We start from the raw sequence: 65,246 nt of genomic DNA, 5'->3' as shown, positions 1-65,246 counted from the left end.
ATGGCGGTGGTGATAGATATTGTAGAGAGAAAGAACGGCACGCGACGGCGAAACCACATTTACGTACTGGAATGAAGTAAAAACCTACTACTAGAATGAAGTAAAAACCTACTAGAATGAAGTAATATATTCTGGAACAAAGTTAAATCTTCGTAACATGTTAGTATGACTTATTTACATTCGGATGAATTAAAATAGGCTCGTGATGAAGGAGAAAATAATTTATAAATTTTTGTATCTTATCCATAAAAAACTAGATCTAAAAGCCTTAATTTGGTAGGGTTCGATGGTTCGGTCTTTAAGAGTGGATTTGTGGATAATGGGACTCGATATATATATATATATATATATATATTTGTGTTAAAATGACAACCTCTCTTAAAATGACACCGTGACACCGCTTATACAGCAATATTATAAACGCTTACACAGCAATATTACAAACACTACACAAACAATCTATAGATTGTTGTATAGTGTGTCGGATATTGCTGTTCAAGAAAAATTGCTGTATAAAGACTAGCACATTGCTGCCGTCTTTTTCCAGAATTTTTTTTTGCCACGTGGCAGCTTATTATTCGTCCACGTGTACAAATGATTGGCTAAATATGGTGGTATGGTGTTATTTTAAGGGGTGGTGGCACCCTAACATGCCCCATATATATATATATATATAGAGAGAGAGAGAGTTGTGATCAATGTCGAACCAATTTTAAAGACCGAACTAGAGACCAAATCTGGGCCACTAGATCTAGTTTTTTTGATGAGATGTGCTGCTGTGAAAATTTTTTCGGCTTCATTACTAGCCCATTTTACTTCATTGTATAGGTTTATTACTTCATTCTGTACGTAATACCTTGAAACTACAACATGTTTTTACTTGCTTCCAGTAGGTTTTGAAATGATTCAATATATGTTTCATTCAAATTCATTGACGTGGGTTTTTGCTTGATTAACATTTAAAAATGCAATTTATTCAAGTGAGTTTATTACTTCATTCGGAAACGTTATTACTTCATTGGATAAGATTTTTACTTCATTCCAGTAGGACTTCAAATGCTTCTACACATACTTCATTCCAATAATTTATTACATTATTCCATGTGTTTATTAAACCAATATTAGCCCCATGGCGGTGGTGATAGATATTGTAGAGAGAAACAACGGCACGCGACGGCGAAACCACATTTACGTACTGTAATGAAGTAAAAACCTACTAGAATGAAGTAAAAACCTTAGAATGAAGTAAAAACCTACTAGAATGAAGTAACATATTCTGGAACGAAGTTAAATCTTCGTAACATGTTAGTATGACTTATTTACCTTCGGATGAATTAAAATAGGCTCGTGATAAAAGCGAAAATAATTTATAAATTTCTGTATCTTATCCATAAAAAACTAGATCTAAAAGCCCTAATTTGGTAGGGTTCGGTGGTTCGGTCTTTAAGAGTGGATTTGTGGATAATGGGACTATATATATATATATATATATATATATATAGGGATGTTTTAAAATGACAACTCATCTTAAAATAACACCATACCACCATTCCTAGCTAATCATTTGTACACGTGGACGAATAATCAGCTGCCATGTGGCAATCATAAAAAATTCGCAAGGGTAAATTTACACGGACCGCAACATCCAATACTCTAGACCGCAATATCCAATACTCTAGATTGCAAGGTGACGCACCCTGCAATATCCAATACACTAGACGCAATATCCAATACGCTAGACCGCAATCTATAGATTGTTGTAGATTGTTGTCTAGCGTTTATACTATTGCAGTCTAGCGTGGTGTCACAGTGTCATTTTAAGAGTGTTGTCATTTTAACGCACCCCTATATATATACATATATATATATATAGGGGTGCACTAGGGGTGCCACCATAGTTAAAATAACATCATACCACCAATACAGATCCGTTAGATCTCATCTATGGATGCCTAGGATTAAGTTTCTTGAAAAAGCACGGGTTTGCAGCTCCTATACTGTATTAGATATTGCGTCTATCAGTATTAGATATTGCAAATGCGTGGTAAACCGCAATATTGTTGTGTATATATATATATATAGGATTGTGATCAATTGAGATTTTTTATGCTAATTGAGAAATGAGATGCAATATCAGCCACTCATTTTTATTAAATGAGTGGTCCAGATTTTGCCACATAAAAAATAATTTTAGATTAATTTATTATGAAAGGGTAGAATAGTAATTCCATGTTTTAGTTAGGAAAGGGGTTTAGATTCATCCTCTTCTCAATTACACGAAGATCTCCATCTCACGAACCTTAGCTTCAGTTTTTGAATTTGTGTTGAATTGAGCAGATCCGCGAGCTGAAATCGAAGCTCGGAGAAGACGATGCGGAGAAGGCGAAACTGGAGATCAAGATCGGCGCGGCGGAGGCGGACGATCAGGATCTGGACGGCGGCAGGGAAAACTGAGCTTCAATTTTTGAATTTGTGTTGAATTGAGCATATCTGCGAGCTGAAATCGAAGCTCGGAGAAGACGATGCGGAGAAGGCGAAACTGGAGATAGAGATCGGCGCGGCGAAGGCGGAGGATCATGATGTGGACGGTGGCGGGAAGAGGAGGAGGCGAGGTGGCCGAATTCTGGCGACAAATCCAGCTCCGCCGGATCCAATCCGAAGGAAATCCTCGAAATACAATCAAAGGAAAATCCTCGACGCCTCCAGACAAGCCCCCTCTCTCTCTCACGCGCGGTTTAACGCCGCCGCTGTTCACCGCGCTTCGCCGCTCCTGCTGTACGAAGCTCCGAACAGCTTCGCTTCTCACGCCGTCGCTTCGCCGGAAGCTTAATTGTTGATTCGAGTATGGATTTGGAGGTATTAAGCTTTGCATTATCAATTGTGTTGGATGTGAACTGATTTTTAGTGAGAGAAATTGCTACCTCTGTTTTTTCGCCGGAGCTCTGTGTAAAAGTCGACTATTTTGAGGTTCATCTTCACGATTTTCGCTGTTTTTATCAAAATGCTTGAACATTTGGGAAAAAATCTGAAAATACTGATTTCTGCTCATTTCAATGCTGAATTTCGCTTTTATCTCGCGACTTCAGCACAGATCTTGCAATTTTTTATTTAATTCGATTTATGCCTCTCAAATCTGCTTCGTAAATCACTTGCATTTGCTCGTTGACATAATAACGTTTGTTGTTGACATGAATTATATAAGTCGTTGACACAAATTTTATGAAAAATGTTGTTGACATGAGTTATATGTAAAACATTGTTGTTGATATGCGTAAAACGTTGTTGTTGACATAAATAATATAGGTTGTTGACATGAAAATATTTGTGGTTGACATTAATTATTGTGTATATGATTGTTGATGATGCAAAGAGATAATAAGTGATTGTTGTGTTCATATGTTGAGCAATAAATGAAGTGTTTGTTCACTGTAAAAATTGAATAGAAATAGTGTGATTGGTGGTGGAGAAAGATGTGGAGAGTCATGTTGTGGAAGGTGTGGGAGTTGTGGATGAGATGGAGCTGTGGGTGATGGTGAGAAGGGTTGAGTTTAGGTTGTATTTTTTGTGTATTTGTTCGGAGCCATGCTGGGTTTGGTGTTTGTCAATATTTGTAGATTTAAATTTGCGTGTGTTTAATTGTACGATGAAATTTGTGAAATATATGGATGCAGTTTTTAATTCGATTATGTTGCTGGAATTTTTGAGTTGTGTAGATAAGGTGTTTGTGATATTGCCTAAAATAGTATTGTTGACATAAATTATATAAGTTGTTGACATGAAAATGTTTATTTTTTACATGAATTATATAGCTCGTTGACATAATAACGTTTGTTGTTGACATGAATTATATAGATCGTTGGTATAAATTTTATGAAAAATGTTGTTGACATAAATTATATGTAAAACATTATTGTTGACATGAATTATAAGTAAAACATTGTTGTTGACATAAATAATATACGTCGTTGACATGAAAATATTTGTTGTTGACATAATAGTTGACATAAATAAAGTTGTTGTTGACATCGTAGTTGACATAAATAAAGTTTGTTGTTGACATTGTAGTTGACATAAATAATGTTTGTTGTTGACATTCGATATTCTCGCTATTGATATGTGAATTATAAGTGTTATTTGTTAGTTGTTGACATTTTAATACGAGTTGTTGACATTCGATATTCTCGCTATTGATATGTGAATTATAAGTGTTATTTGTTAGTTGTTGACATTTTAATACGAGTTGTTGACATTCGATATTCTCGATATTGACATGTGAATAGTAAGTGTTATTTGTTAGTTGTTGACATTTTAATACGAGTTGTTGACATTCGATATTCTCGGTATTGATATGTGAATTGTAAGTGTTGTTTTTTAGTTGTTGACATTTTAATACGTGTTGTTGACATTCGATATTCTCGGTATTGATATGTGAATTGTAAGTGTTATTTGTTAGTTGTTGACATTTTAATACGAGTTGTTGACATTCGATATTCTCGGTATTGATATGTGAATTATAAGTGTTATTTTATTGAATGTTGAAGATTTGAAGATTTGATGATTTGAATATTGAAGAGATTTGAAGATTTGAATGATTTGAAGATTTGAATGTTGAAGATTTGAAGATTTGAATGTTGAAGATTTGAAGATTTGAAGATATGAATGTTGAAGATTTGAAGATTTGAAGATATGAATATTGAAGATTTGAAGATTTGAAGATTTGAATGTTGAAGATTTGAAGATTTGAAGATATGAATGTTGAAGATTTGAAGATTTGAATGTTGAAGATTTGAAGATTTGAATGTTGAAGATTTGAATTTTGAATGTTGAAGATTTGAAGACTTTGTAGCTAGAATTTTAGAGAGGATTTTAGAAAATGATTTCAAACACAATTTAATGAAAAGACAATTATACCCCCTTGTTGACATAATGTAGTATTTGTTGACATTTTGTTAATCTTGTGGATTAGTGGCCCATATTGCATCTCATTTCTCAATTTAGCTAAATAATCTCAACCTAACAAGACCCTATATATATATATATATATATTTTCATTCCATGATTCACGTTCTTTTAATCTGATGAGATTTTTTTTTCCATGGTTATCAAACCCGTTCTGTGAAAAAATATTGTATACGTCTCTTTTGAAGAACTACTGTATTATTTCTGCTTCGAACAACGGTAATCTTCCTCGCCATCGTTAGTAGCATCAGCGTTTATCGAAGATGGAAGAAGGTAATTTTTTTTGGGAAGCATGATGTCTGATATTACGATAGTTGCTTAAATTTGGTTGGGTTTTTTTACTTGATTTCATCAAACGTATGTTCGTATTCATAGATTTTACTAATTTGTTTGTGTTTGATTACACTTTGTATTTTTTTTCGTTTCTTATTAATATTTGCATCACGTTGGTGCAGAATTTGAAACTGAGTATAGGGAGATGAATCCATTCCCCTAGGGTATAGATTGGTATAGGGCTAGGGTCTAGTAACCTCTTATTTACGAAAATTAACTTCACCACACAAATGAATCCATTCCCCTAGGGTTTTCCAATCCATTGGGCTAGGTTTCTAGAAATTTATGTTAATCTATGTTTTTACTATTGCTTTGAAAAGCAGGTGATGTACTGATACGGATTGATGATGTACGCAACTAAGACGTTAATGTATTCCTTGTGTAGTTATTATCCGAAATCATTTTTTTAATGTCATGCATCAATTGTTCGTCTATCCATTGAATTAGATCCATTCCCTTTGGGTTTAGAAATCCATGGGGCTAGGTTTGTAGTATTTATTGAATTAGTTTTTGAATTAAAACTTCAAAAACGGTATGGAGATAAATCACTTTTTGCTTCGCCATAATACCAACATTATTCACTAAATTTTAATTTGTTCGATATAGCAGTCTGTGCAGTAGGTTATGCAATTTTGTACGCTTGTGTATATATAATGTGTTGTGTTTTAACTGACCTATTCCTTTTTTTTATTAACAGTTGTGGTTGTACCCGAATGCTCTCAAGAGTTGAAGCCATTTGCCGGACAAATGTTTAAATCACTTGATTTTGCTGTTGCTTTTTACAATGTGTATGCTCGCGCCGTTGGTTTTGATACCCGAAAGCAAGGATTGAAGAAGGTGGACAATGTTGCTACATGGCATTACGTAGTATGCAGCAGGGCAGGGTTTAAAAGTGCGATGACCTATCAGATCAGCTTAACGCACGAAGTGGGTTCTCTATGAAACGCAGAAAATTATCGAAGAGATGTGGGTGTAAAGCTGGGGTATCGTTCAAGTATTTCTCCGAAGGAGGCAATCCAGGTTACGTCGTCCACCAGTTTCATGAGGTCCATAACCATTCAATGGTCGAGGTTCATCATCAGCATTTCATGTCAATCAATTGGAAATTGGATGAGGTTCATCATAAATTCATACTTGACTGCTCTAGGGCTAATATAGGGCCGACTATGACATTCAAGGTTTTGAAAGAAGTTCTTGGTGGATTTGGACATGTTAGATGCACTGTTGGTGATATCCGTAATGCATCTCGAGACTTGAAAGCCTACGCGCATGGGTTTGATGTGCAAATGGTGTTGAATGATATGGCTAGGAAGAAGGAATTATCTGACTCTTTCACATATCATTACGAAGTCAACGAGAGTAATCAATTGGTCGCTTTATTTTGGTGCGATGGTTTGTCAAAGAGGAACTACCAGATGTTTGGTGATATTGTGGCGTTCGACTCAACCTACAATACCAACATGTATTGATCCCTAACTTTTTGTAATCTATTTTTTTTTCGTAGTATACGGCTGATTTCATAATAATGTACTCTACTAATTTGTAACAGGTACCGGATGATTTTTACACCATTTACTGGCAAGGATAACCACGGCAAACCAGTAACTTTTGCAGCTGGATTGGTTTGCAATGAGAAGACGGGCGCTTTTGCGTGGTTGTTCCAAAAGTTTATTGAGTGCATGGGGGTCGCACCGAAGATGATAGTAACAGACCAGGATTTGGGCATGCGATCAGCCATTGAGGAGATCCTTGTAGGCACTAGACATAGGTGGTGCATGTGGCACATCATGTACAAATTGGCCGCAAAGGTGCCTAATAGGCTGCTGAAGGATGAAAATTTCAAGAAAGACTTCAATGCCTGTGTGTGGTCTGACCTTCTGGAACCCGAAGAATTCGAAGAAAAGTGGAATACAATCATGGACCAGTATTGCTTGGAAGAGGTGGATTGGTTCTCTACACTGTTTGAGTACCGTCAGCTTTGGATACCTGCATATTTCAGATATTTCCCTCTTGGCTCGATGATACGAACGACATCAATATCAGAGTCAGAGAACAGCTTCTACAAAAACTTCTTGAAGCCGAGTGCCAATATTGCCGAATTCTATTTGAATTTCAACAATGCGTTGGAATTTCAACGTAATGGTAGAGCTAAACTGGACTACGAGGATTCGACTAACATTCCAATATGGGCGGCTGATTTGCCAATAGAGAGACATGCAGCAAAATTGTACACAGACAGTATGTTCAGAGTAGTACAGGAAGAGATTGTCGATGGCCATTTTCACTGTCGGATTGCGTCCTTGTCTTCTACAGAAATGCTTGATTCGTACAAAGTTAGGGACCGGTACAGCAACACATATCGTGTGAGGCACGACAAGGAAGAGGATTCTTACACATGTGAATGTAAATTGCTTGGAAGACAAGGATATCCGTGCAGCCATCTTTTTATGGTCTTCAAGAACAATGGGTTGCAGTGTATACCAGCGCAATACTGCGAGGGCAGATGGATGAAAACTCCATTAGCTAAAGCAGTCCACGGGGTGATCGATGACACCTTACCTACGAGGTCCATCGTGGATGACCGTGTCACTCTTTCGAATGAAGCGATTGGATTGTTTTATGGTTTTCTGCGCAGGTACGAGAAAGACACAGGAGTATTACGTTCGTTTATAGATGGGATGAAACAAGTTGGAGATTCTCTCAAATCCGGAGCACCAATTCCATCTACATCAAAAAAGACGAGATTGTGTGAAGAATACTATGGAATTGAAAGACCAGAATCTGTTGATGTTCATCCTCCAGATGTGATGAGAACTAAGGGGTCATGTAGTGACAAGCCTAGCCGAATGATTTCTCAAAGGGACAAGGCTATCAAGGAGGCGAGCAGACCACTTCGAAGATGTAGGGCATGCGATGAGTTGTGCCATCATGATACCAGAACCTGTCCAACATGCATAGATGTTGCCAAAGAAAATGAGAAGCGTAAAGGAAAGAGGAAGTATTAATTAGTGTTCATTTTTTGTTTCCAGACTTTGAGTTCAAAACCTTTGCTGCCAGTTTTCAATTGGCAATTAGATGTTGCATTACATTATGCAATTCTTACATTGTTTTCCGTGTTTTTAGTTGGTGTTTTTGTTGCTCCCGAATTTCTAATACTGCGTTTACTATTCTGCAGTAATAATTGTATTACTTAACAGCTACATATTTCTCAATCTCATTTTTTTACATTTTCTTGGAGTTTATTTACATTATTCATTATCCTGAGCATTTCGTGCATTATGTCATGCATATTTACATTACTCATTATCTTGAGCATTTTGAGCATTATGGCATGCATATTTACATTACTCATCATCTTGGACATTCCGTGCATTATGTCATTCCCATTGGATTTGAAACCAATAAACACTTGTTGCATTTAATGATGCATTGTTTGATCAATTTTGTACATCATTTGAATCTTACACATATCACGCATTGTGGCTACCGTTATGTACATTATCACCCAAATTACATTATAACAAGCATTTTGTACATTATGCATTTTTTCATTCCTTTAGTACATTAATATGAATCCCAGTAGTTAACTGCGAAAAACATACATCCATAATTCACTACATGAACAAAAATCTGTTCATCAAAAACAATCGGATAATTTAACTACAAAGTCCAAACATCCTTCCATAAAAAACAATCCCATAAGTTAAAAACAAAGATCAAACATCCATCCATCAAAACAATCCCATAAGTTAAAAACAAAGATCAAACATCCATCCATAAAAACAATCCCATAAGTTTAGCTACCAAAAACCCATTACTGCTAATTTTTTCATAAGAACACCCTACTCCAAACCATACTCTTCAAACCACTTCCCGAAGTTGAACCTTGGCGGCCTTTCATTCCAATGAATTGTTGCGCGGGCCTGGTTAATTTCTTTTCTACTGTTGTGATTACAAGTCAGCAAGGTCCGCATGTACTTAATCCTCAATATGGCCAAGCTCTTGACCCCCTTAGCAGTGAGACCGCACTCCCAATTCTTTTGTGAAGCTCCAAAAATCTTTCTATATGACGCATCAAATACACACCATCTTCCAAGGGGTTCAGGATCGTCCTCCACGGTACTGTTACAAGATTGGTTGTACATTTGCGGACTTGTTCAGCTATTTTGGGAACGTGGTACTTTTCCAGCCCAGCCTCAAAAAAATTTCTATAAAAATTTAATAAAACAACAAGAAAAAATAAATATTAGGCAAAACATTAATATTATACTTATACACTCAACTGCAACAAGAATACGTACCACAATATGAGGCGTATTCCCATACTTTTCATTGAAAGAGTTATGCGTGTCGGTGGGCGTGTGGTCGATGATGTGCATTTTTTCCAGCAGCAAGATCACAAATTATGAAATAAGACGAGGTATTGGTAACCGGGAAAAAAAACTGCATAAATAATAAAACAAAGGTTATATACAAGCAATAGCCTATAATGTACAATTCTGTATTCCAAAAAATAATCAGGCTACTCATGTTCTGAACTTGATACATAATCAACCATAAATGTATTTATTATGTATCCGAACTTTTCTGCAATGTACCATCACTGTAAACTTATAAAAAAATAATGTAATCACAGAATATTATAGATAATCTACTTATTGGCTAAAATACTGAACTCTGAAAAGTATTTGTAGCCTTTATATTCATGCAATTTGGTTGTAATGTACTAAAGTCATGATATAATGCATAAGGTGGTAAGTTCAGGTAATAATACATAATGTGCCAAATTCAGGTTATAATGCATAATGCACTAAATTCATGTCATAATTCATAATGTACTAAAGTCATGACATAAAGCATACTGTGCTAAATTCAAGTTATAATGCCTAATGTACCAGAGTGTAATTTTCCCATAGGAACTCCGGTATTGGCAAAGTGTCGTTAAGAATGTTTGTCCAGAAAAACTCAAACGAGTTTGGTTCTCCATTTCCATCTTCTTTCAACTGATAAAATGGATTCTGAAATGCATTTAGTTCTAATGTAAATATACAACAACCAGCAAAACAAAATCGAATGTTAAAATATTATCTTTTGACTCACGCTAGTCTGTGTAGAGAAGAACAGTCTTGACACTGTTTCAGCTGCCTTCAACTTCTCCATATTATTAAGGTGAGAGCTCCATGCAATTAACACTGCATTGTTCACTTTCTTATAGGGACCAAGAAACAAGAATGACTCATTTCTCGTTGAAACCGCGTTGTCTTTGTAAACAATAGAATCCCTGCAAATTTTACGGATTGTTAATATCAAAATTACAAGTTCATCAAGTATGCAAAAAATGGTTTCAAACTTACGGTTCGTTCTTAATCGTGTCAAGTATCCAATAAAACAGCTCCTTGTCTTTTGCATTGGCTTCCTTAGTGATTTTCACCTCTCTCTCATTGAATGGAGACCGGAAAGCTTGCCTTTTTCACACGTGTCAAAGCCGCCTTCTTGCATTCCTGGATTAATGAAGAATGAAGCTCGTAATGTACATTTCAACCACTTAAATACTGTTGAGAATAGGTACACGCTACACAACCTGATCCTCCACAAAATCACTATGTAAGTCATCTGCTTTTCCCTTGCCTCTTTTTTCTATGACTTTGGCTTTACCCTTAGCCGTTGGCGTCATGCCTCCCTGCATGAAATCATAATGTACACATTAATGTTTTATCAAAACAAGCATATGCTTTAGAGAAAGGGTAAACATTGAACCTCGTGATCATCCCCACGCCCAATAGTTTTTTCAAACCGTCTTCGCTGAATAGGTCTTTCCATAGCATCTGCATCCACATTCTCTTTCCCTGTCGCAAGAACCCCTTTTCCTTGTCTCGTAGCAGCAACATTCCGCTTCTTAGGAGGCTCATTTACGGCCACAGGTACAGTATTCTTCTTAGCCCCACCATAACAAGTTTGTCTTGTGGCTATCATGTTAGTTAAAAACAAAATAATTACTTAATGTACGATATTCAAATGTTAATGTAAAATAAAACTAAAAAAATGTACCGCCTTCTGCACTGCATGCCGTGGTATTGTTTTTTTGGTTGATGCAGCCCCACTGCCATCGCAAACAACACCTTTTCCCTTAGCAGCAGCAATTTTTTGCTTCTTCAACGGTGGTTTGTCAGACGCATCATCCTCTTTCCCCTTAAACCCCCCATCCGAATTATCCGTTATAGCATTTCCAACAGCCTGCAACACTTGCCCCTTAAAATATTAATAATGTTCTTCGAATACATACATAATGCATATTAACAACCATTTCATGTCAACTAACAATGATTAAACGTACCATTTGTGGCTCTATCACCAATGTAGCGGAAACATTGCCACTAGGACTGTGAGTAGGTGGTTCATGTTGTGCGGTTCCATCATTAACCATGTCCGTATAATGAAACTCAACGTAAGTACCCTCATCATCTGAAGATTCTACATCTGTCATGACCAATGTCTCTTGCGTAGCATTTTGGCCAACATCATTCACCCCGCTAGTTCCAACAGTCTCAGCGCGAGCACTAGACTCTGGCCTATCTTCCGGTTGTGTTTCTAGAAAGAGTACGAATGAAGGCCTGTCAAAGTCTTCAGTTATGGTTTTTTTCTTATCATAAGCTTGCATCATGACCTCTATCTCCGCAATCCACTGAGGACTTAATTCATCATCGTCTTCCTTTACTTGTGTAAGGGTTGCCACTATTTCTTCATTGGGTTGGACGTTATCATCCTCCACTCCCAGTAGCTTCTTCGCTATTTGGCTGCCAAGTCTGAAGCAACCTTCATCCATCAACTGGGTTGGTATTATCTTGAAATAATCAACCCAATCTGAAATCGACTTTGCCATGTGTGCACTACGAGCAACAAACTCATCCCTGAAATAGTAGTTTGGTCTCTTCTTTCCTCTGCCCTACCACCAGTATTCAACCGTTGGAGTCTCCTCCTTTCTTTTTCAAGTAGGTACTTCTCCTTGTCAATTTTGTCTTCCAAGAAACCTGTTCCAAACTTTTTTACCTCAGTACTCTCTGCATCCTGCCTTTCTCTCACAGCATCCGTTGTCCATCCCTTTACAGTTGGTCATGCACGTAGCACTCTACGCCGGTAGTACACAACTCTATCAACATATGCGCACTGACAAAAAAAAACCCCAAACATTGATGAATAAATGTTATTTAATTTTAAAAATTTACAACTACATGAAACACACATCACTCACCACCAAAAAACTGATCGGTCCAGTGAATGACACACTTGTGCTCGCTTTCCAAGATTTGTACGTTAAGTCTAGAACCGATATCAGATAGGCGCACCAGTTGAAATTTCTTATCTCATCAACATCGTCAATGTAATGCAATATCTTTGGCTTAAGCATACCATCACTTGGAGTCTCAATTAGTGCATTCTCGAGCAAAAACATAAATAGTTTCTTGAACTCAGGTCCTCCATCGACATCTTGCACCATCAAACTCCCTATCTCCCCGGCCGTTAACAAATATCGACTTTTGCCCAAGCGTCTAGCGACGTCATCATTGTACACGAAGTTTGACTGGAGTTTGGTTGTGCGTTCAATGAATGTTTCATCTTTTGGGAATCCAAAAGTCAAATGGACGTTGTCATCGGTTAGGTGCAGCCCCTTATCCTTATCATCAGAGAACGCAATAGTGCAGTGAGGTCTGTCGAACACGGAGAGCACCCAGTGGGCCAACTTACCAGGAATTTGCGGTATGTTGTAGTTGAGGATTGCTCCAAAGCCTAACTCGTTCACGGCTTCAATCTGTCGCGGATTAAGCCATCTGTATATTGTTAACAAACTCATTTGGACATCTCCTAAAATAAAGATTGTCATCCTTCTTGTTTCTAGCTTTTTGGGACACAGTAACAGTCTCAGCCTCTGCCCCGGTAACCTGTGCCATTATCAGCCCTGACGAGTCTGGAATGCCGTCCACAACGTCCTCATCCCGAAGATTTCTTGAATTTTTTTGTACCTATTCACAAACGTTGTCTTTTTCAATGGAAAAAATAATTGATAAATAATGTATACAAACAACCCCTCTATGTAGCTTTTCAATCATATAAATGCACATAAACTACGTTCACTACTCACTGATTTATACAGAGTCATGTATATTTAGCAAACAATAATGTCGTAACCTATGATGTACCAAATTACACAGATAATGTATCAAACCAACACCCATATCAGCAGACGCTATTCATGTAGAAATCTGTATGCTAAATGTATTATAAATGCATTAGCAATGTACCATAACTCTAACAGCAATGTGCCATAACTCTAACAGCAATGTACCATCAATGTACTCATATCAAAGAATGATGTTTTAACAGAGGATGTACCAATTTCTCCAACATGGTGGATCACAACATTCATTACAGTAGAAGCCTATAATGTACAGTAGAAGCCTATAATGTATCAACAATGTACAGTATTGATGTGTAAAATCTGTCTTTTTACAATGCACCACCAGATCATAATAATGTGTTAAATAACTGATGAACAAAACTATAGCAATGATGTAGCATAGAATTTGCAACAATGTACACAAAGTTGTTAACAATGTTCAGGCTTCACAAAAAAAAAAAAAATAAAGCCATTTACTTGTCGCTTGGCTAGCAGGCCTCCTCGAGGTAGTGCGTCTGTTCACCATTTTGTATGACATTCTTCCGGTGTCGTATGTCATCAAAAATTCGTTCATGATTAATCAACTTTACCGAACTCAATATACAAGCAAGCATTGATTCCCAAAAAATCGAGCAAGCATTGATGTATTGACAAAAAGCTTGATTCCAAAAAAAACGAGCATGAAATGTGTCATGAGTGGACAAATACAAGTTAAAATAGTACCCCCTCCGTCCCGGCTAAGATGACACATTGCTTAGCTGGCACGGGGTTTTAGGAGTTATTGGTTAAAGTGTTTAATTGGAGAGAGAGAAAGTGGGTGTAAGTAGTAAAGTATAAAGATAAAGAAAGATGAATATTTTAATAGGAGTGAGAAAAAGTGGTTGAGTGTATTAATTGGAGAGAGAAAGTTACCAAAAAAGGAAATGTATCATCTTAGTTGGGACAAACTAAAAAGGAAAACGTGTCATCTTGAGCTGGACGAAGGGAGTACTAAACTGATATTAAATCATATCTTAAAATATGTAAACAAGGAATTACATAGAAAACGTACTCCATAATATGAATAATAGTCATGTGTATTTGTATTCAATTAAAATCACATTTAAACATAAATAATATAATTACCGAAAATCCCCACCTACAATCGGCGATTGAAGGATTTGGAAGAAATTCTCCAATCGCCAGCAAAACCAACAGATCGGCGAGGAAATCAACAGTTCGGTGGTCTCAAAGCCGGAGACGTACTAAAACATTTCCCAATCAACTAAAATACAACTACTGAAGACCACAAATTTGGGGAAAAAATCGATCGATTATATACGGAAGGTAAAATCCAGATTACAAATTTGATGATTCATTTGTTATTTAATGTTTATAAATTGAACTTTTCTCTACAGCTTTTATGAATAGAATTCCTACAAATTTGCATGTCTAAAATCTGGCCGAGATACATAACAAAAATTGAAACTAGTTCACCATTTCTGCCTGTTATGGATCGACAAATTTCCTACAAAATTTGTATATCTATCGTATGACCTGAACTCGTAACAAATTTGGGGAACTAATTCGCAATTTCTGCCTTTCTTATAGGAGTTTTTTGTTAATCTTGAATTCATCAAAACAAAGCAATGAATATGTTTTTAAATGGACATTGTTTTGTACGTGTCCTCTGTTTTACAGATAAAATAGAAGAAAGAGCAGTCCCCCAAAAGCAATCAAAGCTTAAAATGACAGCAAATAGAGATTATAAGGTTTACTTTAACTCACCTGCTTGATGACTTAGAGTTTTATATGCTACAGAATTTTTATGGTAGTACATTTCTTTAATTTCTTCTTTTCATTAATTTGAGTAATTATGGCTGCAAAAAAAATGGTTAACATTAGAATCATATCACAAATAAGACATAATAAGTTGCCATTAGAAATGATTTCATGTATAGATATAAACAGTTCCTAAAAATAGGAAATATAAAAACCTAACTTAATCTTGTTGCATCTACAAAAATGGTTTATTCTTATTCTGTTTTATTTGGATTCTGATTTCTGATGGATTATGAGGAGATAGAGAACAATCACATGTTCCTCTTGAATGGAAAATATTTTGGTGTTCTAATGCATCTGTTTTCTGTTTAATTTGGTTTATAATGGTTTCATGAGAAAACTGTATAGTATTATACCTGTTCTTCTTGAATGAAAAACATGTTGGTATTGGAATTCATCTTTTTATGTTACAGTATTGATCCATTGATTGAAAAACATGTTGGTATTGAAATGGGCGTATATAAATGTGTTTAACTTCAGTAGTATATAAATACTTTATGAGCGTATAATACTATACAGGTATACAGGTATAATACTATACAGGTATAATACGTGGGATTAGTCGCTCATAATACGCCCATTTTAATTATGCTGCCACTGGAATTCATCTTTATGTTAAAATTTGTTACAACACAGTAGAGTTGACATAATTAATACATCAATATGATGAAAAATTATAATAAACTTTGCTTATTAAGTTTATATCATTAAGAGTTTAACATAAAGTTTGTGTTTGATTAGAATAGAAATAGATCAATTATATGTTAGCAAAAATAAAAGCAGATGTTAAGATACACAAATTCATAAAAGAAGCTCATCCTATCAATTTGACTAAACAGAAACAAATAAATTAAGAACAGAGACTCAGAGAGTGAATTTGTAAGAGAATTGATATAAAAAAAAAATTGGGAGGAGATTGGGTATGCAGAAAATAAATTAGGGAAGAAGAAAGAAAATGAACTACACTATTACTTTGTTAATTATATAATAATAAGTACACTAAGGAATATTGTATAAGATTAGGCCCATTTAACTTTATAAGTTTGCACTTAAACTAAGGCCTATTTCGTGTCAGCATTATTAACTTATTTATTATACCTGGGCTATTTTTAGGGGACTTATAATTGAGTCAAAAGAAAAAAATTCTAACCCTAAAAACATACTCCCTCCGTCCGCCATTAGGAGTCCCATTTATGGGCGGCACGGGTATTAAGAAATGATAAGAAAAATGGGTGGGGAAAAAAGTTAGTGGAATAAGGGTCCAATTGTATACTCCCTCCGTCCCAATAAATATGAAACGTTTGCTTTTCGGCACAGGATTTTATGTAGTGTTGTTTTGTGAGTTAAAGAAGAGAGAGTAAAGTAAGAGAGAGGGAAAAGTAGAGATAAAGTTATTTCTATTTTAAAAAACGTTTCATTTTTAATGGGACAACCCAAAAAGGAAAACGTTTCATTTCTAGTGGGACAGAGGGAGTATATATTAGTTTTAAATGAAACGTGAGTGGAATAAGTTAGTGGAAGGTAGGACCATATAACCATTTATGGTAAAAGTGAACTGAGACTCCTATTCGCGGACGGACTAAAATGGAAAAACACGACTCCTATTCACCGGACGGAGGGAATAACAGCTGCCTCTCTCACTCCACTTTGCAGAAAAAGAAAAAAGAACCCTAGAGAACATTATAACCGTCTCTCTCACTCCACTCTGCAAAAAAAAGAAGAAAGAGGAAGAACCCTAGAGAACATAAACAGCCGCCTCCAGCTCCTCTCATTACCTAAAGAGCACAAATGACATGGCAGGCATGGGAGGCTACAACCTACTCTACTGCATCAGCAAAATATCAACATATCAATATGTCAATATATGAAGGTACGAAATTCTTTTATCTATGCTCTAATGGGTGCACATTAATCCTAAACCTTGTAAGATTTCTATCATCTATGTCTATATTTTTCATAAAATATTTCAAAGAAACTTTTTTAATTAGTGAAAAGCTGAAACTTTTATCAAATACAACTACAAATTAGTACCCTCCCACTTTCTACCATTTTCTTTACGAAAAAAAATCGTGAGTATGTTTTCAAATTTATGTACTTAAAATTCTTTATAATTTAATGAGTTAGATTTCAACTGCTTACTGTCGTCCCCTTTCCCCATTTTCTTTAGGAAAATGTTTTTTTTTTTTTAATCAAATTTAAATACTTTAATTTTCTAGATTTAGAACTTCTCATTAAAATTACTGCACCATATTTGGTGCAGTGAAAAAACATTTTCACTGCACCAATTTTGTATCTGAATTACATTACATGCAACAAATTGCAATGGAAAGTGAATAATGGATCAGTAACAATATTAATTTATAAATGAATTACATTACATGCAACAAATTGCAATGGAAAGTGAATAATGGATCAGTAACAATATTAATTTATAAATGCTTTGCAGGAAAGAATGTGACATTTAATAGGCTTTCACTCTTTCCCCATTTTCCTTTAAAAAAACGGATTTCAAAAATATTTTTAAGTTTATATACATGAAAAGTTTTAAATATGCATTTTAACATAACATTGATTTGTTTTCCGGGACAAATTCCAATGGAGATTGAATAGAAGATCAGGCACAACATTGAAAGAATGGAAGAAATAAATATATTGTAGAGTCCTATTATTCACAAATCCAGTCTTAAATAGGGCTGGGGAAAAATACCGAAATACCGGTCTTATCGTACTGAAAAATTACCGAAAATACCGAATTTTGGGTATACTGTGACTTTCGGTACGGTATGATACCTTACCGAAAGATTCCGGTAAGGTAACGGTATGAATTTTTAATACCGCGGTATACCGTTGCATACCGAAATTCGGTATATACCGTAAATTAAGGTATATACCGTAAACTAAGGTATATACCACAAAAATATAAACACAATTATGTATAAAAAATATTTTATATATTTTTAAATTATAAAATCTATTGTGAAATATAAATATAATTATGAATAAATTATATTTTAAAAACTCTAATTTTCTATTTTAATTGATGTTGAAAGTCAGGTATACCGCAAAAGTAAGGTATACCGAACTTCGGTATGGTATCGGTATGGAAATTCGTCATACCGAAGTTCGGTATACCGAAAACTTTGGTAAGGTAAAGGTATGACTTTTTTGCATACCGTATTTACGGTAAGGTATACGATGTGGTGGTTTCGGTAAGGTATACCGTACCTACCCACCCCTAGTCTTAAAGACCGAACTAGAGACCAAATTAGGGCCATTAGATCTAGATTTTAATGGATGAGATTAAACCATGCCTCATGAATTTCGCTACTTCATTATGTAAGCAATATACTTCAAATCAGGGGTATTTCGATCAAATCACATCTAGGGTTGCTTCTCCTCATTCACGCCGCGCCTCTTCTTTCTTATCTCTCTCGCTCTCTTCTTCTCCAAATCGAAGAATACTTCTCCAAATCGACAAAATTTTTCTACAAATCGAAGAATTTTTCTACAAATCGACACATTTTCTTCCACAAAGCTACTTCTTCTCCAAATCTCCAAATCTCCACCCGATTCATCTCACTCCAATCGATTCATCATCAACTGAAATCGATTCAGCATCTTCATCTCAGTAATCGATTCAACATCTCCAGCTGATTCAACTATAGTCGATTCACCCACGCCGCCCCGTTTGAGAATATATAATATCACTTGCGTGTTGCTGCTTTTGGAATATTGACATGTTGTAGATTGATGCTAAGTGGAATTAGGATTCTACAATTTGTTCGATCTATATTTGCTATTAGTTTGGTTCTTGATTTTGTTTTTTTTCAGATTTTTTTTGGTTAATGTTTGCATCTAGGTAATTTATGGCTGTGCTTTTTTTATTTCCACTATGACCTGTTTATGTGTCTCTAGTTCTGGTTAATGTGGTTATGTGTCTCTACATATGTGGTTAATGTTATTACTTCTAGTTAATGTGTCTCTACTATGACCTGGTAGTTTGGTTTCTGATTTTTATTCAATTAGTTCATGAAGCATGGCAACGTAAGGTCAACATAGGCGTTAAATATACTCGCAGGCTGGCAAATCACAACCAGTAGAGAAGTCAAATCACGAGGAAAGTTCATCTGATGTTCAACCACAAGGAAAGTTCATTTGATGTTCAGCCGGAAGTAAGCACTACAAGCCAAATCCCTACGCCAGAAGATAAAAATGAAGTTATGATCAAATTACAATGAAGTAGTAAATTTATAGAATGAAGTTAACTGTGTTATATGAATTTTCTTTACTGTGTGTTGTATGCATATTTTTGTGAAGAAATAGCATTGAATGAATTAACTAACTTATTCGATGAAGTAATAACCTCATGAAATGAAACAATTGAAAACTGAAATGTTTTGCATGCATATTATGCTGAAAAACAACTTTGAATGAACTAAATAACTTATGAAGTAATGATCTCAAGAAATGAAGTAATATAAACTGACTTATTATTTTGTATGCATATTTTGGAAGAAATAATATTGAATGAACTAAATAACCTAACTGATGAAGCAATAACCTTAAGTAATGAAGTAATATAAACTGACATGTTTTATATGTATAAGTCTCTGAAGAAATATACCTATAATGAAGTAAATAACCTTATTGATGTAGTTATACACTCTTCTAATGATGTAATATGAAATGTGTTTCAAATGTTGAATTGTTGTTTCGCGTTTCATGTATATAGATGAACGGAAAAATCCTCTAACTTACAGTCGGTCGAGAAAGAAAAAACCGAGGACTACTTAAAGAAGAAATAATGTATTTGGGAGTTTAAGTTTAGGAGTAGATGTTTTTATGGCTGCACTGCACATATTTTAGAATTTGAGACTACATATAGTTACACGGCTTTTAATTTTGTTCTAGTTCACAAACACTTCATCTCTAAAAAATTTATTTCATTTTGCTCGTTCATTACATTGAGTTAATATGAAAAAAACGGAACTATTGATAAATGATTGCACAAGAGAAAATGTATCACAATAATTTTATTAATATGTTATATATTTTGTTTAGTATGAGATTGAATGGTTAACAAATAATAAAACAAAATACAAAAAATGAGATATCAGTTCACACACACAGTAATAAACTATTGGAATGAAGTAATAAAATATCGAGTACATTATTAAAACTCTCCACACAGTCTATTCCATTCAAATTTGCAATAAATTAAGCAAATTCATATTCAAGTTCAAAGTGTAATGAAGTAATAAACAACTGGAATGAAGTAAATAACTATTGGAATGAAGTGCGAAACTGACTAGAATGATGTAATAAAGTACGAGTAAATAAATTTCTCACATAAAATTCACTAAATCAAAACACTACCAAAACTAATGTCAACGTTTTTCATCTTCTCATGTATCTTGTTGCAATTCCTTGAATCATGCCGACCAACCTTGTCGCATTTGGCGTATTTACGACCACACTTGGACATATCCTTTATTTCTTTCTCATGGAGGAAACTTTCCATCTACCGCAAACTTTGGAGTTGACGACATCAGGAGGATGAACTTCTATTTCACTAAAAACTAACGGTTGAAAGTGGAAAATTATAACAAACAAAAATCATCATTCAACCAGTATTTAAGTTCATTTAGCAATGTTATTACTTCAATATTCACATAGATAATTAAGTTCATCATAAGTACACTTGTGGGTTCATTCATATACTACATTTCTCACATTATCCAGATCTTCAAGTATATGTCCAATCTTAGATTTTGTCATTCCACATGTTATGATTCAATCAATGTTGTTTCTAAAAGAAACATGAACATTCTCTTCAACCATGGCACTCCTTCACCATCTGCTAGCATAAGCACTTCAACAATTTTATCGTTAACATTTCCTGGTTTCACGCCACCATGTTGTGCTATCTCTCTCATGAAAGGTGCATTACTTTTCCACTTATCTCTGTTGTAAAATATGCCACCTCTTGGAAATCCGTACACTAGCTCCACATCCTCTTCATTGAAACTAATTTTCTTCCCATTATACAGTTTCAACTTAGACTTTTTTCATCAAAACTTTTTAACACTGATAACGTCAATGTGCTGGGATGAAATGCAGAACACTCTCAAAACCCAACTCATTCACGGCATTTATTTATCTGTGCCTCATTCAGTTTGCTTAGGGCATCAACAAAAAACTGCGGCTTTCTTTTCACTAGAAGCCTTTGAGATAAATTTCCACACCCTGAGTCTGTTCTTTATTCTTATTGTGCATCTCTTCATCTTTGCTATTTATTCGTATTTACTTTTCTTTTGTTTTTTCAATTTTTTTATTTGATCTACACTGCTAATCTCAATATCGCTCCTAGTTTGCTTTGATATTTTTCTTTTCTCTGGTTTAAAATCAAACATAATAAATCAATATCAATTATACACAATATCATGTCAATAACAAGTATACCATGTTGACAGCAAGTGCATGTATATTCTTATGTCAATAGATAAAGTACATAATAAATCAATGTCAATAACAAGTATACACCCTGTGTGACAGCAAGTGCATAAATATTCTTAAAATTATGTCAATAAATAAAGTACATAATAAATCAATGTCAATATAAATAAAGTACATAATAATTCAATGTCAATAACAAGTATATCCCATATATAGCAAGCACAATTATCTGGTTAGTATTATGTCAATTTGACTATGTCAACATCGATTCTAATAAGTATACACTATGTCAATAACAAGTATATCATGTTTAAAGCAAGCACAATTATCTTATTACTATTATATCAGTAGTTAAAGTTTATAATGTCAACAACAATGATGTATATCCAAGTTGATTGTGATCCATTAACCCAAGATTTATACCTTTGATGATGTTTGATCTTCAATTGCAACACAAAAACACAAAAACAATAAAGGATAGGGTGGAACTAGCCTTCAAAAACTAGATCCAAAAAGATTTGATGGAGAGACAAGAAATGAAGAAAGTGAATTTGATATTAGCTAAATCCATTGATGGAGAAAACACACTAATCAATCTTCAACATACTAGATTTAACTAATGGCTCCACTACTCAAAGAAATTCACAAGCCCTTTGATGCATATCTATACTTGATCATACTTGAACTTGCAATTGATGGAAATTACATACTTGAACTAGCAATTGAGGAACAAGCAACCTAGAAAACTAGGAATTAGATAAAACCCCCAAAGGGGAAACTCTCTCAAGAGAGAACAAAGCTCACAAGCTACAAATTCAACAAAAACCCCTTGGAAAATGAGGAAAATACTATTTATAGCTTGGGTGACCCGACGAGGCAGAATGGGGTCCGAAAATGACACCCAGCCGGGTGATTTATCACCTTGGTAATCCACTCCGCCGAGTGGAACTTTTCCACAATGCGCGGCTTTCGTAAAACAGCCATAACTCCCTCCATCGGACTCCGATTGAGGCATGTGAGATACCTATGCGAAGCTCTTTCGAAGGCGAAGACATTGGTAGTAGTTTAAGAGCTTTTGGACGTCATTTCGATAGGACGAATACTGATTGAATCCAGCTACAGTTGCACGGCTTCCATGATCTTATCATCCTCCCCTTCTTGGAAAGGATTTGTCCTCAAGTCCGAGTCTTCTCTCTTCCTTGCTTCATTGGGTCTTTGGCATATCTTCTCCTTCATCTTTGGACCCCAACCAATCTATGCCTCACGTCGAAGTGAAGACTATTGCCGCCTAGCAACCGTGGGCATATCAAACAATCAAGCATACACTATGTCAACAGTATACAATATTATCTCAATGACAAACATATACCGTTTATAGAAAACACAAGTATTAACTATGTCAGTAGCAATTGTATGAAATGTCAATAACTTTTAAAATTTAAACAAATCCTTAAGTGGAAGAAGATGCTTGTTCTCTTCCGTTTTTTCCAGCAGCATTGTTCATTTCCATCTCTCCCGATTAGGAGATGAATCACGGCGAATAGAAGAGAAGATGTAGAATTGAATAAGAAACTTGGGAGAAAAACGTTCGAGAATTTTACAGAGGTTTTTGAATATAAATTAAACATTTTAGAATTGAAATGACAAAAATACCTCCTTGTTGACATAAACTACACGTTGTTGACATTTCGAAAATCTGGTGGATGTGTGGCTGAAAATGGATCTTAGTTCTCAATTAGGTCCAAAAATCTCAACCTAACATGACCACATATTATATAGGTACGCAAATACTAACTAATTTATTAATTAGTATATTAATTATTCATTTCGATTAGATATTATTAGGATTTGGAAACGAAATGTGACATATAATAGTGGTTGAATGGTACAATCATGTAAAATTAAAAAATTTACCGGTGTTCAGTTTAAAGATTCACAGATTGCTAATCATGCTGATGCCATTTGCATTTTTAATGCCAATTTGGGCCCATTTGAACATAAAGAAAAATTTATTACCTATATCTATGATTTCAATTGGCATCGATCTTCTTCGATCTTCCCAGCCTCATTATGAGGTTCTCATCTTTCTGCCCAATTATCTTCTGAAAATTGTCGTGGAATCGGAGTTTCTAAATTTGGAAATTCTTTCATTTTTAACGATGTGTGACATATTTTCCATTAACAATACTTCATTTCCTTTTTCTTTTTATCTCTCTCTTTACAAATTATGCATTAATTAACATGTACCCAATCAAGAGTGCATACTCTTATCGGACGAGGGAATATGTCATATGATAGAATTCTAAATAGAATTTATTTTTCATATAATACATATATTTAATACCCCTCCATCCCAAGGTAGTTAGGACATTTTTTCTCTGGGAACATGATTTAAGAAATTGATTTGTTTAAGGTTAAAGTGAAAAACGTAAAGTAAGAGAGGGAATAAAGTAAGAGCATCCGCAACGCTGCCTCGTTGCGGTCTCGGTCTCATCTCGACGAGACGAGACGGCATCGAGACAGCGTTGCAGCTCCCGTCTCGTATCGACGAGACGAGATGTCTCGACGCCCGACGCGTCCCGGCGAGGCCAGCCTCGAGCTGGCGAGACACGCGCCCGGCGCCACATGGCGCGCGCGGGCGGCTGGCGTGACGCCCACTCGCCGACCCGCGAGTGGGCGTCGGATTTATGACATCATAATTCGATTTTTTTAAAAAAAAATCAGATTTTTCGAAAAAAAAAATTAAAAAAAAACGGAAATATGACCGTTGAACGGTCATATTTTTAAATTTTTTTTTTTTTATATTCTATATATGCTCTTCTCCATTCTCCATTTTACACACAAACACACATCTATTCTCTCATCTCTCTTTCTTTCCTCTCCAATCACTTCTATAAAATCATTCCTTTATTTTTTTCTTCTCCCAAATTTAATCAATTATGGATCCATTTGAGCAAATGCGTCGAATAATGGAAGAATCGCTAGAAGAAGATCGACGTAGGGAGGAGGAAGCCGCCGCGCCTCCTAGGCGACGCCGGACATACATCCACCGTAACCGGGAGGAAGCCGCCGCAAGGTTGGAACGTGATTACTTCAGTCCGAACCCGGTGTAGGGAGATATCTACTTCCGTCGCCGTTTCCGTATGTCACGCCCGCTATTTTTGCATATCGCGAGTACATTGGCGGCACGGGAAGAGTTCTTCAGAGAAGGGTTCGACGCTGTTGGCCGTCCTAGCCACACGACGCTCCGAAATGTACTGCGGCGATCCGTCAACTTGCTACTCGGACAAACGGCGGATGCGTTCGACGAATACCTTCACGTCGGAGAATCCACTGGGCGACTTTGTTTGTTGAACTTCAGCAAAGGCGTCCGGGCAGCCTTCACCGCCGAATTTCTGAAGAAGCCAACCACCGCAGATTGTCAGTTTCTGCTCCGTCTTCACGAACAAGTGCACGGATTCCCCGGGATGCTCGGGAGTGTCGATTGCATGCATTTGCAATGGAAGAATTGCCCTGTGGCGTTGAGGGGGTCATACACGAGCGGCCACAAAGGCACCCACCCCACCGTTATACTCGAGGCCGTCGCCGACTACCGGCTATGTATTTGGCATGCGTATTTCGGGGTCCCCGGCTCGAACAACGACATCAACGTGCTCAATAACTCCGACCTCTTCGCCGAAGTTCTGAATGGTAAAGCGCCGGCCATCAACTTCGTCGCTAAGAATCGCCAGTATAAAATGGGGTACTATCTTGCCGACGGCATCTATCCGAAGTGGCCAACCTTCGTGAAGACGTTCAACAGGCCTACGGACGAAAAGCAGTCTCTTTTTGCGCAGAAGCAAGAGTCTACTCGCAAGGATGTGGAGAGAGCGTTCGGGGTTCTCCAAGCTCGATGAAACATTATCAAAGCCCCGGCTCGGCAGTGGTTTATGGAGAATATGGTCGACATCATGTATACGTGCATAATCTTGCACAACATGATTGTCGCCGACGAAGGACCTGAGGCGGGAAATTGGTTCGACCCTGAAACCCCGGGAAGCTCAACCGCAAGTAGTCCGCCTCGAACGGGAGTGCATCCGTCTTTGCAAGAGCGGTTGTCTATTCGGGCAAGGACACGTGATTCTACCGCCCATGCCCAACTCCAGGAGGATCTAATGGAGCACATTTGGGCAAAATTTGGCAACCGTTAGATGATCGTCACTAGAGAACTCCTTCTTCTGCTTCTTTGCCTCCATTTTTTTTATTTGAGTTTAAGTATGCAATTTGTAATTTCTAATTATGTCTTTTTTATTTTTTTAGTTATTTAAATTGTAATTTTATTTTATTTATAATGAAGTGTGTTTTTTATTAATTGAATTTGTTGGAATTAAAAATAAAAAATGAAATTGAATGAATAGTTAAGAGATGGTTAAGAGATGGAGGGATGCAGGTGTTGTCTCTTAGTTAAGAGATGAGCTGAAAAGTACAGTGGGGTCCATGAATAGTGAAGAGATGAGACGGTTAAGAGACGGATAAGAGATAGCGTTGCGGATGGCCTAAGAGACATGAAGAAAGATTAAGTAAAAGAGAGAAAGTTTTTACCAAAAAAAGAAATGACTCAATTACTTTAGGACAATAAAAAAATGAATATGACTCAACTACCCTAGACTGAGGGAGTATAAGATACATTTTTTTTTCCAACAAATTAGCTATCAATTAATGATTCTATTAATTGAAATGGAATGAGACAGTAAAATCAATTAGCCATAATATATCGTATACACATTCCCTAAATCGACAAATTATAATCAATCATCAATTATTAGACTAGAACATTTCAAGTCTATTGCTAGTAAGAAAAATGAGTATATTTATATAAGAAAAATGAGTATATTTATATTCCTTGTTCTATGAAAAATAGTTCTATTTTAGTATTGTGAGATATCCATAAAAAATAGTTTCATTTCTAGAAAAAATGCTTCTCTCTAGTACCTTTTTCATTTTTTCTCATCTCTTATACTTTACTCAGTTTTTCTCTTCATCTTTGTTACTTTATCAATTTTTCATTATAATCCATACCGTCCATAAATAAGACTATTTTTGGTGGACGAAGGGAGTAAAAAAAATGCATCATTGAAGTCAAATTAATAGAAATACTCCATCAATTTGCAAAATACCAAGATTCAAACTTAATTTTTTTCATTTTTAACACGTGTACCCCACACTCCATCAAATCAATATTCTCATATTCTAGCAATCCATAGAGGTAGCGCAGTTGGTTCTGAAGAGGCAGAGTTATAAAAATGGGTATTGATCGATTCATGTTACTGTCGTGTAGTTGCAACATCTTTCGGATACAAGTGTGAGACCCTTGGAGTTGGGGTTTCAATCATTTGCAAGAATACTCTCCTATTCTAGTACTATAAAATTTCTCTACTCCCCAGTTCCTATAGAAATAGGTTGAATTTCCTTTTCTGTCCGTCTCATAGAAATAATTGTTAGAGTTTGTATACTAGAAATCACCTTTCGAGTGATTGAATACTGTTAAAACTCTTATTTTATTTTCCAAAGGAATAAACAGATTATTTTTGTCATAATGTTGTTATGTTTTACATTTAATGGATATTTATTACATGTTTAAATGTATAAGTAACTTAACAAAGTCTAAGTCTTTGTTTTAGTAGACCGGTTGTGGGCGTCGTTCACTTTAAGGTAACACTGGACCTAGTCTTTCGGTAGATAGCATAAAGACACGTCTTGCTGTTAGATCCGTTCAGTGCTATACCACACCAATGTCAAATTATTTCAGTAAGGCTTAGAAATATGCGGACCGACATTGCAACCTTTCACGATAGGTAGCCAAAGCCTATCTAGGTTGTGAAATTCTTCTTTTTCTTTTGCAAAGCATTGCATAGATCTGACCGTGTTACCTTAAAGTGGACGACGCCCACAACCGGTCTACTAAGCAAAAGACTTAGACTTTGTTTACTTCTTATGCATTTAAATGTTTGTAAAACATCTTATAAATGCACAAGCAAACACAATGTAATAATAATAGTGATTCTATTCGTGCGAGACTGCTCGAATAATACTGAATCGGGTTAAAAGTGGATTATAGAGTTTTACGTATACAAGCAAGATTCTATTCGAGCGAAACTTGCTCGAAACATGCTTTTCGGTATACCAAACCTAACATACGTTGGTGTGGTATAGCACTGAATTAGATCTAACAACTAGACATGTCTTTATGCTATCTACTGAAAGACGAGGTCTCGTAAATTATTGTTTCTTAATCAATGTATGTTAGCATTGAGCATACGGTATTGATTACGCACTACTTTGACTTACCAAATGGTGCGGGTTTTTCGCAACCCAATAAGCCCTGGTATATTGGGTAGTGGTGATTAATATCTCAGCGGTGCTAGGATTGCTATTATGTTGAATCGTGCGCGAGGTGAGTCTCGTTTGATAACATCCTCAAGAGGAGCTTGAAATAAGGTTTTATTATTCGGAACCTAGCTCATTGGAGTTTGATTACTATATGAATAATAAATAAGAATTTCTTGCTGAGTCCGCTCTTTAAATAAATAAGATATTAATTAATTAAGTCTATAGCAGACAATAATTAATTAATGGATGTTTCTATATTAAGCGCGGAAAAAAAATATCAAGCAATGGAAACCCAGAGTACTTATAATTTCAGATTTGGATGGAGAGTGCAATATTACTTCTGTAGTGGCTGCTCGTAATATTCCAATTATAAGCTTATATTAAATTGGATTTAATTTAATAAGTAAAAACCTAATTGGAGGAGCTCATATCCAAAACCTTCCATAGATCTCTATCTGAGCCCAATATGCGACTTAATATAAATAGGATAATAAATGAGACAGAAAACACACTTTTTCTAGCAAAAATTTTCGTCCCTCTCTCTCTCTATCTGAGCCCAATATGCGACTTAATATAAATAGGATAATAAATGAGACAGAAAACACACTTTTTCTAGCAAAAATTTTCGTCCCCCTCTCTCTCTAGTAGAGGACGATTTTTCCTCTTCTTCGAGGGATAAGTTTTCCGTCTTCTTTATTTAAGTCCTAGTATACTGGTGAGATCAGCCCACCCTGATATCAGTTTACAGTCCGGGAACCAGACAGAAGATCCGTGGTTTAGTACTGAAGATCTTCAGGTGGAGAAGGCGCTAGCTATCTTCGATTCTTTGTAGAATCATCAAGGTAAAATAGCAAAACCGTAGAAAAGCATGTTTTAGGTTTTAATTAATTTAAAGCATGATTTATTTGAGTTATGAGCATGATACATGTGATAATTGCGCGAATAGAATTTGTCTAAATAATCTGCTAAATAGACCAGGATTATTATGTAATCGATTTATGTGAGCGCTTCCACTGCCAACCCCTTCAATAATCCATATTCATTTATGAATTTTTTTTCTACTTTTTTACTTTATTATTTATGAGCCCCCACTATATATTACACTATTTCAATTACTAGTTTCCATTATCTCTTATTTAATCAATTATGCATTAAAATCTGTGTCATCTCCAAATAACACATTTCTACTAAATAATGTGACCTACCTTACAAAAACTTTTACATGCATTTTCTTTTACAAACTCAAATAATTTACTCCCTCCGTCTCCCAAATATTGTCCCACTTTGACCCGACACGGATTTTAAAAAATGTAATAAAAAGTGAATTGAAAAAGTTAGAGGAATGTGGGTCCTACTTTTATATATTAGTTTTATAATAAAATGTGAGTATGAATGAATTAGTGGAATATGAGATCCACTACAAAAAAATAGTAAAAGGTGAAATGAGACAAATTTTGTGGTATGAATGGAAATGAAAAATGGGACAAACTTTAATAGACAGAGGGAGTATTAAAATTCATGTTAAATTAAAATAATTTTTTATATAGTGGATGGTAAGAGTATTATTAGGAAAAATTGTCATTTAAATCACAAATTTAGCTGATTTCCTGATTAAATCATAACTTATTCATATCTCTCAATTGTTCCATACAACGAAAATTTTAATGAAATTTGTGTAAATCATAATTTTTTGTTAACTTCTTAATAAATCTAACATTGTTCTATATTAGTATTCATTCCATCCATAAAATATAGTCTCAATATGAACGACACGAGTTTTAATAAGAAATTAGTAAATTAAGAGAGAAAGAGAAAAAATAGGTAAAGTAAGAGAGATATAGAAAAAAAGTACTAAAGTAAGGAAGATAGGAGAAAAATATGAGAGAGAAACTTTCCATTTTTTTGAAACTAGTGTTAACATCTGTGCTATGCATAGGACAAAAGATTTTTAAATAATGAAAATATATTAACTTAAAATAAAGAATATAGAGTAAATAAGTATAAAAGTATATTTACAGATAAGAACTAATTAAAATAAGTATTTGTAATATTATAAAAAACAACAAAAAAAATATTTGTTCAATTGTACTCTCAATGAAACATTTCATATTTTAGCAGATGATTGTATACTATTTAAATATTTGATATGAATGTAGTATAAAATAAAAGAAATAACAAAAGAGGAAATGTGTGAATGAAATAGAATAAGACATACAAATAAAGAAAAATTTAATACTACTATTTACAAAAGAATAAAAAAAATCAAAATATTTGAACGAATAAATAATTCACAACGATTAACAAAATCAGCTCAATTATAACCATGTGTACTTAAATTTAAATATAAATATATTTATAAATTATATATGTTGAATATAAATATATTTATAAATTATATATGTTGAATATAAATATATATTTATAAGTAATTTCAACATATTTAATTAAACTAATATGTTATATATGAAATTGTATATTACTATACACAACAACAATTATTGTTATGCAATATTATTCTTTGTTTGATAATGATATTAATTTAGATTCACTTTATATCATTATTTATTGGTGTTTCATAATTACTTGATTTAGCACATTTGAATTCAATATAAACATATTTCAAAATTTTAAGAAGTAAAAAGAATAGAAATATGAGTAAATAAAAAACAATTCAATCTATACAACATTTAAATATAATTACTTAATTCAAAAAAAATAAAGTCCAATATATTAAAATTTCAAATTAAAACTTAGCATGAATATAATAATAGAGTACAACACTTAAATTAAAACTATATTCTATCAATAAAAATATACCCCTACTATAAATTGCTTAATTTTATACCATTATTTGAAATTAAAAAAAAGCCCACTAAATATATTAGACTAAAGTCCAACCATTGTACATTAATACTCCTCAACCATATCTATCTCTCTCTAATCGGCGGCGGAAATCATCTCTCCGGCCAGAGCACAACTCCTTCTTCCTCGCCGGCTCTCCTTCCATACAGCCTCGTCGGTTGTCCCGTCTGTCGTGCCGCCTCACTCGCCTGCTCTACCTCTCGTTTCACGTATCCGCCGGCGTATGATTGCCGCAGAGTCTCCACCGCTCTTAGCCTCGTCGTCAGCCTCTGTCTGTTGTGTTGTGCACTTGATTCACCACCTTCCATCTCTCTCTGTTCGTAGTTGAGCTCGACGGTTCAGCTTCACCCCGTCTGTTTGCCTTCTCTATCTACTCCGCAGCAATCGGTGCCACCACCTCCGGGTACATCTCTCACATACTTTCTTTCACCCAAATAAAACTCTAAAGAATGAACATCACACAGTCTAACTGATACGGTCGGATTTTGCACTATTTTAAGGCCATTATTTGGTCCGTTTTCGATGTCAAAGTCACTCTACACGTCCATTATTTGCATATTTTGTCTATTTTGGTATTTTGACGTGTTTTGTGAGAAATGTGCATAATTGAGCCGAAAAATGGAGCCAAAACGCAAAGTCTGGAAATCTGGAGTCGACGGTGACCGGCGACCGCCGCGGAGGTGTGCGGCAACCGCCGGCGCCCAGCGGGCAGTCAATGCAGCGGTCCGCCTCGGAAAAATACGCTTGGATGAGAAGTCTCGCCCGGCGATCGCCGGAAGCCATGCGGCGGTCCGCCGCCGGAGAAACAGACTATCTGGACTCCAACGCGGCGACCACCAGCCAAGGTGCGGCGGCCCGCCGGAGAAAAGCGGCGAATCCGAGATGCCCTAGATTTGCTCCAAGATTTACCATATTTTGAAGATCTTTTCCTTCTACATCCTTGACTTTCCCCTATAAATAAGACCTCAAGCTTCATCAAAGAGAGAGCTTCTACTTGCAAAATATTTCATAGAGATCAAGAGCTAGAGTACTTCACTTGTGCAAGGAGTTGGAGAAGGATTTCAAGAACATCAAGAACGACAAGGATTCAACCTACGTGTTTTATTTGCTTTAGTTTTATGTTCAAATTATCTTTCCTTCAATCTATGTGTTTAACTTATTTCATCATGTGTAACTAAACTCATAGGATTCTAGGGATGTGTTAGTAACGGCTTTGGTTATACAATTCCTTTTTCTATTTAATATTCGTTTTGTTTTTAATTTGTTTCTTCTCTAAGTAGCTTTGATGCTGCATGATTGAGTGACACAATCTTGTATGATTTAATATAGCTTGCTTCATAACTGTGAGAGAGTTCAAGCGAGTTAGATTCACTTAGTAGACGCTACAGTTAGCTTCCCTTAAAACGACACCGTTAATTGAGAGTGATGACTTTTCAAGGGTCTTAGGAGCTTTACGGAGTTACGTGTTAGGATTGACAACCCTAATTTTGTAATCAACGTTTGCATCGCATGAGCATAAGCTAGGTGACTCGTCCTATCAAAGTAATAACTGTGCTAGGGTATTGTAGTTTGGAATTTGTATAACTATAACTGTGAACGCACATCTCTGGGATTCCCTTATCTCTATCGATTATGTCTATGTTTTATTTGTATTTAGTTGTTATATGCTTTATATTGTTTTCTATTTCCAAAAGTTTTCAAAAACCTTTCGTTATTCCAAATAGTAATTGAGTCTTAGTAGAGGATAGACACTTTGTGTTTGCCTTCCGCGTGTTCGATATCCGGTACTGACCTTTAACTATACTATATATACTCTGTATACTTGTAGGTATTTATAGTGCTAAAAAATAGTGCATCACTAACTCATCTTTCTCTCTCCCGTTCAATTCTCCGGCAATAAGAGCCGTCGTCACCGCCCAACAACCCCAGCCTGCTGCCCTCATCATCCATCGGTGGAGGCTTGGAGCTGTCGCCGACTGCAATCAAAAATCATATAATTAGTCCATTAAAATGAAGATTCAATTAATGGTGTGAGTATATATAACTGATTAATCTTATTTGAGAAGCCACTATTGCCCAATAGGAGCTGCCTTTTTTTCTATCCAATGGTTGTCATTTCTCAATATGACCAAAGGTAAACAAAATAGCTTTATATTGCCCCTCCAAAAAGGGCAAAAATGTCTTTTCAATAAACTGTCACTTTAGATTAGTAAGATAAGATAAGAGTATTTTTTATGGACATCCAAAAATGACAAAAATAAGACCGTTTTTCGTTGACAAAGGGAGTCCATCCGTTCCTTGTTAATTTAGTCGTTTTTCTAGTTTATAAAGTTTCAAGATAATTGCGGCATTTCTATTTTTTGACAAAAAAGAATACTCTCTTTTATTTTATCCTCTTTTATTTTATTCTCTGTCCACTTAATACACTATTTTTAATCTCTATGCCCAAATGAAATGCCTTTATTCTTAATTGGTTATTTCGTGTAAATTTCCAAATTCTAACTTGACTGTACCCTCTGTCCACATAATTGTAAATTTCTCATCCAAATTCTAACTCAACTATAAATTATACTCCCTCCATTTCATAGTAATAGAGTCATTTTACCATTTTGGTACGTTCCATAGTAATAGAGTCATTTCTCTTTTTAGTAAAAGTCAACACATTTTTCCACACCTACTTTACTCTCTCTTACTTTATTCTCTCTTCATCTCTCTACCTTTTTCATTTTTCACTTTAATCTCCCTTTACTTAACTCACCTAACACAATTTTTTAATATCTCTTTACTTAACTCACCTAACACAATTTTTCTTAATCTCCGCGCCGAAAGAAAACGCCTCCATTACTGTGGAATGGAGGGAGTACTATTTTCGTCATAAAACATAGTTTTAGTTGTGAATGACATGAGTTTTAATAAGATATTAGTAAAATAAGAGAGAATGAGAAAAATTAAATAAATTATGAGAAACAAAAAAAATAATAAAAGTATTATCTGAGAAGAAACTTTTTATTTTTAAAAGACAATTTTTTATGAATATTTTAAAATGGGAAAATAGATTATTTTTCGTGGAAAAAAAAGAGAGTATTACAAGCTGACTCCATTTAATGCAATCGCCGTTCTTCCAATTCAAAAATTCCCACAAAGATGAATTAAATATTCGCAAGAACCTATCTTTTTCGCAAAGGTTGTTTCAATCGGATAAATTCCATTATCTGCCAACGCAGCTGTGACTAGAAAATCAACAATTTCATCCTAATTTTGTCATTTAGACTCAGAATTTATTAAAAGAGTCGTTGATCCCACCACTAATCCACCCACCACCGCTGCTTCTCTTTCTCTCCGATCAAACACTTTTCACAGCAATGGCTGCTCAGTTGAGTGAGCAGGTTGTCCAAGTAGAGTATCTTGATGTACTCACCAACACCGGAGAGAAAACCGGCGTATCTAAACCCAGGTATAACCCTTTAGATGAAGAATCAATCGATTATAAATTGCTAATTACAGCTCTGTATGTATTTCGTTGAAATTTTCCAAGAGATTTTCGTGTAGAACAGTTTAAATGGGACGAATTTTGTAGAGAGTGGAGCTCTTGTAGCAATTTGATCTCCAAAAATTGTTATGTATTTGCTTGAAGCTGTGTTTTCCCCCCTTTTTCGATACAATGGCTTTGTCGATATCGTTGAGCTTCGAATTTCATCATTTCAATCTAGTTAATAATGTTGGAAAATTCTGAAAATATCATAGTATCAGTTGTCCATTTTCAGCTTTGGAAAGTTAACGTGGCTTTCTCGATTGCCATGTTGTGCTTTCAGTTCAGTATATTGATACAAAATGGACGGGGCACAATTGCTTCAAAATCGATAGTTCACATCTGTATTTACACAAGGAACTTATATGTACATTTTGCCTTTGTAGGGGTGACGTCCACAGAGATGGGGACTATCATCGAGCTGTACATGTGTGGATATTTGCTGAGAGCACGCAAGAACTTCTTGTCCAACTTCGTGCTGATTGCAAAGATTCCTGGCCTGGCCATTGGGACATCTCTAGTGCAGGTCATATCTCTGCTGGAGATTCATCTCTTGTCACAGCGAGGTATTCATCATTTAATTGTATATATTATAGCTAGACATACTAATGCATAGGTCTTTAGCTCTATAATCATTTTTGGAGAACTGCAAGTTGTGATAATTATTCATAATAATATATTGGATCATTTTAATCAAGATGTGTTGGTTTTCTTATTTAGATTGGTTATACCTGAACAAAATTTTATGTGCTTGTAGGAGGGAGCTTCAAGAAGAGCTTGGTATTACACTTCCAAAGGATGCGTTCGAAAAACTATATATTTTGCTTGAAGAATGGTTAGTCTTAGAAATAGCAAATCTAGTTTTCAGTTGGACTCTTTGCATATTTTCCATGATAGTAGTTATTATTCCCCCTGTCTCGATAAATGTGGATCGTTTACTTGAAACAAAAAACACAACCTTCTTTATATACATGTCCAAAAATAATAAGCTGCCGGGAAGGATGAATTGTCTACTAATAAATTTAATGTAAGTGCGATTTTTACTTTTCGAAGCTTACTCCTCTTTACTTCATTGTATCTGCTAGAGCATGAACTTATTCCGCTGCTTTTATGGTGCATGAAATCATCACCCTGAACGCGACTGAAAATGTCTTATAGAGTGAGAGGCAAGTTGGTCAAGAGTCTTACAATTTCTTTACATAGGTGTCCACGGAACAACCCACATATAAAGTTTTGTAATCACCGATAGATTTTCTCAGAGTTCCTCGTATAGAGTTGGTCAGTGTAGGAATTCTTTTAGTCTGATGCCACAGTGTATGATTATGCTCTGCATCTTCTTTCAGGGTCACAAATGAGGGGAAATTCATTAACAATGAATACTGTGATGTCTATCTTGTGACAACAATAGACCCAATTCCACTAGAGGCCTTTACTCTTCAGGTGTGAATGCTTATCTTTATTCGTACAAGATTTGCACTTGTGCATTAATAAAAAAAAATAAAAAATCCAGTAAAATTTTGGGTTAATCATGTTTTTGTGTCCTCAACTTTCAGAAAATTTGTTTGACTTATTTCCCGTTTGACATAATCCGACGATAGAACGATGAGTAAGCTCACCGGATTCTTAAATGGATTAAAGCTTAATTAAGGTGAATTATTTGTTTTGGCTTAATCATGTTTGGCGTCCCAACTTTTACTATTTCCCTACATAAGACCCTCAACTTTGAAAAAAGTTTGATTTATGTCCAGTAAGTCAGGGACCCAGAAATAAATTTTGATATAATTTTATTGATATTCATTTTAAGCGGGAAAGCATCCTAGTTACATTGTCATTCTACTTTTTGTCCTTCCGCAATAAGTTGTTCTGTGAAACCCTGCTAAAGAAATGCTTGCAGATATCTTATTGACATGGTTATTGTTGAAGGAATCTGAGGTTTCAGCAGTTAAATATCTACATTATGAGGAGTATAAGAGCTTGCTTGCGAAGAAAGATCCTCAATATGTGCCTTATGATGTCAATGGTCAATATTGTCAGTTCTTTGAAATACTGTCAAAAAGGTATGCCGTGAGGTGTCTCTGATATTTCATATTTGTTGCATTTCTTTTGATAGACTTCATTTTTTATTGAGTAGAGTACCTTTGTTTTTCTTAGCCTGATTTGTGGTGTATAGTCCTTATCTAATAGTAATACTCCATCCGTCCAATAGAAATTGGCCATATTTCCTTTTTCGTCCGTCCCATACCAATAGTCACATATCCATTTATGGCAACCTTTTTCTCCTTCTTTTTTACTTTTTCATTTATGGGCCCACCACCCACTACACAATTTCAACTACTTTTTCTCCTTATCTCTTACTTTTTACCAATTTCACATTAAAACCCGTGCCATCCCCAAATGGCCAATTTCTATGGGACGGAGGGAGTAATAATTTTCACTAATGTGCTTAACTTTTATGTCTGTAGGTACAAACAAAATGCTGAAACACGTGCTACGATTCTACAAAAGCAGCTGAACCGTTATGCCCCTATTTCCCTTGGTGCAGAGGTTAACTTCAAATAATTTGTTTCTTCCTTATTATGATTTTTTTTTTGAAGAATTGACATTTTGAGTGTGAATGAGCAGCAAATAGTCACTGTGGTGTCATCTCTTGCATGTTGTCAACTTCTTTGGAAAAATCTTTAGGACAGGCCACCAAAACAATTACTCCCTCCGTCCACGAATAAAAGTCCCGTTTTTCCATTTTAGTCCGTCCGCGAATAGGAGTTCCGGTTCACTTTTACTATAAATGGTAATAGGGTCCCACCTTCACCTAACTCATTCCACTCACATTTCATTTAAAACTAATATATACAAGTGGGACCACTATTCCACTAACTTTTTTCCGCCCACTTTTCTTAACATTTCTTAAAACCCGTGCCGCCAAGAAATGGCACTCCTAATGGCGGATGGAGGGAGTATTTTTGTTGCAATCTGACATTCTAATATATGAGCTGCACTTTTCATTAGATACTAATTACGCTAAATTAATCATAGGGGAATGAGGGGTTGCCTGCTAATTAAGATCCATGCGTCTTTCATCTCATGTCATTATTTATTTATATAGTTTTAGTTTTGGGAGGGGATAGCAGTGAGAAGGAACCCGGGACCTCTTCCTTTTGAAAGGGATTAGCAGTGATTTCCATAAAGAAAATGTTGTTATTCTAATTCATCATTTTCCAACTGTGCTTAACAGTATTCAGGGCTCAGCAGTGCAGACAAGGAAGTTCTGGCATTAGTTGTAAAAGCAGCTAGAATAATGGATGACATTTCCTTCATTCAGGTAGTACTCCTTACTGGTTTATGCCAGTCGCCAGACAAATTTAATAACTCATTTTCTCCTTGCTGATTCAATTAAAATGGTTAATACGAAGGTTAGCTATATATAAACGGATTATTTATTTGAACTTCTATTCTTGAGGTTTAACTTGTACTTCGATGGGCTTTATTTCCTTTTAATTTGAACCGTTTACTTTTATTCTACAATCAATTTCGCTTAACTGACAAAGGAAACCTGTTTTTGTTCCAAATTTCTGTTAGTCAGCTTCATTGATAATAACACAGATTTTATTTTGTGTTCTATTATTTACACTTCTTCACAATAACAGGTCTGGTACAGCAATCCATCTTTGAGAGACTGGCTACAGCAGCATGCTCAAGAGTCTCGGTTGAACAACTTAAAACAGATGTATTTTGCTGTCAACAAGAGTCCATGGTACACTTGCTTCTTGTTACTGGACTTTATTTTCTCTGTTGGTAAACCAGACACCTTACAACTAATATATAAATTTCCCAGATACTATGAATTGTCGAAACTTCTCATTAGATGCATTTTTGAAGGCTAAAAATCTTTAGGACAGATTCTGAATCTTATGACTGATAGCTTCTTCTTCACTTGTATGCTTTTCAGTGATATGTAGCTCCTCTGAGTTTTGCTATGTCTTATTTTCTTGTAAGGTCATGTCTCGATGAAAATGAGGCATTTTTGACGAGTGCAGACTCAGCAGTGAAGCTGCTTCTTGAAGCTACAAAGCCAATGGCTGGGTGGAAGGGAATTGAATATAGGACAGCATTCCCCATTGTTAAACCACCGGGTGCAAGCTTTTACCCTCCAGATATGGACAAAATGGTATATACGCCAGTCCTCATAGTGCACTACTTGCGTAGGTTGTCATTCTACCGCTTTTTGGGGCATTTGAGGTAAATTGAAGTATTTATTATAGGAATTCGAGTTGTGGAAAAAGAGTCTCCCCGAAGATAAACAGAAGGAAGCGATGGGCTTTTTCAATGTAATCAAAAGGCAAAGTGAGAGAATATTGGATGAGTCTCTTTCAGTGGCCACCCATGATACTCATGATTTGTATATTGTGCCTTACTCTCAAGAGTACAATGCTTTACTTACTAAGGCTTCTGATCTATTGCACAAAGCGGGGGACCTGACCAGCTGTTCGAGGTAAAGTTTCTACTTATCCCTGAAATTCATGTATCCGAAAAAAAACAGCTTAAAACAAGAACATATTTTCAATAAGTGAATCTACTGGTGCAGTTTGAAGAATCTATTGCATAGCAAGGCTGATGCGTTCCTATCAAATGAGTACTATGATTCAGATATTGCCTGGATGGAATTGGTTAGTTAACACATTGGAGTATTTGATTTTTCATAGTTAAGGGTTCTCATTTAAATCTTTCCCACATATCTCTCTATATATACACATAGCCATAGAGGAAATGTGGTTCAAATAAGAAACCTTGTTTATTGTGAGAATGGAGAACTATTTGCAGCCCTTCGATCGCGGAGATACAAGGTGAATGCATCTTTCCGTTGAATGAATCCAGCACCAGGGTTTGAATTCCATGAGGGGCAAAATTTGATTATTTTTTTTTGGTTCAGTTAGTTTATTTTACGTTTAGTGCATACTCTGATGTTTTAGTGCATGTAAGCATAAGATTTCTTTGTTATTATCTTCTAAAGGATTCAAAGCTGGACATTACTATTGGTCCATACGAGACATATGAAGACGCACTTTTTGGATACAAGGTATTTACATCGGCCATTTGTTTATGATTAAATGGACTAGGTATTTATGGCTTGAGGAACAAGATTTGTTTAGAAACTATTTTTGCTACGTTTTTCATTAGTGTATATTTCTTTGTGATTTGATCCTTAGGCCACTTTTGAGGCATTCATTGGCATTAGGGATGATGAGGCTACAAGTCAACTTAAATTATTTGGCGACCATTTACAGGTGCACTACTGAGTTATGTTTACTGTTTATCAGGGTTTAGGGTTTAGCTTATTCCAAACAATATGTTTTGATCCACAATTAACATTTTTGTCAAAATTTAACATGCAACCACATTTTGATCATATTAGTGCGTTAATTATCATTCTAATTAATTATTTAAACCTAATTAATTATTCTAAAAATTTTAAGTATTGTTTTATTTTTTAAATTTGAATGGTTATTAACTCATTAATATGATTAATTAGAATGATAACTTACTCACTTATCTAGTCAAAATGCAGTTGTCCATTAATATGGAACTATTAATAATATGGACCAAAACATACTGTTTGAAACCAGAAGCTAACACACTACGTGACCATTTTATTTTGGAGCAAATGTAGAGTACCAATTTTGGACGTTAGTTTAATCCTTCTTCTCTAAGAATTAAGAATTGGTTTCTAGGTTTTGGAGAGAAATCTTCCGATGGACGACATTTATAAGTCAGAAGATGTCAGTGCAGCTCCAATTCGAGTGGTGCAGCTTATTTATAATGCTGGGGTATGTTTTGTTGATAAAAAGCAAATATATGTTCAGGTGAAATTGGAAGTGTAGATTTTAAAGTTAGTGTGGAAACCAGAATTTCGTCAAAAGTTGATTATTCAGAGGCTATCAATATCCCTTCCTTTTATTTTGCATTAACTTTACATGCTTCTCTGGCGTGTAAATGGCTTCTTCGTGATATGTTTCAGCACTGAACTTTGGATAAGCTACCTTTTGCAGGACGTGAAGGGCCCACAAACTGTCGCGTTTAATCTTCCAAATGATGAACGGATAGTAAATGAGAGAGGATCCTCTATGGTCATGCTAAAGAATGTTTCAGAAGCAAAGTACATTTTCCATGAATGTTGCCTCTAAAATTGAAAATACTTGAGCATTAGTTCTTGATAATGTCCAGGAAAAGTTGGAAATTGAATTTATCATCCTCCTTTTTATTGAGGTTTATTATATCCATGCCCGTTTCTTGATCAGGTTTAAACTTATTCTTCTGCCTATATCCCATGTATGCATTATGGAGGAACAACGTAAATATGTGGATTTCAACTCTTTCTTCACTCACACGGTTTGTCACGAATGCTGCCATGGTATTGGACCTCATACAATCACACTTCCGAGCGGACAAAAGTCGACTGTGAGATTGGTAATCATCTAAACCTTGATATTTACTGCTTGAAATAATATGTTCAGATAATACTTAGGTAGATATAAGCTAGATGGATAGAAGAGGATGATTTTCCTTGTAGATTTTTCTTCTTTATGGTGACAGTTGAAGAACTTTGTTTATGTTGCAGGAGTTGCAAGATGTTCACTCTGCTATGGAAGAAGCTAAAGCTGACATTGTTGGCCTTTGGGCCCTAAGGTTTCTTGTTAACAAGGTATTAAGCACTGTATTATTTCGTTTCTCCTTGTTTTTCTTTGTTTGTGGTAATAAAAATCGTCGTGGGCCTCTTTGGTCATTCGATGTTGTGACAATGCTGTCGATATCTTTCCAATTATTTGGTACTTGGGTGCATACCATATTAAATTCCTGAGAACCACATATAGTAGTTGTAGCAGCCAAGCAGGCAATATTTTGCCATGTTTAATGTTTCATTTGGCTGTTTAATTCCTTTCAAACCTCCTCAAGTGTAGTTTCTCTGCTGCAGAATTTACTACCAAAGACGCTGCTGAAGTCCATGTATGTTTCTTTTCTTGCTGGTTGCTTCCGCTCTATACGTTTTGGCTTAGAGGAAGCTCATGGGTAAGTATGCTTTCTCGTTTAGTAGTGCATTTTACACCATAGATTCAAACACGCAAATTTTAACCTATATTTTTTTGTCACAAAATAAATTAAAATGTGCAGGAAAGGACAGGCATTGCAGTTTAATTATTTATTTGAGAAGGGCGCCTTCCTTTTGCAGCCTGATGGAACATTTTCTGTTGACTTTGATAAGGTATGATAAGCTTAAGACTGGCATACTTCCTTTCGAGTGAATTGACTCGGGTTTCTTCTTTCACTCAAGGTGGAAGATGCAGTGGAGAGTTTGAGCAGAGAGATCCTCACAATACAAGGAAGAGGCGACAAATGTGCTGCAGAAGCTCTTCTCTCAAAGTATTGTGTGTTGACACAACCATTAAAATCCGTGTTTGAGAAACTGTCGTTGATTGAGGTGTGTTATCTTTTGCACGTGTTCGAACTATGCATTTGATTTTGATATTTGGCATCAAGAATCGGAGAAAATTTAGTGCCTTCCTCGTCCAATTCCTATCCAAGAAAACATCAGTAACACGTTAACAACTATTGTTTGTATAATTGATTATTTGGAGTATGTCTGTGATGAATTTTGTGATTGGTGATTGCAGGTTCCTGTGGATATATTGCCTCATTTCCCTATTGCTGATGAAGTTTTTGGTATAGAACTTTGATGCTGTGAAGAAATTAAGGTCTCTCTTAAGCCTAAAAAAGAAACACAATCAGAGGGCTTGCCTTGCTTTAGTATATCTTGGTTTGGTTTTGGTCGAATAATTGGCACTGAAAATGACTCAGCATTGTTATTGCTGGCAAAAAATAAAGGCTAGATTAAAGATGCCATTTGACAGTAGTCTTAGGCATTGTTGTAATGTTGCACCATTTAAATGAAGGTAATAACATTTTCTTTGAATTGAAGTGTAACCAAAAGATTTTAAGTGAAAATGGCGGATATAGATCCGATAGAATAGGGAAGGTTCTGTAGTATGCTAGAGATATTCATATCGGGTTATGATATATGCAATGCTCGATTTTATTGTAGGCTAAGGAATCAAAACATGGAGGTCATTTTTATTCGTTTTTAGTTTATTTTGAAAATTGCATTTTAAAAATAGACAGATGAACTAAAACAATATAAAAATGACCATTATATTTTTTAAATTTAAATATTTGAAAGTGATGTATCTGCGTTCTACAATATGATGTTCGGTTTTGATGTATTTATAAACAAGACTTGCATAAAATAAGAAAGATACAAGTATCATGTTGGATAAACAAGACTTGCATAAAATGAGAAAGATATAGTACTGTAAATACTTTGTACCTTATCTGCAACACTTTTTCATTTGATGACAAATCTTATTATAAGTTTTATACTCCCACTGTTTATTTACAAGTTCAATTATTTTTCTATTTTGGAAAGTTTTTTTATAATTGAGTTAATTTTTCTTATTCTTACTTTACTCAGATTAAAAAATGATGTGTAATGGTATGTAATAAAGTAGATAAAGTGGTCGGATTTTTAAATTTGAATTCCTGTATTATATAAAAAAAAATTATTCAAATTAAAATTTTAAATAATGTTAATGTGCATTTTTATAGCACATGTACTGTAAAATAAAACCAAATTCTTATTTCCATATTCAGACCTTTTGAAACTGATGTGATAGAGAGAATTCAGTGAATCGAAAATGAATTTTTATATTGAGATGATTAAAATTATAGAGGGTTGTCATAAATGCATAATTAGATCTTAGTGTTGAACGGTATCATTTTAAGATTATTTTAGTTAATTCTTTGTAGAATGAACTAAAATGAACTAAAAATGAACTCCGTATTATCTAACAATGTTCTAAAATGAACTAAAACGAATGAAAAATGAGGAGTTCGATGGTTCGATCGTGGCACTACAACAATTGGAATTCAAATCGTTCACAGAATCCTATATATACATTCACAATGATTAAATGCTTCAGCTACTAAAATTAGAGAAAGCTGTTGGACATTATTTATCATCATATATTCAAGAATACATAATTGAATATAAATAAAGCAAGATCTATATAAATAAACCAAGATCTTCGAATAACATGTATTTCACGCAAACCATAAACATAATAGGATCGAGATATATCTTGGCGATCCATAGCGGAAGCGATTGAGGAAGGAGGAGACAACCTTTTCCGGTTTAGTGGCGCAGCTCCAACTCCAAGGATTTGTTTCTCTCTCTTTCCCTCGTTTATGTGTTCTCTGTAATGTGTGTGATTTGATGGGATCCCACATTTGTATTTATAGGCAGAGAGAGGACAAACCCTAATTATCAAACCCTAAAAGCCCTTTCCATCAAAGAGGCCAAGTAATAATATGGACGATTCTTTTACATTAATATTGTAATATATTGATAATAATTATAGGAATATAATTCCTAAATCAATCGTATTACTAATTGGTTATAATATTAATTGTAATCATTGCTATAGAAAAGGAAATGTACTGTATATATTAGTGATCAACTAATAATTTAGAGAGCATATTATAGCTAATTGACCGTCCCTTTTCATTCCAATTAATACGATAATTAATTGATAGTAAATTAATTAGGGAAAATGTGTCTTATACCAAATATATGTATTATACTAAAAATCCAATTCTATTTAGGATTCTATCACATGTCACATATGTGAGACATAAAACTTACATTCTCCCACTTGGCGAACACGTGGGACACAAAGTTTTTGATTCTTCCATTTGTCACACGTGACAGAGCCACAGTAAAATAAATATAATAAACATAAGGCGCCCATAATATTGGACTTTATAAATACTTTCATCATTGGCAAACATAAGTATTATATTAGAGAGACTACTAATGCGGGTCATGGTGGGCGTATATCATTCAATCGATATAGTTCCTTCCATGTATCACATCACCAATATCTACTCTAATATAATCTATAAGTGACACCGCGTCCGTAATTTTCTTATTTCAAGACCTCCTGCATTAATACTAAAAACGTACTTATGCATATCAAATAATAAGTATATGCAGGAAAAGTAGAAACAACTTTATTGAATTCAAAATATCTATAACTTAAGTGTCTGAACCAACATGGAAACATAAAGATTAGACGTTTCCATACCCAAGACCCATTATGTTAACTTATTCCATAAATGTCTTAGGCGGTAACGCCTTAGTCAATGGATCATCAACCATAAGCTGTGTGCTTATATATTATATAGATATTCTTTGTTCCCAAACTTCATCTTTCATGACAAGAAACTTTAATTCCATGTGTTTAGCTCCTTGAATACTTGTCATACTTACAGAAAGATACGATTGCACTATTATCACAATACAATTTCAACGGCTTGGATATTGAGGAGACAATACCAAGGCCTGAAATAAAATTTTGCAATCATTAATGCTTCAAAGCAAGCCATAAATTCAGCTTTAATGGTGGATGTTGAATTAGAACTTTGCTTTACACTTTTCCATGATATGGCTCATCCAGCCATAAGAAAAATGTAACCAAAACTTGATTTTCTAAAGTCAACACATCAAACATAATCTGAATCGGAATATCCAATCACTTCTAATTGATCAGATTTCCTAAATGTAAGCATATAATCTTTTGCCCCTTTAAGTATCTCATTATTATCTTTGCAGCTCTCCAATGTTCAATGTCAGGGTTACTTTGGTAACGACCTAGCATTTCGAGCGCAAAGCTAATGTCTGGTAGTACAGACTTGAGCATACATCAAACTTCCCACAATAGATGCATAAGGAATATTTTCCATCTCTTTAGGTTCTAATTCAGTTTTTGGACATTGATTCAAACTGAATTTGTCACCTTTATGAATTGGAACAACACTTGGAGAACATGCACTCATGCCATATCTCTCTAAAAGATTCGATCTATGTAGCTTTTATGAGACAATCCAAAGTCCACGTGATTGATCACGAGATATTTCTATCCCTATGATATAGGATATCTCACACATATCTTTTATGTTGGAATTTTTAGAGAGATAATTTTAGTGTCATGTAGTAATCCAATGTCACTACTAGCAAGCAATATATCATCAACATACAGAACCAAAAATATGAACTTGCTCCCACTAACCTTGAGGTATATGCACCGATCAACAGTGTTTTCTTTAAAACCAAAAGCAGTAATAGTGTCATGGAATTTAAAATACCATTGTCGAGAAGCCTGTTTCAGTCCATAAATTGATGTCTTAAGTTTGCAGACTAAATTTTCATTCCCTTTCTTAATGAAGTCTTCAAGTTGTTTCATGTAGACTTCTTCTTCCAAATCATCATTTAGAAAAGCAGTTTTCACATCCATTTGATGTAGTTCCAAGTCGAAATGGGCTACAAGTGCCAAAATGATTCTAAGTGAGTCCTTCTTTGATACATTGAGAGAAAGTCTCTTTATAATCAATGCTATCTTTTCTGAGTATAACCTTTGGCAACAAGTCTGGCTTTAAATCGTTAGATTAAACCATTTATGTCGAATTTGGTCTTGAAGACCCATTTACACCCAATACACTTTTGTCTATCGGGTAATTCGACAAGGTCCCAGACTTTATTATAATCCATAGATTTTAACTCTTCTATCATGCATCAATCCATTTATTAGAATTATTACACTTAATGGCTAGTGAATATGAAACTGGATCATTACGTATTCATATATCACATTCGGATTCTTGGAGATATGCCACATAGTCATCAGAAATGGCACTTCTGTAGATGCTTCTTCCACACCCATGTTCAATGACTTTGGCATCATCATTAAGTGGTTGGTCATTCAAATATTGTTAGGCTGTTCAACAATATTTAGTACACTTAATTCTTGAGGAAATTAGGGAAGAATGTTATACCCTTATTTCATTAATGACCGCATTACGAGTGTTAGAACTCCCACTGATCTCACCATTCTCAAAGAATCATATATTTCCAGTTTCCACAATTCTCATGCTATCATTAGGACAATAAAATTATACCCTTTGGATTTTTCTAGTAACCCACAAAGTAACCACTAACTGTCTAAAATCCAATTTCTTTTCTTGCGAAGAGTATACTCTAGTTTCCGCTGGACAGCCCCAAACATGAAGGTGCTGCAAACTGGGTTTTCTACCTGTCCAAAGTTCATAAGAGAGTCTTTGGTACAACCTTACTAGAAACCCAGTTTAATACATAAATAGCGGTTCTAAGAGCATAAATTCACAACGTTATGGGTAAGGTAGAATTATCATACTTCTAACCATTTCCATGAGAGTTCGGTTTCGTCTCTCAGCAACATCATTCTGCTGAGGCGTACTTGGCATAGTATATTAAGCATAAATGCCATGCTTTTCTAAGTATTTGGCAAAAGGTCCATGTAATTGACTTATTTTAGTGGTACGACCATAAAATTCACCACCTCTATCAGATCGAATAATTTTCACCTTTCTATTTAATTGCCTTTCAACCTCAGTCATAAAATGTTCAACTGTGCCTGAGATTTTTCTTGCAATAAATAAATCCATAACGCGAAAAAATCGTCAATAAAGGTGATAAAATATTTTTCTCCACCAAAAGTCGAGACATCAAAAGGTCCGCAAATATCTGTATGTATAATTTTAAGGAGCTCATTGCTTCTTGTGGCATTTTTAGTATTGTGTTTGGTTTGTTTACATTTAATACAATCCACACAAACGGTAATGCTTGTAAAGTCTAAATTCGAATGAATATTATCCTTTATAAGCCTCTTAATTCTTTCACTAGAAATATGATCCAGTTCCTTTATGCCATAAGAATGATAAATTCGAATGAATATTATCCTTTAGACGCTCCTTCGGTTGCAATATGAGCATGAGATGCACCCATTCCATACTTCTTCATCTTATGCTCCTCCTAGACCAATACGTTTCCCAATTCTTTAAGAGTCCACTAATCTTTTATAGTGAATCAATTTGGAATGGTCTGAGGATATAAGGAAGTTAGGATGAATTGAACAATGAAATCCTTATCCACCTATAATCCTAACTTTTCCAGCTTAGAAGAGATGTTATTTATTTCCATCACATGCTCGTACATAGTCCGAGAACCATCATATTGCATGCTCATGAGATCCTTCATAAGTTTTCCTGCAATAGACTTATATGCAGTTGTGAAGCGATCCTCAACATTATGCAAACATTCTTTTGCAATATCAGTCGTTGAGAGACTTTATCTACAACGAATATTCTAATGAACTATAAACTTAGTCCTGTTAGATTTTTCCCAAGCATTATGGGCAATCAGCCATCTACTTTGATCATAAGATCATTGGCTTATCATTCAACAATGTTAGGTCCAAGTCCATTACTCCAAGAGTGAACTTAAGTTTCTCTTTCCATTCAGAGAAGTTAGATCCATTAAGTTGGGGAACGTTTGAGGTAAACATACTAGTAGAAAAAAAATATGTTTTTACATTATAGGAGCAATTAAGAGATGAATGCTCACATATAAAAGCTTTGAATAATAACACGAACATTAATTTGAAAACCCATATCATGAGGCAATTATGAAAACTCCTTTGGGTAGTCTTCATACAATAATAAAAATCATGCTTTTAATATCCATATCTTAGTTCAATAATTGAGTAATAATAAATTGGCGTTACCTTTGGGTAATCGACACCAATTTATATTATTAACTCCATTAGTGTTCATTATGTCGCAAAGACTATTTCCTTTGGGAATCTAGACCTTTTATGACAAACAAACTATTTAGATAATGAATAACCACAACAAGCATGATGATTAATTGCATAAATGGATTTTCATATCAACTTGATTATAAACTCTTCTTATTTTACCTCACTTTGGTGATTGCAAAATAAACATAATATAATCAACAATGTATTGTTTAAGCAGATTTTCATTTAATTTGATTATAAACTTTTATTATTTTACCTCACTTTGGTGATTGCAAAATAAACATAATATAATAAAAAACTTTTAGTGATTAATTGCTCAAACAAATTTTCATACGAATTTGAGTATAAACTCTCCTTATTTTGCCTCACTTTGGTGATGACAAAATAAACATAATACTCTCTCCGTCCCAAGATAAGTGACCTACTTCTTTTGGGCACGGGATTTAAGGAATGGTAATTAAATAAGTTATAATGGAGAGAGTAAAGTATGAGAGAGGGAAAAATAGAGGAGAGGAGAGAGAATAAAGTAGGTGGAGAATAAAGTAAGAGAGATGACTTTTTGCTAAAAATGGAAATAGGTCACTTATAGTGGGACACCCCAAAAAGGAATACAAGTCACTTATCTTGGGACGGAGGGAGTATAATCAATGTATGTATTGAAACATGAATTGAATTATGTAATCATTTATTCCACTGTCTCGGTAGATTCATAATCATGAAATATTTAATTGAAATCTCAATTCACCAATACATATATTCAAACTCAATTTACACAGTTTATACACAATCAAAATACCCATATTCAAACTCAATTTACACAGTTTATACATAATCAAAATACCCAAATCAATTCCATATACATAAATAGAATCAATTATGGAAACAATATATTTCAAATTTATGGCATCATTAAATTTGACATAAAACCTAGTGTATAACAATATGTCGAATTCATGAGGAGAATTTGAGTGAATTAAAAAACATACACACGCTTAATGTAAAAATTCATAACCAAGTTATGTGAATCAAATTAAATATTCATACAGAAACAATTTTCTATAAAGAATAGCCGAATCGAATCATAAAACTTCAACTAGTAATATGCATATATTGAATTCACAAATACGTAATACACAATTTACTAAATTTGAAGTCATAAGCATCCGCAATGGTCGGCTAGCGACCGGCTAGCCGATTCGTCGCGCTAGCCGAACCATTGCAATCGGCAAACACGAAATCGGCGAGCGGATCGGCGTGGGCTGGCCGATCGCTCGTCGCTGGCTGGCCAGCGCCCGATCGGCCAGCGCCGATTTTTGAGTTTTTTTTTTTTAAAAAAACATATATAAACGCGATTTTCGTTTCATTTTCATTTGCACCACTTGTTTTAACGAGTTTTCTCTCTCTCTAACTTTATGTACAAGGGCATCATCGAGCGATGAGTAACGCGGGTGGTAGCGGTAGTGGTAGTGGTGTGGATCCTGAGGAGTACGAACGGAGGATGAACGAGGCTATGGAGGCCTACATGAACCGCGGGATGGAGCGGTACATGCGTATGGTGGAACAGCGGGCGATACCTCGCCCTCCACGAGTTGTCCACCACCGAGCAGTGATTGATCGGGATCACGTAGCTGCACATCGGCGGTTGTACTGAGGACTACTTTGCAGAGTACCCGCGGTTTCCCGCCAACATGTTCCGGCGGCGTTTTAGAATGCGCAGGGAGTCGTTTATGCGCATCGTTGGGGCATTGGGCGTCAATATCTGTGTTTCCGCTTCGAGGCACGATGCGGCGGACAGACCCGGCCACACCCCTATCCAAAAGTGCACGGCGGCAATCAGGGGCAGTTGGCCTACGGAGGTGCGGCAGACATGTGGGATGAGTACCTCCACATCGGTGAGTCGTCACTCCCCAGTCAATTGTCCGAAGGAGTTCCATGAGGGCGTGATCGGCATTTTCGGTGAGCAGTACCTTCGAAGCCCTACTCCCGAAGATTGTCAGGAATTTGATGCAGATGCACGGGGAGAAGCATGGGTTCCCCGGGATGTTAGGCAGCATAGACTGTATGCATTGGGAGTGGAAGAACTGTCCGACTGCCTGGAAGGGGGCCTACACGACCGGCTACAAGTCAAAGAACCCCACGATAATCCTCGAGGCCGTAGCCGATTACCGGCTGTGGATCCGGCATGCGTATTTTGGGGTAGCCGGGTCGAACAACGACCTCAACGTCCTGAACTCGTCTCCCCTCTTCAACGAGAAGTGCCGGGGCATCGGTCCAGCCGTCTCTTTTGTGGCCAACGACAATCGGCATGATATGGGCTACTACTTGGCGGATGGGATATACCCTCGGTGGTCGGTCTTTGTGAAGACGATCCGACAAACAAGTGATGAAAAGAAGTTCTACTTGCGCAACGACGGGAGTCGGCGCGCAAGGGCGTGGAGCGCGCATTTGGTGTGCTCCGGTCTCGATGGGCGGCAATTAAGGGCCCAACGCGTTTGTGGGATGTCGGATGCGTTTCCGAGATAATGTACGCCTGCATTATCCTGCACAACATGATCGTCGAAGACGAAGGCGTACAACTGACTAGTTGGGTTAGTGACGATGAAGCCGGTCCAAGCCACGGAACGGTCACCCCTGAGTGTACGACATGGGGTACCTCTCGATGAAGCCGGCCGACTCAAGGAATTTGCCAACAGGCGCCAAGTGGATGCTCATATTCAACTCCAAAAGGATATAATTGAAGAGTTGTGGGCACGGAGGACTGCACGGCGATAGTTTTTTTTTTTATCTATGTAACTTTTTTTAATGCAATTAATGAATTTTCCCGTATATGTGACGTAAATTTAATTCCGTATTTTAATCGTAATTTTAATTCCATAAATGTAGTATATTTTGAATTGTTTTTATTGCATGGCTATGGGTGGCCTAAATCGACGTGGCAGGTGGTTTTTAGTGTTGCTGACGTGGCAGGGGAGAGAATGGCTGGCCTATGGCTGGCCTAAGCACCATTGTGGATGCTATGCTTGAACCTATTTTAACAATAATCGGATCAATCATAGCAATTTATCAAAAATAAATTCAAAAAGTATGGTTTTCAATAATACGAAAATACATGAGTTCTCAAACATGCTCTGATACCACATGTTAGACATTATTTATCATCATATATTCAAGAATACATAATTGAATATAAATAAAGCAAGATCTTCGAACAACATGTATTTCACGCAAACCATAAACATAATAGGATCGAGATATACCTTGGTGATCCATAGCGGAAGCGATGAAGGAGGAGACGATTTCCTTGAACCTTTTCCGGTGTAGTAGCGCAGCTCCAACTTCAAGGATTTGTTTCTCTCTCTTTCCATCGTTTATGTGTTCTCTGTAATGTGTGTGATTTGATGGGATCCCACACTTATATTTATAGACAGAGAGAGGACAAACCCTAATTATCAAACCCTAAAAGCCCTTTCCATCAGAGAGGCCAAGTAAAAATATGGACGATTCTTTTACATTAATATTGTAATATATTGATCATAATTATAGGAATATAATTCCTAAATCAATCGTATAACTAATTGGTTAAAATATTAATTGTAATCATTGCCATTTATATATATGTGCTCTAATTTGAACAACTACGTATATACGCCCTTTTCCATATTGGAATTACTATAGAAAAGGAAATGTACTGTATATATTAGTGATCAACTAATAATTTAGAGAGCATATTATAGCTAATTGACCGTCCCTTTTCACTCCAATTAATACGATAATTAATTGATAGTAAATTAATTAGAGAAAATGTCTCTTATACCAAATATATATATTATATTAAAAATCCAATTCTATTTAGAATTATATTACATGTCACATGCGTGAGACATATAACTTACAAAAGTCCCACCTACTAAAATCAGTAAAGATTACGAGTCTGAAATTTCATAGTTGAGTCCTCTTGAATGTTCATAGATGGGGTGCATAGAGTACTCCTCTGAACTAAACTAAAGAACCAGGTGGTTCAGTTCATCATTAGACGGTGCTCCAACGATTTACATCCTTGTGGTACATTGAAGGATGCACAGATAAAGTTTAAAATCTCTTGGCAAACTTGCATGAGATGGTGGAATCCTGAAAAAAATACTTCCTCGGTCCCTGAAAATTTGTCACCTATTTCCTTTTTCATCCTCACTAAAAATTTGTCACCTTTTACTTTTACCATTTTTGCTAGTGGACCCTACATTCCACTAACTCATTCCCACTCAAATTTTATTTTAAAACTAATATATAAAAGTAGGACCCACATACCACTAATTTTTTCAACCCACTTTCTATTACATTTCTTAAAACTCATGTCGGGTTAAATGGTGCCAAATTTTAAGAGACTAAGGGAGTAACAAGAAAGAGGGACAACAATTCCATTAGTAGTAAAAAAGTAATTGGTTCTTAATGTGGTTTTAATGAAGAGCCTACATTACTCTAAAAGTACACTCCCTCCGCCTTATAAAAGATGTCACACTTTTCTTTTTAGTTTGTCCCATAAAAGATGTCACATTTTCTTTTTTTGGAAAAAGTTCTCTCTCACATGAATATTAAAATTATATTTTCTCTCTCCATTTGACACACAAAACAAAACCTCATAAAATCTCATTCCGTCCCACAAGTGTGACATCTTTTGTGGGACGGAGGGAGTACAACCTCATGAGTTTGGTTGCTAGTTTATGGTGTTCTAAAACCCTGAAGATATGTCAAAGAAGGTCTTATAACATCACACATGTCAGCCATAAGGCCCGACTTAATAGTCTCAAGTGACTTAATAGTCTCAAATAAGTTGTTGCTCTTGAGATTCACACTTGAAGCATTATGAACATTAGTCTAAGTAGGATAAATTTTAGAAGTATGCACAACATCAATTACAGCGATGAAAAGTAGTTTTATATCACACAAGGATCACAAAGATTCTACCTAGCCCCAGAAAAGGAAGAATCTCACATGACATGTAAAAACAAGAAGCTTATCTCTAAGATTATGTACATGTGTACAGTGAGTAGACCACTCTCTAGAGAATGGGGGAAGTGTTGGTTGATGGAAAAATCAGAAATTTTCCATTTACCAAACAAGTTGTAGGAAAAAAAAAATAACAAAAACAGACCTACAAGCACATTGGAGATTGAACACATTGAGAGTATCATAAAAGATGTCATCAAGAATTGCTTGATCACAACTGTATGAATCTATGTAATGCATCTAATATATGCACATCAAAGACTTCATTCCAATGCGCCCACATTTTCATGACACACTATAAAATAAGTTGTAATGACTTAAATGCAAATACCATGTTTTTTTTAAAAATTTTTTTTGGAAAGACTTAAATGTGTATGAATGCTATAATGTGTATGATGACTTGCCCATTGGCCATTATGTATGAATGTACAACAAATTTGAACTTTTGTGTTTTTGGAAATGCATTAATGTGTATTATGATTTCTGTGAATATAAATCTGCACAACACAACAAACAATAGACCCATCCACCAACAACAACAAACCCCGTCCTCCTGTAATACTAGCACAATAAAAAATATATCCAAGAGTAAAGTACTATTTTGATCCTAAACATACGGCTGATTTTATGATTTTGGTCCATAATATTCACTTTTTGAAATCGATTCCAAAACATATGGAAACGCCATCGTTTTGGTCCTTTTTTGACGGTTTCGTCAATTAGCGAAAATTTGATCCGATTAGCCGATTTTCGCTAATTTTGAATGTTTTTTTTATTTTTTGGGAATTACATGTAAATGTTAAATAAAATAAATGGACAACAAATTACAAGACAGAGTAGTCCTTCATATTCATTATCTACTTCCATTGGTCCTAAACATTTAACCACACACCTAGTGCAAACTTACAGCCAAAAAATTTTCTAGTGACAAGTTAACAATTGTGTGATTGCTTCTTCGTCGACAATGAGACAATAATCTATGTCAATAAACTGAAATCAAATTGAAGCAATAAATGGACAATAAATTACAAGACAAAATAGTCCTTCATATACAATTTCTACTTCGAATTGGTCCTGGACATTTAACTACACCCAGTGCCGAATTATATCAAAAATAAAATGTTGTCGTAGACACTACATCAACCCTAACACCATCAAGTCCCAAAAACCAGCGAAACTCAGTATTCAATGTTGTCTTCAACTTTTGGAATCGGAGAAGAATGGACTTTCGCGTGAGAACTAAGAAGTACCCAAAAACGCAGACGCCGCTGACGAGCCTTATTTCTTTTGCTTCAAAGAATTTTCAGAACTACCATTAGCCGGAGGACCTTCTTTGGCTTCACTTTCAGGCGGATGTGTGGACTTCCTCTTCCTCGCATATGTGGCTTTCACGTCGACGAGAGCGTTGCTAGAACGGAAGTTTGGGTACAACGACTTCCAACTCATGGTAACCAACAAAATAATCGGTCGGAATCGGGTTGGTTCTTGGTCGGAATCGGAACTAGGGTTTCTTAGGAGAATGACAGGAGAGAAGAGAGAGTTTGACATTTAGTTTTTTCTAAAATGAAAAGTTAAGAGGCATATTAAGTGAATTTAGAAGATTTTTTTATTTAAATTTAAATATAAAAAATTGAGTTATTTAGCAAAATAATTAGCTTAATATCAACCTACTAATAATCTCATATTAAGTCTAATCAGGTCAAATTTGGACGAATTGACAGTTGACCGTGAAGAAATGACGGAAACCGTCAAAAAAGGACCTATTCGACAACGTTTTTGTATGTTTTTTATTTGATTTTCAAAAAATTGGATTAAAATCGTAAATCGGCAATATGTTTGGAATCAAAATAGTACTTCAATCTCTATCTAATCCAATACAATAGATCCAAATCCAGCAAATAACAACAAAATGGACAAACAGATCCAATAACTTTTTGTCTGTCTATTTCTTTTTTAAGTCAAATTGCGGCACTGGAAGACATATGATCAACATTTTAATTGCATATATAATAGTAACAAATTAAAGTTTAGTTTTAGTCAATATATGACGTTTTTATGACTAAATCGAAACTTTAACTCTTCGACATAAACCTCAACTCTATATATTTTTCATGTTTAAAAAATTCCTAAATTAGTATCCAAAATTATTTCAACCGAATTTACCATCCAACATTTAATACTCCCCCCATCCCACAATCAGAGTCACATTTTGCCATTTTGGTCCGTACCACAATAAGAGTCACATTTTATTTTTACTATAAATGCTAAGTAGGTCTCAAATTCCACTAACTCACTTTATCAATTCAATTGTAAAATCAATATAAAAAAATTGCCTCATATTTCACTAACTTTTCTAACCACTATTCTTTATATTTCATAAAACTCGTGCTCACACCAAATGTGACTTCTATTGTGGGACGGAGGGATTAATTCATCTAACTTATGCTTTCTACACTTTCATCAACTTGTGCATGAACCTTCCTATCTTCTTCAGCTTGTCTTTGGCTCATCTTGATGGCGGCTGAGCCGAGAATCAAACTGAGCGCCACCAAGCCGAGTAACGCTGAGCTGACATAGACTCCATCCTTCACCAAATAGCATTCCCCATCAAGCCATCCCTCTCCATACGGCTGGCTTCGGCTCATGCTTGTGGCTCCACCAATCAACACAGCAGCAACCGCAAAGCTCATCCTACAACATTATTAATTAATCAATTAATTGAATAATTAATGGTCAATCAATTAATAGAAATCCCAGAGACATGTCTAGCTGTCCATGTTAGAAGGTTCTTTTTGCATAGGGATTTGATTTTATATTTATTTTGATCAATTGTAGCATAAAATAACAAATTTTTTGCTGGATATTAGGTAAGATCTGTCTGTAATTCTAAAATGAAAAACAAAATTGAAATACAAATAAAATTCTCCAATAGAAAACAAGGTTGAAATAGTGGAATAAGAATATTATTACCAAGAGAAAACCATCAAAATGCATGAAAATGTAAGCCTTTTTTTCACAGTGGGTTTGTTGTGTGATGAATGGAGTTTTCTGCAAATGAAGTAGCTTCCGATGATCTGAGAGAGGGTGAGAGAGATTAAAGCGGCGATGCCGAGCCAGAAAACGGAGCTCTGGGGCAGATGGCAGAGCTTTTCGTTGAATCTGAGATCATTTTTCTTATAAAAAAAGAGAGAAAATAATTAATATGAATGTTTGATAGAAGTGATGAAGCAAGTGGTTAATGTTACAGTGTACCTTGGATTTCTTGAACTCAGCCGTGAAGCACAGGGCGGAGGAGATGAGGGCGGTGGCGGTGGTGGCGGAGAAGAATAGTATGAAGCTATATTGGTTTAGGCTTTTCATATGAAAATGAAACATGTATCACAGATTGCTCGTTTTTGGAGGTGGGATTGATTATAATTTAGTAGTGGGGGATGATTTCATCGAAGTGTAGTGTACATTTTCTTGAAAGGAGAAGAATTATTTTATGGGTTTGAATATTTGACACTTGCATTTGAAAAAATTAGATGGTCAACTCCAATATTTGAAGGGGCGAAAGGGTGTTTGAATGTATGAGATTTTGTTTATCTTATTAAATAACCACTTCTAAAATGGTGAGAGAGATACCTATCTATATATTATAAATAATCACGCGTCATGCTAATAATTATTAAAGTTGTTTCTTTTGTTTCCAAGTATCATATTATGCATTATAATACTTGCAAGTTGCATACATAATGTCGAAAATGTACAAGCGGTGCCACTGACGTGTCAAACCTTTCACTACGTCCAACATGATTGGAACACTATGAAGGAACGCTCTACGCCGTGTATGATCGGTTTTCTCAAATAAGTGTAGCGGAAAAGCTCAATAACCCTATGAAAAAAGTTCTTCGAGCCCAACCAAACATCTGTTTTACCGACATGGAGATAATCGTAATACAATATCACCAGTGGTGTCTTATGCGAGCAACCTAATCCGTCAAGGTGATGATGCTGTGAAAACTTGTAACGAGCAACTAGTGTACTAGAAATGCGCACAAATAACGATCGACACATGAGTAAGCGATGCTAAAATATTTCGTCACTCCAATTGCAGCTTGATACACTCGGATTTTGCATTGTTTTAAGATCATTATTTGGTCCGTTTTGAGTATCAAAGTTGCATTACATGTCCATTATTTGCATATTTTATCTATTTTGGTATTTTGACGCGTTTTGTGAAAAATGTACAAAATAGAGCCTAAAAAGATAAAAAAAAAAAAAGTCAAATTCAAAAGTTTAGAGCAAAAGCGCCAGCCAACGGCCGTCGGAACTCATCAACCGTTGAAGAAGCAGCGGTTTGCCTTGGAATTTGTGCCTGGAAGAAGAACACGACCAACGATCGCTAGATCGTGCACAGCAACCCGCTGAAAGTTGTACCTAGAGATCAAAGGCTAGGGATGTTAATTTAGTCTGAACTTGATGGGTTGGCCATAACCCACTAATTTTATAGGGTTAGGGCTGAAAATCTAGAACCCGATAACAAGTCGGGCTAAACAGGCCAACCCGTTCGGGCTGGCGGATCAGCTTGCTGTGTTACAATAAATTGAAGTTTTTTTATTTTCTAATTTTTTGTGTCGAGTATTTTAACGTCATTCCCGTATGTGTAGGCAAACATTTTTATATTTTTAGTGTTCTTTATTCAATAATGCTATTTACTTATTTTAATTATCTTTGTTGCATTAAATTAATGGATGATATATTTGTCATTATCTGATTTAATTCATTAACTAGCGCCTACATTATTATATGTATACATTAATTTAATTGACTTTTAATAGAAAATTTAAATTTAAATTTAAACTCAGTTTAAATAAGTTAAAGAAACTATTCTCATAGTATCACAATGTTAAAATTAGTGCTAAATTTTAGGAACCACTAACAGATATGTTTAGTGTTTGATTTTATGTAGTTTGTTCTGTTATTCTTTGTTCTAGAATTTAGGAGTCACTCATCGTGTAGAGTGATTTAGTAGTTAATTTTAATTTCTGTTATTATGTTTTGTTAGTAGCAAATCAGGGAAGAGTGGTAGAAAGTTTTTAGGAATTTGTTGAGTAGTTGCCTATATATATGTTTTACTTGGAAATTATCAACACACAATGATTTTTATGCTCTTGGGAAAGCTCATGTCTTCAATACAATGGAAGCCACAAATGGTGGAAAGAATCAGTTCGGGATGGAGAAACTTGTAGGCCATAACAACTACAAGTTCTGGAGGATGTGAATGGAGGCATATCTTCAAGGTCAGGATTTGTGGGAGCTGGTCGCCGGTGCCGAAACGGAGGTCCCCAGCTGAAAATGCCGAATCACGAAGGAAGTGGAAGATCAAGTGCGGTAAGGCACTCTTTGCGCTGAGGACATCTATCAGCAAGGAGTTCATTGATTATGTTCGTGATGTGAGTTCTCCAAAAGAAGTTTGGCAAACACTTGAAAGTGTTTGTACCAAGAAAAATACCGCAAGGCTGCAACTTTTGGAGAATGAGTTAACATTGTTAACTCAAGGAGGTATGTCAGTGTCCGAATACTTTTTACGGTTTAAAAGTTGTTATGCTGAAATATCAAAGATAGACACGAACCAAAAGATCAGCGATGCACGTCTGCATCGCTATCTTATTCGTAGTCTGAAGAAGGATACTTTTTACGGTTTAAAAGTTGTTGTGCTGAAATATCAGAGATAGACACGAACGAAAAGATCAGCGATGAACGTCTGCATCGCTATCTTATTCGTAGTCTAAGGAAGGAGTATGGGCCCTTCGTTACCTCGATCCAAGGGGAGGGACGAGTGAGAGATCCGGAGATAGGTTCGATCTATGCTCACTCTGTGACTGAACCGTTATCTGCCATATCTATCATAGAGGGGCAGAGAGCCGTGTACATGGACCCAGAAGTGCTTAACATCTTACCTACCTTCTTGAGGAATGATGCCGAGAACCCGATTAAATTCCTTCGTGAGTTTGCGGAGTGCAGAAGAGGCCAGAGGGGACAAGCGAGGATGATCTCAAATTGGAAGTCATTCCCCTCTCTCTGAAGAATGAAGCGGATGCATGGTTTAGAGGTTTGGAGCTCAATAGCATCAACACCTGGGCGGAATTCAAAATGGAGTTCCTAAACCACTACATCCCAGCATCAATCACAACTGCACGACGAAGGGAAATCAGCTAGGCCACCCAAGGGTATGGTGAGAGCTTGGGCAAGTATTGGGACAGATACCAAGGCCTTCTGGAAGCTTGTCTGAATCACAACCTGAAAGAAGTGGAGATATACTCCAAATTTAATGATGGAATGGATGCTAAGAGCAAGGACTTGGTGAACTCATCAAGTGGAGGAAGCTTTTATAGGCTGAGGCTAAGCAAGGCCAAGATTGTCCTGGAAAAACTGTTAACTGCAAAAAGGGAGTATGAGGATGTAGAAGGGCCCTCGACAAATAGAAAGTTGAAAAGTACTCCCATAGACAACTAGGACAATCTATTGGAGAGCCGAAATGACAAGCTAGAATAAGTCCTCCAATCAGTGATCCAGTCTAGAAAAAGCTCAACCATTCCTATTCAAACCCACTTTCAAGCCGAACAGGTGAATCACCACCAGAGTACAGGGGAGTTTAGAAACACAAATGGAAGCTGGAACCCTCATGGTCAAGCGGGGGTGTATCAACATGAATACTCATACGGTGGAGAATGGAGCAGGGCAGAGGAACATCAGAGTTTCCAAGCCTATACGAAACCCTATCCAATCTCCATCCAAACATCCACCTAGCCAATGGAATATCCAAGCTATCAACCCTACTCTGAAAATCAAAGTTATGAATTCTACATACCCACATACCAACCTGACTACTCCAACCATCACCCTTCATGCACCTAATTCTACCCAGACCAAGCTTGTCCAGATCAACCTCAATACAACCTCACACGCAGCAGAGTTGTGAACCAACGTCTGAAGAGAACCATCATGCAAACTCTGCTGCAAGGGAGAATGGGGGAGTGACTGCAGTCCAACAAAATGTGCGGAGTTGCACGAAATCAGAAGCTGAAACAATCATGGAAATGATAGAACTGGCAGCGGAAGCGTTACAATGCTCAAATTATCATAATTAAATAATTATTAATCGCACAAATAAATCACATAATAACCAGATCTATTTAGCAGATTATTTAGACAAAATCTATTCGCGTAATTCTCACATGTATCATGCTCATAGCTTGAATTAATCATGCTTTAAGAATATTGAAACCTAAAACATGCTTTTCTACGGAGCAGAAATAATACCTAATTAATTCTCCAAAGAATTGAAGATGGCTAGCAGCTTCTCCACGTGACTCTTTGAATACTAGACCACGATGATCTTCTCTCTCACCCTTCATGCACCTAATTCTACCCAGACCAAGCTTGTCCAGATCAACCTCAATACAACCTCACACGCAGCAGAGTTGTGAACCAACGTCTGAAGAGAACCATCATGCAAACTCTGCTGCAAGGGAGAATGGGGGAGTGACTGCAGTCCAACAAAATGTGCGGAGTTGCACGAAATCAGAAGCTGAAACAATCATGGAAATGATAGAACTGGCAGCGGAAGCGTTACAATGCTCAAATTATCATAATTAAATAATTATTAATCGCACAAATAAATCACATAATAACCAGATCTATTTAGCAGATTATTTAGACAAAATCTATTCGCGTAATTCTCACATGTATCATGCTCATAACTTGAATTAATCATGCTTTAAGAATATTGAAACCTAAAACATGCTTTTCTACGGAGCAGGAATAATACCTAATTAATTCTCCAAAGAATTGAAGATGGCTAGCAGCTTTCTCCACGTGACTCTTTGAATACTAGACCCACGAGATCTTCTCTCTCATTTCCCGAACTGTACTCCGATATCGGTGTGGGGTGATCTCACCAGAATATTAGGACTTAAATGAAGAAGACAAAGAAATCATTTTCCTAATTGGAGAGAATTTCGAACTCCTCTAGTATAGAGGGGGACGAAAATTTTGTGTATTAAAAAATTATCATTTCTGTCTCCTTTATTCTCCTATTTACATTAAGTTCCTTTTGGGCCCAGACACAGGGATCTATGAAAGGTTTTGGATATAGGCTCATCCAATTTACTTTTTACTAATTAAATTGAACCCACAATTTAATATAAGCTCTAATTGAAATATTACGAGCAGCCACTAGAGAAGTATATTGAACTCTCCCCATCCAAATCCGATATTATAAGTAATCCGGGTTTCCGTTTTAACTTTCACTTCCCGCGCTTAAGATAAAAATGTCCATTAATTAATTAATTTCTGCTATGGACTTAATTAATTAACCTCTTATTAATTCCAAGAGTGGACTTAGCATGAAACGCTTATTTATTATTCATAGAGTGATCAAACTCCAACTAGCTAGGTTCCGAATAATAAAACCTTGTTTCGCGCTCCTCTTGAGGACATTGTCAAATGAGACTCACCTCGCGCCCGATTCAATATAATAGCAATCCTAGCACCGCTAGATATTAATTGATATGGGCTCATCCAATTTACTTTTAACTAATTCAATTAAACCCACAATTTAATATAATTTTTAATTGGAATATTACGAGCAGCCACTAGATATTAATCACCACTACCCAATATATTAGGATTATTGGGTTACGAAAAACCCGCACCATTTGATAAGTCAAAGTAATGCATAATCAATACCGTATGCTCAATGCTAACCTACATTGATTAAGAAACAAATATTTATCAAGACCTCGCCTTTCAGTAGATAGCCCAAGGACAAGTCTTGCTGTTAGATCCGTTCAGTGCTTTATCACACCAATGTCATCTTATTTCAGTAAGCCTTAGAAATATGCCGACTGACATTGCAACCTTTCACAATGGATAGTCTAATTCCATCTAGGTGGTGAAATTCTTCTTTTTCTTGGAAAAATAATCTGTTTTATTCATTGGAAAATAAAATAAGAGTTTTACAGTATTCAATCACTCGAAACGTGATTTCTAGTATACAAACTCTAACAGGAAATGCAGCACATTTATGAGGAACAGTAGTCCCACATGGATAACATGATCAGACAAGTAGCTCTGTTGGCCGAAATGATCAAAGGAGTGAAAGAGAACAGAGCCAAGTCTATGGAGAATGGGAGTGCAAAGGAAGAAGAAGGAGTGAAGAGAGCTGAGAAAAAAGAGCCGGCTGAGGCTGAGGAGGAGTCAGAGGCACTGCCTAAAGAAAAAGGGACTGAGGAGATGGAATCGGATGAGGCTAGAGTACAGGATGAAGAAAAATTGATTACCACACCTCCTGAAGATTATGTATCAAAGGAAATTCTAGAGGAGGCATGCGATGAGTCTTATGAGTATGAAGAGACCATCAAGCGTGAAGAGGCCATCGAGTGTGGTGAGGAAATTGACAATTCACCGCTCTATCTCCAACCAAGTATAGTGCATGCGCTATAAGAAAGGGTGGAAAAATTCAAAACCGTGGTGAAAGAATGTACACCGGCAGAGGAACCACCTCCAGTGATCAACCAATTAGAGGGGTGTAGCTATGAGGAAGAAGAACCAGAGTGGAGGGAGGAATGATCAAGAAGAAAGGCCGCAAGGGCTATATACTGGATGCTGCTACCGCCATGGCCAGAGCCGGAAAGAATGGGCAAGCCTCCTCACTCTGGGGTACGTCCCAAACAGAAAAAGAAAGTTCTAAAGACATACCGACATCATAGGAAAAAGCGGGATTCTATGAAAATAGTTCCCCAGAAAACTCAGTGGATGGCAAGAAGAGAAGTCGAGTAAGAATTCCCAAGTGATGATCATTCTGAGGGAAGTCTACTGAAACCCAAACTGATCAGGCTAGAAAGGAACCTGGATCGACTCGATCTGTTCAAACGTGCACAAGGCAATGGGAGTAAGAGACTACAAAATTTCAGGGAGTATCTTGTCTCACAATCCTCTCTTTGTTATCCATAAAAAAAAAATAGCAACTCTAAAAAATAAAAATTAGAAATATAGATATAACAAAAATAACAAGGTTTCGCTGAAAAAAAATGAGAAGAGAGAAATACTATATTTTGTTTTTAACTAAGAAAGGTAAAAAGAGAAGGGAAGAGTAAAAGTTTTGAAATTCAAATTTGGCGGAGAAGGTGAACGGTCACTGACGTCATTGAAGTCGTTCACTCTCCTTCTTTCACCTTCATTTAACTAATCGTTCTCTCTCTCGTTTCATTTTTCAGAAGAAACCCTAACTTTCTCTATTTTCCCAAAACTCCCAAATACTTTTCTCTCAGGTCAAGCAAAACAAATTTCACTACCAATGGACAAATCATCCGCAAGCTATTCTTAGAAACAATCCCTCGGGTGACGAACACGCTCAACTCGAACGACAACAGTCTCTATCATGACGCAACCACCCACTCAGTCGATGATATCACCAAGTTCAAGTACCTCCCAGCCGACGGAGACGTCCGTAAGCAGTAGGTACCTCAAAATCATTGGGGACATGGTGGGAAAGTTCGTCCCAGGAAATCAGATGAGTGAGGTTTTTGCTCAATTGGCAGAAAAGTTTAAAGAAGAAGAAGGTGGAGAGGCCACAATTCCTAGCGAAAACCAAATCAGCAGAATACCCATGGAGGAGCCAGAGGTACAACCTCCTAATACATCGCCCTCATCACAGAGTCGGATTCTCCTGTGTGATACAGCAGGAACAGCATTTGAGACATAGATCATATGTCGAAGGAGAATTTGAAGGAACTCAAGAACCATTGGAAGAAAAGTCAGGTGGGAAGATGCGAGAGGTGGTAGACGTGGATGAACTGGAATCGGGCGATGAGAAAAGCACACTGAGCGAGAGAGCAAGGAGAAGGGATCTCCGTGGGCAACGGGGATTGGACAGAGAAGAATTAAGAAGCATGCGGAAAGAGGCGGCAGTATTGGCCCCTGCGAAAAGAGAAATTGCCGAGAGAAGAAGAAAGGGGAAGAGTATGGCAACTCCGGGCGAGAACATGAAGTCGAACCCAACATAATTGGGTGTAGAGATCAGGGAGGCTGAGACCCATTCCGCTCAACCGACTCAGGAGGAGGATCAATATGTCGGAGCATTTGAATGGGTGAATGTCGACGTCGATCAAAAGCTGCTAGATGATATGATACTCTTTGATAACCCCAAGCTCCAAAGAAGCTGCGATGGCAGAGTTTCCGAGTCTAAGCCAGCGAAATGGGGTAAGAAAATTCATCTTCGCTCCCTGCGGGAGTTGGGAGTCAAGAAGCAATTCTTATACTATTTCAGAGGTATGGGGTTCGGCTGGGCACTGGGACACGCACCCTGCGGGGTACCAATACATCTTGTGAATGGATTTTTCTCTTCTTTCCGTTTTTCTGGACAAGGAGTCTATCTACTTTAGGTTTTTTAACCAAGAAATGGCCATGAGTCTCAAGGAGTGGTCGTTGAGGTTAGGGTTGTTGAGTACTAAAATGAACGAGAGAGTGGACTGGTCTCAGAGGGAGATTGGCCAGCTAAGTAGTACGAAAGAGTTCAACGCTGAAGAAGCATAGAATATGATAGGGAAAGACGGTGCAAAACCGTTTAAAACAAGCGAGTCGAAATGGGAAAAGATAGCAGATCCAGTTCTGCAGATGGCACATATTTTTCTGGCCAATAGCCTCTTGGGCCACAAAAACATCACAACACCACAACCGAGCTTTATTTTTTGTGGTGTATGGTCAAGAAGGTTAAGGTGCATATCGGGTATTGGCTGGCGCATTCATGCCACCTTGTGGGATCGTATCTGCTCTTTAATGTACGGCCAGAGATTTTGATTCCAAGGTCATCGATGCCTTTGTGTGAGGAACCAGAGTGGTTCAACAAGGATTTTTTTATCAGCATTGACCTTGTTGAGAAAATAGAGGAACTGCGGGCCTGAACAATGAAAATGGAAGTGAGACCGAGAAGGTTGCAGAAGTGGAAACTTCCCCA

General features: G+C 36.0%; 3 protein-coding genes and 1 long non-coding RNA gene across 5 annotated transcripts; 3 read left to right on the top strand and 1 right to left on the bottom strand.

Annotated features, from left to right (window-relative positions):
* The first annotated feature begins 5,222 nt into the window (after positions 1-5,222).
* LOC125220373 (protein FAR1-RELATED SEQUENCE 5-like) lies at positions 5,223-8,297 on the top strand. The gene is made up of 4 exons (XM_048122543.1): positions 5,223-5,232; positions 5,990-6,176; positions 6,242-6,754; positions 6,842-8,297. Exons 1-4 carry the CDS (start codon positions 5,223-5,225, stop codon positions 8,295-8,297), a joined length of 2,166 nt encoding a protein of 721 aa, XP_047978500.1.
* Positions 8,298-14,583: 6,286 nt separating this feature from the next.
* Positions 14,584-19,601, top strand: LOC125185118. Of its 2 annotated transcripts, XR_007170053.1 has the most exons (4): positions 14,584-14,791; positions 15,146-15,216; positions 16,940-17,156; positions 19,313-19,601. It is a non-coding gene; the product is annotated as an uncharacterized LOC125185118 (long non-coding RNA). The 2 variants fall into 2 exon arrangements; XR_007170054.1 differs by lacking the exon at positions 15,146-15,216.
* A 14,540-nt stretch (positions 19,602-34,141) lies between these two features.
* Positions 34,142-42,465, top strand: LOC125222628 (nudix hydrolase 3). Its single transcript, XM_048125347.1, has 21 exons — positions 34,142-34,427; positions 34,889-35,068; positions 35,260-35,337; positions 35,846-35,942; positions 36,426-36,559; positions 36,965-37,046; positions 37,735-37,821; positions 38,147-38,253; positions 38,496-38,667; positions 38,762-38,991; positions 39,085-39,166; positions 39,511-39,576; positions 39,707-39,784; positions 40,229-40,324; positions 40,547-40,653; positions 40,796-40,964; positions 41,116-41,199; positions 41,470-41,564; positions 41,667-41,757; positions 41,827-41,973; positions 42,167-42,465. The coding sequence occupies exons 1-21, from the start codon at positions 34,336-34,338 to the stop codon at positions 42,227-42,229; spliced, it is 2,337 nt and encodes a 778-aa protein (XP_047981304.1). The 5' UTR covers positions 34,142-34,335; the 3' UTR covers positions 42,230-42,465.
* Positions 42,466-55,564: 13,099 nt separating this feature from the next.
* Positions 55,565-56,797, bottom strand: LOC125185598 (protein MODIFYING WALL LIGNIN-1-like). Its single transcript, XM_048082160.1, has 3 exons — positions 56,498-56,797; positions 56,216-56,418; positions 55,565-55,936 (listed from the first exon to the last, which is right to left on the bottom strand). Exons 1-3 carry the CDS (start codon positions 56,618-56,620, stop codon positions 55,681-55,683), a joined length of 582 nt encoding a protein of 193 aa, XP_047938117.1. The 5' UTR covers positions 56,621-56,797; the 3' UTR covers positions 55,565-55,680.
* Positions 56,798-65,246: the final 8,449 nt, after the last annotated feature.

This window comes from Salvia hispanica, chromosome 4, assembly GCF_023119035.1.
Source record: "Salvia hispanica cultivar TCC Black 2014 chromosome 4, UniMelb_Shisp_WGS_1.0, whole genome shotgun sequence".
NCBI classification, from domain to species: domain Eukaryota; kingdom Viridiplantae; phylum Streptophyta; class Magnoliopsida; order Lamiales; family Lamiaceae; genus Salvia; species Salvia hispanica.
Note: the sequence above shows the minus strand (reverse complement) of the source record. Positions and strands in the feature narration are given on the sequence as shown.

What these genes read in the sequence shown, in the direction of transcription:
- LOC125220373 (XM_048122543.1), top strand. An exon ending in GTAGTATGCAGCAGGGCAGG is followed by an intron (nt 6,177 to 6,241) that starts GTTTAAAAGTGC and finishes TATGAAACGCAG; the next exon opens with AAAATTATCGAAGAGATGTG. An exon ending in TCAACCTACAATACCAACAT is followed by an intron (nt 6,755 to 6,841) that starts GTATTGATCCCT and finishes AATTTGTAACAG; the next exon opens with GTACCGGATGATTTTTACAC.
- LOC125222628 (XM_048125347.1), top strand. Translation starts at nt 34,336, where the DNA reads ATGGCTGCTCAGTTGAGTGAGCAGGTTGTCCAAGTAGAGTATCTTGAT. An exon ending in CTCCAGATATGGACAAAATG is followed by an intron (nt 38,668 to 38,761) that starts GTATATACGCCA and finishes TATTTATTATAG; the next exon opens with GAATTCGAGTTGTGGAAAAA. An exon ending in TAAGGTTTCTTGTTAACAAG is followed by an intron (nt 41,200 to 41,469) that starts GTATTAAGCACT and finishes TCTCTGCTGCAG; the next exon opens with AATTTACTACCAAAGACGCT.
- LOC125185598 (XM_048082160.1), bottom strand. Translation starts at nt 56,620, where the DNA reads ATGTTTCATTTTCATATGAAAAGCCTAAACCAATATAGCTTCATACTA. An exon ending in CTGAGTTCAAGAAATCCAAG is followed by an intron (nt 56,419 to 56,497) that starts GTACACTGTAAC and finishes TTTTTTTATAAG; the next exon opens with AAAAATGATCTCAGATTCAA. An exon ending in ATTTTGATGGTTTTCTCTTG is followed by an intron (nt 55,937 to 56,215) that starts GTAATAATATTC and finishes ATAATGTTGTAG; the next exon opens with GATGAGCTTTGCGGTTGCTG.